Genomic DNA, 72,089 nt, shown 5'->3' on the forward strand with positions numbered 1-72,089 from the left:
TGGAAACTCTCCGAAAGGACGACCCTCAGGATTCTGCTCTTCATTCAGAAGCGTGAAGATTCTCTTACTGGGTTCAACAGGATACAGGTTCGAACTCAGCTCCAGACTCTGAAGAGACGAGAGAAGGACTAGGCGCCGGAGCACCTCAGGATTCCGAATACGTCTCTGAATACAATGAGACGGAAATGTCCCAAAAGACGGAAAAAGGGGTTCCTAGTAGGTCAGTAACCCCCGCACTAACAGATAGTGCCGAAACTCAGAGTTTTGCGGGAAATGAACGCACTAAAGATAAGAACGTCCGTCCGCCAGAAAATGACAGTTGAAGTGCGCAGTGCTGGGCAAGCGAGCGCACGAAATGGCCGACAGTCAGCTGGAAGCTAGAACGCTGACCGCCGGAACAGAAAGGCACAACCAGGAACCAACCCAACCTAAGCAGCCCACTGTTGAGCTACTCGCTGACACCAACTCCACAAGGATAGAGTAGGGAACGAACCTGAACGCACAGGATTTTTTAGTCTCCCTGACTTGTTTTGACTTGCACCTGCTCGGATTCTGACAGTACCCCCCACTAAAGCCCCCTCTCTAGGCTTCTGCGGATAGGTCTTGTGGAATTCAGCCACCAATCGGGGAGCATGAACAGTAGAGCTAGGCTCCCACGAGCGGTCCTCTGGGCCAAAACCCTTCCAATCAATTAAATAGTACAGTCTGTTCTTTCTCAATTTGGAGTCCAGAATTCTTTTCACCTCGAACTCTTCTGCTGACTCTACTTGAACTGCTGAAGGAGGCGAATCACATCTCAAATTTGGTGGGTTTTGCTTGATCAAGGAAACATGGAAGGTTGGATGAATTTTCATTGACTTAGGAAGTGCTATTCTTACACTAACTGGATTAATCATGCGCTCTACAGGGAATGGACCTACATATCTAGGTTGAAACTTTCGATTACCTACTAATTTCATATGACGAGTAGATATCCAAACCAAATCCCCAGCCTTAAAAATTGGACTTTCCCTCCGTTTCTTATCAGCTTGTTTCTTATATCCAGATTTTGCTTTAGAGAGATTGAGAGAAGCAGACTGATAAGTTTTCTGCAAATTCTGAATCACCTCCTCAGCGGCGGGGACCTCAAGTTCTTCCTTGCCGACCAACATATTGGGATGTCTACCAGAGTTCAGAAAGAATGGGGTGTAACCTGTTGCTGAATGTACTGAGTTATTGTAAGCGGACTCCGCTGTGCTTAAGTAGGAAGGCCACTCTCCTTCCTGATACATCAAATACAGACGGAGATACTGCTCTAAATCTTGGTTCACTCTCTCCGTCTGCCCATCAGTCTCAGGATGGAAACTGGTGGACAGACGTGAGTCCACACCCAACCCCTTCAGAAAGGACCTCCAAAATCTAGAAATGAACTGGGAGCCCCGGTCCGAAATAACCACCTTAGGGATCCCATGTTACCTGACAATATGCTGTACAAACAAGGTGGCCAATTGTGGAGCAGTGGGTAAAGACTTTAAAGGGACAAAGTGACTCATTTTAGAAAATTGGTCTACCACCACCCAAATCACTGAATAACCTTGACTAGAAGGCAACTCTACGATGAAATCCATGGAAATGGTGTGCCAAGGGGACGGTGCCAAGGGCAAGGGCATGAGAAGGCCCTGGGGAGACTGCCTAGAACTTTTTCCCTTAACACACTGCTCACAAGTGGCTACGTGCTGTCTCACCTGAGTTTCAATTGCAGGCCAAGAAAAATTTCTCTTCACTAGTTCCAAAGTCTTAACACTTCCCTTGTGTCCAGCCATTGTATGATCATGAAAAAGCTGAATAACTTCCTTCTGCAATTCCTCGCTAGGCACGAACATCTTTCCTTGAAGGTAAGGCGTCTGATCTCTGACTTCTCGATCCTGACCTTCTTCTAACCAATTGCGAAATTGTTCCCCTCGAAATTCTTCTCTGATTCGATGTTCCAGTTCATCCTCCACAACTGTTGCCGCTACCTTTTCTTGAGGGATGATATAACCTTTTTGAACCTCCTCAACCTCACCTTCAGAACTGAGCCGAGACAAGGCGTCAGCCTTCCCATTCCCAGAACCAGGTTTGTAGGTCAACACAAAATCATAATCTGCGAAGAAAAGAGACCACCGCAACTGGCGAGGTGTGAGGGTACGGGCAGATTTCAAAAATTGCAGATTTCGATGGTCGGTAAATACAGTAATCACATGTCTTGCACCCAGTAAATAGTGTCTCCAGACCTGAAAGGCATCTTTTACCGCCAACAATTCCTTGTCGGCAATGGAATAATTAATTTCTGCCCAAGACAATTTCCGAGAATGATAAGCCACGGGATGTAACTGGCCAGTTTGCTTATGGCGTTGAGAAAGGATTCCTCCGATGGCAAGATTGGAAGCATCAGTTTCAATGAAGAAGGGTTCTTTCAGATCCGGGTGTTGAAGAACAGGCGCGGATACAAAGGCTTCCTTTAAAGTTTGGAAGGCGTCTTCAGATTCTTTTCTCCAAACAAATCGCTCATTCTTCTTCAAAAGCCGAGTAATGGGACTAACCTTCTCCGAGAAATTCTGGATGAACCTTCGATAAAAATTGGCGAATCCCAAAAAGCTTTGTACTTCTTTCACTGATCTAGGAGCAGGCCAAGATCTAATCGCTTGTAGCTTGCAATCATCCATGTAAACTCCCTTAGGAGATAAAATAAATCCCAAGAATTCCACCTTTGAAGAATGGAAAACACATTTCTCCAATTTAACGAACAGTTGATGTTCCAGCAAGCGCTCCAAGATCACTCGAACATGAACCACATGCTCCTCTAGACTGTTTGAAAAAAATGAGAATATCATCGATGTAGACAACTGCAAAACGGTCCAAAAATTCTCGAAGTACATCGTTGACAAAATGCTGAAAGGCAGCTGGGGCGTTGCATAGTCCAAATGGCATGACTTGATATTCAAATAACCCCAGCCGCGTTCGAAAGGCTGTCTTCCATTCCTCACCCTCAGCCATACGCACCAGATGATACGCGCCTCTTAGATCGAGTTTGGTATAAATGCAAGCATCTTTCACTTGATCTAACAGTTCAGAAATTAGAGGCAGCGGATAGCGATCGTTTTTGGTTACCAGATTCAGGGCCCTATAATCTATGCAAGTTCGCAAAGATCCATCCTTCTTCGGAATGAAGAAGAGGGGAGAGGACACAGGTGACTGAGAGGGTCGAATGAAACCACTAGCCAAGTTTTGCTCGATGTAATCTTTAAGATGCTGATTCTCAGGTTCCGATAGAGCGTAGATCCGGCTACAAGGCAACGTAGCTCCTGGCTCCAATTCTATTCGGCAATCATAATCCCGGTGAGGAGGTAGTTTCTTGGCTTCTTGTTCACTAAACACCTCAGCTAAATCTTGATATTCTTGCGGAATCTCGGGGACTTCTACAGCACAAATCATCTGAACTTGCTCTGCTAAACTTGAGGACAAGGTGGCCTGTGCCTCTTCTGCACGCTCATGAAAGCAATGCTCCTTACAAAAGGTGGAGTTCATTTCCACGGTGCGTTTGGTCCAATCAATTTGGGGATTGTGATCTGTTAACCAGGGCAATCCCAGTATCATCTGAAATTGAGGGGCATCAATTAAATTGAAACTAATATAGCTCCGATGTTCTCCAGGACCTTGTACCAAAATTGCCTCCGTATCAAAGATAATAGGACCAGAAGATAAATTGGTGCCATCCACTGCTCGAACAGACTCGGGTCTGGGTTTCTTCTCGAATTGGATTCCCAAAGATTTAGCGAATCCGATATCACAGAAATTTCCTGTGGCACCTGAATCCAACATAATTGCGACCTCCTTCTCCAAATTTTTTCCGAAGAAAATTTTACAGGAAATTATCAAGTGTGGTGCTGCAACCTGAAGAGTGTTCACTAAATGTTGAGGTTTGGGAGTTGACTCAGAAGGAGCTCCCACCAGAGCAACTCCGTCTACTGGTGGAGCCTGTCTTTTACCCATTGCCGGGATTTTGATCTTTTAGTACAATCTTTTACAAAATGACCTGACTGCCCACAATACATGCAGAGTTTTCCCATTTGACGTTTCTCTCTTTCTTCCTTGGAAAGAGGTACTCGAACTGTGCCAATCTGCATAGGTTCTTCACCAACGCTCCCTTCAGTACTCTTGACTGGTTCTGATCCCACCCGATCTAAACGAGGCAGAAATGGTTTTAAGTCTTTTCGTTTTTCGCTTCTTCGTTCAGATAGGCGCTGATCAATTTGGAGCACTAGATCAATGAGTTCAGACAGTTCTGTAGGTCGCTTTGGGATTTGTGATAATCCATCTTTCAGTTCATCCTTCAAACCTCTATAAAAGATGGCAGCTCTCTTTTCAGATGGCCAGTTGGTTTCAACAATCAGTTTATTAAACTGAGCTAGATAAGCCACCAATTCTCTATTTCCCTGTTTCAGATCCAATAATTAGTTATCTGTGGCTTGTGAAATAGTTCTTCGATCAAAAATTCTGAGAAATTCTGCCTTGAAGTCTTAAAACTTATATAGAACTGGATCGTTAGATGTAACCAGAGGCATGGACCAAGCTGCGGCATCACCACTCAGGTAAGAGAGCACGAAAGCCACTTTGGACTGATCCTCCTTAAACAAAATGGGCTTGCAAAGGAAATGCAGAAAGCACTGCGTCATAAAAAGTTGGGCCTTATTTGGATCCCCCTGAAATCTTTCCGGAGCTGCCAAAGGAATAGTGGGAGACATAGCATGCACTACTTGAGTGGTAAGGGAAGAGGAAGTGGTAGGAGAAGAATCAAAGACTGGTGCCTTTTGACCCCCAAAGTTAGGACTGGGACTCTCAGATAATTGATCTAACCTTTGTCGCAAATAACTGGCCTCTTGATTAGACTTCCTAACCTCTTCTCTAGTTTCGCTAAGCTGCTTCTGCAACCCTTCCAAGATTGACGCTAGCGCCTTAACATCAAATCCTTCAGTCATCTTGCTCAGACGGAGGAATTTCAGTGCACTTCAATCTGTCAGAAGTGTACCTGAATTCCAGCGGTTCTCCGTGGGAGCAGACGACTCGAAGGGGAGGACCCCAGCTGAATATTTCCCAACTCCCTCACCTCCCTCGGCCTGGATCTCTCCGAGGCCAGGAACGAAAGGGAAAGGGGAAGTGGATAGACAAACAAGAGAGACGTCCACACAGGTGTCTTCTGACTCTTTGGTTCTGCAAGTCACACCTAAAACATTAAGAACACCATTAATACAGATCCTATAACTACTGGCCTTCTCTAGCACTACTCTCCCTCGGGACTGGACTCCTACCTTAAGCTTGTGTGGAATTAGCCGCTCTCTTAGGATGTCCAGAATTACTTTCAGTTGCTTGAGAATGTTAGCACAATTGTTTGATGACTGGACTACTCCTTTTATTGACGAAGAAGATATGGTGGTACACAGCAGTATTAACTATATGCATACAATTGAATACCCCTATCTACTAGAGCAGTAGAACGCTGTCTCAAGTGCTGGCTGAAACGAGGAGAATACCCTTGGCTACCAAATGTTCCAGAAGTTTAGTCACTCCTTGCTATAGACGTAGCTCCAGGATAGAACTGTTCGAAACCTTTACTAGTTGATTGACTCACAGGAATAGTCTGTAAATGCTAAAGCATCACGAAAACTGCAGGGCTCAACAATAGTCTCTAGAGAAGGTTCAACAGACTTTTAATCTCAAAATAGGAATGCAAAGGAAACCTCCTACTTGTGGTTGGATAAAGAACTGGAAACTCTCCGAAAGGACGACCCTCAGGATTCTGCTCTTCATTCAGAAGCGTGAAGATTCTCTTACTGGGTTCAACAGGATACAGGTTCGAACTCAGCTCCAGACTCTGAAGAGACGAGAGAAGGACTAGGCGCTGGAGCACCTCAGGATTCAGAATCCGTCTCTGAATACAATGAGACGGAAATGTCCCAAAAGACGGAAAAAGGGGTTCCTAGTAGGTCAGTAACCCCCGCACTAACAGATAGTGCCGAAACTCAGAGTTTTGCAGGAAATGAACGCACTAAAGATAAGAACGTCCGTCTGCCAGAAAATGACAGTTGAAGTGCGCAGTGCTGGGCAAGCGTGCGCACGAAATGGCCGACAGTCAGCTGGAAGCTAGAACCCTGACCGCCGGAACAGAAAGGCACAACCAGGAACCAACCCAACCTAAGCAGCCCACTGTTGAGCTACTCGCTGACGCCAACTCCTCAAGGATAGAGTAGGGAACGAACCTGAACGCACAGGATTTTTTAGTCTCCCTGACTTGTTTTGACTTGCACCTGCTCGGATTCTGACAGTACCCCCCACTAAAGCCCCCTCTCTAGGCTTCTGCGGATAGGTCTTGTGGAATTCAGCCACCAATCGGGGAGCATGAACATTAGAGCTAGGCTCCCACGAGCGGTCCTCTGGGCCAAAACCCTTCCAATCAATTAAATAGTACAGTCTGTTCTTTCTCAATTTGGAGTCCAGAATTCTTTTCACCTCGAACTCTTCTGCTGACTCTACTTGAACTGCTGAAGGAGGCGAATCACATCTCAAATTTGGTGGGTTTTGCTTGATCAAGGAAACATGGAAGGTTGGATGAATTTTCATTGACTTAGGAAGTGCTATTCTTACACTAACTGGATTAATCATGTGCTCTACAGGGAATGGACCTACATATCTAGGTTGAAACTTTCGATTACCTACTAATTTCATATGGCGAGTAGATATCCAAACCAAATCCCCAGCCTTAAAAATTGGACTTTCCCTCCGTTTCTTATCAGCTTGTTTCTTATATCCAGATTTTGCTTTGGAGAGATTGAGAGAAGCAGACTGATAAGTTTTCTGCAAATTCTGAATCACCTCCTCAGCGGCGGGGACCTCAAGTTCTTCCTTGCTGACCAACATATTGGGATGTCTACCAGAGTTCAGAAAGAATGGGGTGTAACCTGTTGCTGAATGTACTGAGGTATTGTGAGCGAACTCCGCTGTGCTTAAGTAGGAAGGCCACTCTCCTTCCTGATCCATCAAATACAGACGGAGATACTGCTCTAAATCTTGGTTCACTCTCTCCGTCTGCCCATCAGTCTCAGGATGGAAATCGGTGGACAGACGCGAGTCCACACCCAACCCCTTCAGAAAGGACCTCCAAAATCTAGAAATGAACTGGGAGCCCCGGTCCGAAATAACCACCTTAGGGATCCCATGTAACCTGACAATATGCTGTACAAACAAGGTGGCCAATTGTGGAGCAGTGGGTAAAGACTTTAAAGGGACAAAGTGACTCATTTTAGAAAATTGGTCTACCACCACCCAAATCACTGAAAAACGTTGACTAGAAGGCAACTCTACGATGAAATCCATGGAAATGGTGTGCCAAGGGGACGGTGCCAAGGGCAAGGGCATGAGAAGGCCCTGGGGAGACTGCCTAGAACTTTTTCCCTTAACACACTGCTCACAAGTGGCTACGTGCTGTCTCACCTGAGTTTCCATTCCAGGCCAAGAAAAATTTCTCTTCACCAGTTCCAAAGTCTTAACACTTCCCTTGTGTCCAGCCATTGGATGATCATGAAAAAGCTGAATAACTTCCTTCTGCAATTCCTCGCTAGGCACGAACATCTTTCCTTGAAGGTAAGGCGTCTGATCTCTGACTTCTCGATCCGGACCTTCTTCTAACCAATTGCGAAATTGTTCCCCTCGAAATTCTTCTCTGATTCGATGTTCCAGTTCATCCTCCACAACTGTTGCCGCTACCTTTTCTTGAGGGATGATATAACCTTTTTGAACCTCCTCAACCTCACCTCAAGAACTGAGCCGAGACAAGGCGTCAGCCTTCCCATTCGCAGAACCAGGTTTGTAGGTCAACACAAAATCATAATCTGCAAAGAAAAGAGACCACCGCAACTGGCAAGGTGTGAGGGTACGGGCAGATGTCAAAAATTGCAGATTTCGATGGTCGGTAAATACAGTAATCACATGTCTTGCACCCAGTAAATAGTGTCTCCAGACCTGAAAGGCATCTTTTACCGCCAACAATTCCTTGTCGGCAATGGAATAATTAATTTCTGCTGAAGACAATTTCCGAGAATGATAAGCCACGGGATGTAACTGGCCAGTCTGCTTATGGCGTTGAGAAAGGATTCCTCCGATGGCAAGATTGGATGCATCAGCTTCAATGAAGAAGGGTTCTTTCAGATCCGGGTGTTGAAGAACAGGCGCGGATACAAAGGCTTCCTTTAAAGTTTGGAAGGCGTCTTCAGATTCTTGTCTCCAAACAAATCGCTCATTCTTCTTCAAAAGCCGAGTAATGGGACTAACCTTCTCCGAGAAATTCTGGATGAACCTTCGGTAAAAATTGGCGAATCCCAAAAAGCTTTGTACTTCTTTCACTGATCTAGGAGCAGGCCAAGATCTAATCGCTTGTAGCTTGGAATCATCCATGTAAACTCCCTTAGGAGATAAAATAAATCCCAAGAATTCCACCTTTGAAGAATGGAAAACACATTTCTCCAATTTAACGAACAGTTGATGTTCCAGCAAGCGCTCCAAGATCACTCGAACATGAACCACATGCTCCTCTAGACTGTTTGAAAAAATGAGAATATCATCGATGTAGACAACTGCAAAACGGTCCAAAAATTCTCAAAGTACATCGTTGACAAAATGCTGAAAGGCAGCTGGGGCGTTGCATAGTCCAAATGGCATGACTTGATATTCAAATAACCCCAGCCGCGTTCGAAAGGCTGTCTTCCATCCTCACCCTCAGCCATACGCACCAGATGATACGCGCCTCTTAGATCGAGTTTGGTATAAATGCAAGCATCTTTCACTTGATCTAACAGTTCAGAAATTAGAGGCAGCGGATAGCGATTCTTTTTGGTCACCAGATTCAGGGCCCTATAATCTATGCAAGTTCGCAAAGATCCATCCTTCTTCGCAATGAAGAAGAGGGGGGAGGACACAGGTGACTGAGAGGGTCGAATGAAACCACTAGCCAAGTTTTGCTCGATGAAATCTTTAAGATGCTGATTCTCAGGTTCCGATAGAGCGTAGATCCGGCTACAAGGCAACGTAGCTCCTGGCTCCAATTCTATTCGGCAATCATAATCCCGGTGAGGAGGTAGTTTCTTGGCTTCTTGTTCACTAAACACCTCAGCTAAATCTCGATATTCTTGCGGAATCTCGGGGACTTCTACAGCACAAATCATCTGAACTTGCTCTGCTAAACTTGAGGACAAGGTGGCCTGTGCCTCTTCTGCACGCTCCTGAAAGCAATGCTCCTTACAAAAGGTGGAGTTCATTTCCACGGTGCGTTTGGTCCAATCAATTTGGGGATTGTGATCTGTTAACCAGGGCAATCCCAGTATCATCTGAAATTGAGGGGCATCAATTAAATTGAAACTAATATAGCTCCGATGTTCTTCAGGACCTTGTACCAAAATTGCCTCCGTATCAAAGATAATAGGACCAGAAGATAAATTGGTGCCATCCACTGCTCGAACAGACTCGGGTCTGGGTTTCTTCTCGAATTGGATTCCCAAAGATTTAGCGAATCGGATATCACAGAAATTTCCTGTGGCACCTGAATCCAACATAATTGCGACCTCCTTCTCCAAATTTTTTCCGAAGAAAATTTTACAGGAAATTATCAAGTGTGGTGCTGCAACCTGAAGAGTGTTCACTAAATGTTGAGGTTTGGGAGTTGACTCAGAAGGAGCTCCCACCAGAGCAACTCCATCTACTGGTGGAGCCTGTCTTTTACCCATTGCCGGGATTTTGATCTTTTAGTACAATCTTTTACAAAATGACCTGACTGCCCACAATACATGCAGAGTTTTCCCATTTGACGTTTCTCTCTTTCTTCCTTGGAAAGAGGTCCTCGAACTGTGCCAATCTGCAAAGGTTCTTCACCAACGCTCCCTTCAGTACTCTTGACTGGTTCTGATCTCACCCGATCTAAACGAGGCAGAAATGGTTTTAAGTCTTTTCGTTTTTCGCTTCTTCGTTCAGATAGGCGCTGATCAATTTGGAGCACTAGATCAATGAGTTCAGACAGTTCTGTAGGTCGCCTTGGGATTTGTGATAATCCATCTTTCAGTTCATCCTTCAAACCTCTATAAAAGATGGCAGCTCTCTTTTCGGATGGCCAGTTGGTTTCAACAATCAGTTTATTAAACTGAGCTAGATAAGCCACCAATTCTCTATTTCCCTGTTTCAGATCCAATAATTCGTTATCTGTGGCTTGTGAAATAGTTCTTCGATCAAAAATTCTGAGAAATTCTGCCTTGAAGTCTTCAAACTTATATAGAACTGGATCGTTAGATGTAACCAGAGGCATGGACCAAGCTGCGGCATCACCACTCAGGTAAGAGAGCACGAAAGCCACTTTGGACTGATCCTCCTTAAACAAAATGGGCTTGCAAAGGAAATGCAGAGAGCACTGCGTCATAAAAATTTGGGCCTTATTTGGATCCCCCTGAAATCTTTCCGGAGCTGCCAAAGGAATAGTGGGAGACATAGCATGCACTACTTGAGTGGTAAGGGAAGAGGAAGTGGTAGGAGAAGAATCAAAGACTGGTGCCTTTTGACCCCCAAAGTTAGGACTGGGACTCTCAGATAATTGATCTAACCTTTGTCCCAAATAACTGGCCTCTTGATTAGACTTCCTAACCTCTTCTCTAGTTTCGCTAAGCTGCTTCTGCAACCCTTCCAAGATTGACGCTAGCGCCTTAACATCAAATCCTTCAGTCATCTTGCTCAGACGGAGGAATTTCAGGGCACTTCAATCTGTCAGAAGTGTACCTGAATTCCAGCGGTTCTCCGTGGGAGCAGACGACTCGAAGGGGAGGACCCCAGCTGAATATTTCCCAACTCCCTCAGCTCCCTGGGCCCGGATCTCTCCGAGGCCAGGAACGAAAGGGAAAGGGGAAGTGGATAGACAAACAAGAGAGACGTCCACACAGGTGTCTTCTGACTCTTCGGTTCTGCAAGTCACACCTAAAACATTAAGAACACCATTAATATAGTTCCTATAACTACTGGCCTTCTCTAGCACTACTCTGCCTCGTGACTGGACTCCTACCTTAAGCTTGTGTGGAATTAGCCGCTCTCTTAGGATGTCCAGAATTACTTTCAGTTGCTTGAGAATGTTAGCACAATTGTTTGATGACTGGACTACTCCTTTTATTGACGAAGAAGATATGGTGGTACACAGCAGTATTAATTATATGCATACAATTGAATACCCCTATCTACTAGAGCAGTAGAACGCTGTCTCAAGTGCTGGCTGAAACGAGGAGAATACCCTTGGCTACCAAATGTTCCAGAAGTTTAGTCACTCCTTGCTATAGACGTAGCTCCAGGATAGAACTGTTCGAAACCTTTACTAGTTGATTGACTCACAGGAATAGTCTGTAAATGCTAAAGCATCACGAAAACTGCAGGGCTCAACAATAGTCTCTAGAGAAGGTTCAACAGACTTTTAATCTCAAAATAGGAACACAAAGGAAACCTCCTACTTGTGGTTGGATAAAGAACTGGAAACTCTCCGAAAGGACGACCCTCAGGATTCTGCTCTTCATTCAGAAGCGTGAAGATTCTCTTACTGGGTTCAACAGGATACAGGTTCGAACTCAGCTCCAGACTCTGAAGAGACGAGAGAAGGACTAGGCGCCGGAGCACCTCAGGATTCAGAATCCGTCTCTGAATACAATGAGACGGAAATGTCCCAAAAGACGGAAAAAGGGGTTCCTAGTAGGTCAGTAACCCCCGCACTAACAGATAGTGCCGAAACTCAGAGTTTTGCGGGAAATGAACGCACTAAAGATATGAACGTCCGTCCGCCAGAAAATGACAGTTGAAGTGCGCAGTGCTGGGCAAGCGAGCGCACAAAATGGCCGACAGTCAGCTGGAAGCTAGAACGCTGACCGCCGGAACAGAAAGGCACAACCAGGAACCAACCCAACCTAAGCAGCCCACTGTTGAGCTACTCGCTGACGCCAACTCCACAAGGATAGAGTAGGGAACGAACCTGAACGCACAGGATTTTTTAGTCTCCCTGACTTGTTTTGACTTGCACCTGCTCGGATTCTGACAGTTCCGTACCAATGGTTAGCTAATCTATAATAAGCCTTGTTACCACAGAGATAATATATACCAGGAAAAACTGGATCATTTCCACCTTTAAATCCCCATTTCCCTTGTATAATATATGTATCTTCACATTGACTAGCTCCCACAAAATAATTTTCCTAAAAAGTGTTATCTCTTCTACTACATAATTTCCCAATTTGTGCTGTATCTATATTAATTGCCTCATTCATATTATTTCCTTCTATATTTTCATCATCAAAAGTCCACATTGTTGATTTTGCTTTATTTGCCGTTGATTTTCTCTTATATTGGATTCTCCTTTCCTCTATCATATCGAAAAAGGCTTTTTCTTCACTACGCATTTTACAAGCCAAATTATGTTTGAAAGCATAATAAAAAGTCAATTCTTTTTTTTTTTTTTGTCCTCATAACCACCGTTCAGACCAGTGCCAAAAAGGAATCAACGGAGAATAACTGGCTCAGTTAAAACTGGTGGGGACAGATATCTTGAAGGCCATCTATCCCACAGTCTTCCACCGTAATCCGAAGAGGCACTAGATCTTAACTTGCCATCCCACAGCAAATCGCTGAGTAATTTTGGCAGCCATATAGAAGCCGGGCATGAACCGGATAACAGCTGTTTCAATGGTGCTAAACACAAAGAGCAACCATAGGAGATCAATCATTGGACTCAGGGAAGAAAAAAAAAAAAACCCCGAATATATCACTGAGACCACTTTATCATGTGCCAAAATGCCCTTTTCCTGCGATTTCCAGATCTAGCCAAATCCATGACTGATGTCCGCAATACAGAGTCTTGCCAGTCTCTAAAAGTAGGAGGTGAGGAGTCCTTCCATTTCCTGCAGATCTCTCTTCTTGCGAGCAGGATGGAATAAAAAACTAAACATTTAGGTAGATGTTGTACTCCTTCCAACACTCCAAAAATAATCAGGGACAAATCCATTGTGACATGTCTTCCTAAGGACTCAGTGAGGCTGTTGCTAATATCTTGCCAAAAAGATGTTAGTGTCGGGCATTCAAAAAACATATGTGTATCCGAAGCAGCGATTTGGCCACATTTGGCACAGGACACTGTCTGACCACCTGTAAATTTAGAAAGTCTAGAGGGGGAGTAATACGCCCTATATAGGGTAAAAATGTGGTTTCTACGAAGCCATGATGGCTTAACGATACTCCACAAAAGCTCGAAAGAGGATTTCCAAAGTATTTGTAGGTTCACATCCCCCAGGACAGAACCCCATATTGACTCTGGTAAAACAAAGTGTTCATCTACCTCCTCCATTATAGAGTTGTACCATCTAGATATTTCTTTCTTTTCTGGCCCTCTGCTTAGTAGATCGGAGATAAAGGGGCTATGTCCACCTAGTTTGAACTTATTTTTATTAGCAGGAGATGTTTTATAGGCTGCTGTCCAACTGTAAATCTGGTTATATTTGAAGCGAGAAAAGTTAGGACCGATCTTGGCTTGCAAATATTCCCATGGAAATTAGTCTCCTTCATAGAAAAGATCCCCCCAAACCTCCATGCCCGCCTCCCTCAAAGGGACTGCCAGGATATCATCAAGCCAAACCGGACCTTCGGGTAAGCCCCACAACGGGGTTTTTTCGCAAAAGTAGTTTACTTTTATAGCTTTCATGATTTCTGCCCATGTTCGTGCAAGACCCTGTAAGATCTTCAGTTTAATCTTTTTAAAAAACTTAGGATTTCCAAACTTAAAAAGAAAACTAGAGTGATTGAAATTTTCCCCCTCCAACATTGCTGCATACATCATACCCACCCCCAAGGAGTCAGGGTTCTTTAACAACATCCTTGAGTGGGATAATTGAAAGGCCCAGGCATAGATTTTTAAATCCGGAGCCGCCAACCCTCCCTTTTCACGTCGCCGTCTTAGTTTTTTCCAGGCAATTCGTGGTATGTGGTTGTGCCAGATAAAAGAAGAGACGTTTGATTGAAATTTAGCTAAGATTTTTTGATCAAAATATAGGGGAATGGTATTAAATAAAAAAGAAATCTTTGGAAGAATAGACATTTTGATAAGATTGATCCTACCTATTAATGAGAGGGGAAGATGTAACCAAGATTGAAGAAGCTTCCGACAGTCTTTAAGTACTGTGGACAAATTAACCTGGACTATTTTATTTATGTCTTTCACAATTGTTAAACCTAAGTAACGCATTGAGGTGCTGGGATGAAGTTCTATAGGTGGATTCTCATCATTCCAGATAAGCAGTTTGGTTTTGGATGCGTTTATCTCATACCCCGACACCTGTCCAAAAGCGGTAGCTAGCTTCACTATGGCAGGGAGAGCCGTAACGGCCTCTGATGTTAAAATAAGTACATCGTCGGCATATAATGCCACCTTTCTCGTCCAACCTTGATAATGAAAAGGTTTAATGGTGGGCTCCTCCCTTAAATATTGCGCAAACGGTTCGATGTAAAAATCAAAAAGTAAGGGAGAGAGTGGACAGCCCTGTCGAGTTCCCCTGGTAATAGAAAAAGGACTTGATAATTCACCATTCACGAGAAGAGATGCCGAGGGATTGCTGTACAAGAGACTGATCACCCTACGAAAACCACCACCCACACCAAATTTGGCCAAGGCCTCCGACAGGTAAACCCAATTAACCCTGTCGAAGGCCTTGGTTGCGTCCAGTGTCATGGCTGCCAATGGAAGCTTATTAGATGTTGCTATATCTATGGCGCCAATTAGATCAAAGGTCAGTTCATATATTTGTCTTCCCTTTAAGAATCCCTTTTGATCCAGATGAAGGACCGATGGTGCGATTTTGGCTAATCTTGATGATAAAACAGTGGTAAAGATTTTATAATCCACATTCAGAATAGATATTGGCCTATAGACCCACATTCTTCCTTCGGTTTGCCTGGTTTTAAGATAAGGGTAATAGAGGCACTATCCCAGGATGTTGGAGGAGACATACCTTCTAAGAGAATTTGATTAAACAACTTTGTGAGAAAAGGAGCAATCTCTGAGTCTAAAAGTTTATATAATTCAGCCGGAAGGCCGTCGGGACCCGATGCTTTCCCCTTCTTGGAATTCTTAATGGCTGAGATCACCTCACTCTCAGTAATGGGGCTGTCCAAGTATTGGGAATGTTCTAGAGAGAGAGAAGGTAAGGTAATATTATCCAACCAGCTCTTGACAGACTCAGCCGATATCACTTTGTCTTCTTTATAAATAACCTGAAAAAATTTCTTAAATGCCTCCCTGATGTCATCATCGGAGGAGAGATTAGTATTGCCTATTTTTATGGTTGCGATGTTGTTCCGGACCTGGTCTACTTTAGTCTTCCAGGCCAGAAGTTTGCTTGCACCTTCACTATATTCGAAGTGGGCCAGCTTGCTGGCTTCCCACCTCTGTTGGACTCTCAAACTCAAAGTTGATGCCAGGGTCCCCTTCAGGGTCGTGAGTTTTTTATGTAGGGGGTTTAATATTGACCTTGAAAATCCATTACTTAGATCAATTTCCCGTTCAATAGAAGCCATATCTGATTCTATAGAAGAGATCGTTTCGTTGTAACTCTTTCTCTGGAAGGCAACTTTGGCAACAATCAACCCTCTCAATGTTGCCTTATATGAATCCCAGATAATTTTATCAGACGCAGTACCATCATTAGATAGGAAGAAATTACATGTCTCTGTTTTTAAAAACGAAATGTCCTCCTCATTAGTGAGCAAGGAACGATCAAAAGACCAAACAGTCGAAGTTTTTTCCTGCGAAGACTCATCACCAATTTAACAGCAGAATGATCTGAGAGATGTGACGGGAGATATTCTATTGTTATAACTGAATCGACCAGTCTTTGGGTCATTAAAATGTAGTCTATCCTAGACTTATGGTGATACTTATGATTCTTATAAGAGACCCCCTGTTGGTTTCCTGATCTTTGCCGCCAGACGTCGACGAACCCTTGCTGTCTCATGGCGTCTAATAAAGAGGATCTGGTTTTAGACAAAACCCTGGAACGATTGTTGGGAGATTTATCCAGGATGGGGTCCAAGACAATATTAAAGTCACCGGCTAAGATAATGGGTCCTGATATTGATAATAACTTCAAAAAAATTGTTTCCAGTATCGTGGGGTCATCCTGATTCGGACCATAATAGCCAACTATTGTAATTGAGACCACAGAAATAAGAACTGTGGCAATAGCCCATCTGCCAGAGGAATCCACAACCTTTGAGATTAACTTGGCTTTGGCTCCCTTTTTAAAAATGATTGCAACCCCTCTTGTATGGGATGTTTGTGTGGTAGTGACCATAAAATCAATCCATCTATTCTTTTTAATTATTTCCAGCATTTCAGTATGCGTAAGATGGGTTTCCTGCAATACCATGACCTGCACTGCCGAATCTTTCAGATATTGTAGAATTCTATTTGCACGGGGCTTTGTGCGCAGGCCATTGATGTTCCAGGAAAGGAGGCTTATACTACTCATCTCCTAACCGATGGAACAGTTTGATTAATGTTGCAACAAAAAGAGACCTTTGTAATGCTGTTAACTGATTGTATCCGGCGATTATAAAAATATGAAGGTTATGTAAAATGTATGAACCAATGATTATTATTCCAAAAATTTCCATACTAGTTATTGAGGACATTTTATAATTTTGCCACCCCTGTGCACTCACCCGCTCAAGGTGAGAGCCCCCCCCGTGAAGAACCCTTGCATTATCTAACCGGAACATAGTCCCAGTAGATAGTGCCCCACCGGTTGATCCCCTACAGAAAAGTCCCACCGCTATGTATTCAGGTGAGTAGACCTAAGTCCATAAGATAATTTTTTTTTTTTCCCCCTTTAATTCATTGCCCTTTTCCCTCTTTCTTTTAATTCTTTTTTTCCCCCTTTTTTTCACTTTTTATTTTATTTTTTTTAATTTCCTTATCCAACCCCTCTCTGTCTCATTTTACCCACATGTAGCCACATGTGGAGATATGTACCACCGGTCAATTTTATCAAAATTAAGACTATGAGACTATGAGAAGACAACGATCAAACATATTGAGTCCATTTGGTACTGGGGAGAGGGGGAGCTAACTATATTCAAGATTTATGCCTAGATTCTTTCCATCCAGGCCCACTTATGGGTCATTACTTATTATTCAGATAATTGTTTTACTTTTGCCCTAAGAGGCTGTTTTACCCAGATCCATTAGCAACTCATCTGCCGCCTGCACTGACCTAATGTTATACATCTTGTTATTATGCATAACTTTGAGAGCTGCCGGAAACATCAGCTGGGCCGTTGCCCCCAATCTTCTGAAAGTATCCAGGCGTTTGCCAAACTCCCACTATTTTTCAAGTGTTATTCGGGACAGGTCAGATCTTATCAACAAAGTAAAGCCTTTCCCAGACAAAGACTTTTGCTTCAGGGCCATATTCAAAATACGTTCCTTCAAGACGTAAGTGTGAAAGTTTACAAAATTTTTCGTGGTTTAGAACGCTGAGGATTAAGCCTAAAGGGGTCTCTATGTACCCTCTGGATGTCAACAGACAACTCCTCGGCAGTGTGTTCTAATGGCAAAGCTTCCTTCAGTAGTGAGACGATGTATTGCTTTATATCTGACCCTTCAGAGCCTTCCGGGACATTTAAAATGCGGATATTTCCTCTTCTCGCATTATTCTCGAGGGTCTCCATCCTCTCACTAAGGGCCAGATATTCCTTTGTAAGTTTGACTATATCCTGCCTCGCCTGATCCAGATAAACTGTATGAACGCCTACTGTTTCCTCTAATACTCCTGTTCTTATAGTGAGGTTTTCGATTTTATTGCCAAGGGATTCGCAATAGTTTTTGAACCCTTGTTGATTGGCTGCAGACTCAGCAAATCCTTTCCTTATCTCCTCAGTGAGGGCTTAGAACATCTCTAGTACAGAGGTTGCTGTCAACGGAGCTTGAGAGATTAGAGGGGCCGGTAAGGAATTAATCTCGAGTTGAACCAAATTTGCTGAAACATCTTCAAGTGGTCCCCCAGATGCCCCACCAACAGCACCCAAATCAGTAGATTCTAATTCTTCATCCTCTTGAAAAAAATCTATAGTGGGAGATTGAAGTTCACTCAACTGCTGCTCCAGAAGCAACTTTGATTGTGACTGATGTTGGTCTGGATCTAATATTCCTCGCGAACTAGCCTCTCCACCAGAGATTATGTCAGTAGCTTTAGCACATTCCATCATTTGATCAGGAAGTTTCCCGTCTAGAGCCGACTCTTTGGATAATACTGTATCTTTTGATGTGAATGATTTAACAACTGATGTAGTATTGGAATCCGATGTTGCAGCCATACCGTGACTATTTAAGCCTTCAGAAAGGTGTAGAATCTGAGGAATGGCTTTAAAATAGGCATGAAGTGAAGGTGTTAGTTTAGAACCTGCGGAGGGTAATACCTTGGTGTCCTTGGAGATAATCTTGGCTTTTAATTTGGATTTAGCCCTCACACTTGAGGCTTTAGACTTGAATTCGGTATTTAAATATGAAGAGGATTTTGGTTTGGATAGTGTTTTAATTACTTCCCCTGCTTCTGCCCCCTCTTCTAAGGTTCCGACCTTATTAGGCACTACCTTCTTCTTCTGTCGGCGACCGCGACTGCTCTTAGTTCCACTTTTGGGAGTATTAGATAAGTCGCTAATTGCGTTAGTTGCACCAGATGCTGCTGACGTGTCTTTATCAAGAAGGGACTGTGCTTGCTCCCCTACCTTGACCGCGTTACCCCTCTGATCAGACAGAGTGATATCTAGTAATTCCTGACTGATAGAGCTGATGTTAACCAACTCGTGCTCAAGAGACCCCTCCACTGTTGAGACGATAGCAGGAGCTTGTAAGTATTGGGGGGCTTCGTGAGTATCACCCTTAGAAGGAAAAACCACACTTGTTTCAGGCTCTAAAGCTGTTTTTAAGTTCTTGGGAGGAGAAAAAAGGAGGTTCTTCAATTTTTTCCCTTTTCTAAGCTCCAGGGCGGCTGTGCAGATCCTCGGACTAAATAAAGTTTTTAGGCACTTGTTAGTAGGAATTAAGGAAGTTGGGGGAGATATAAAGTTGCTTCCAACTCCTGCTTGATGTGGAGTACAAATAATGCAAAGAGTTTCAAAACCTTCTCCACTCGATTCACCACCGCTCCGACTGCAGCAGATTCCAAAGTTCAGAACAGAAACAAGCGACTTACCCTTGGGTACTGAAGCCTCACCGACTCCCCCGTTACACCCGTTACCTCTGCCGCCACACCCGCAGCCGACCTCCTCGCAGCATACCTCCCAGCTGAGATCGCGATCGAAAGCAAGGGAGCATGGAGGTGGAAAGAGGACTCCTGCTCTGCTCCAGCCGCCTCGCCAGGCAACCACCATCGGGACGGGAAAGAGAAAGCGGGATCCGTCAAAAGTAGGTGAAAATGTTTTGAATGTTTGCTGGTTACATAAAGCATAAAAATGCTTTATTCAGAGCCTCCGCGGTCGCGCAGTCATAGTTCAACGGGACTGTCCTGCGGGGATCGACCTGAAGCACCGCAGCGAGCTAGTGCGCTGCCGCCATGTTCTTCTCCCTTCCGAGTCAATTCTTGTGTTTCTAAAAAATATTCCCCAAAAACTTTGACAGGTTTAATTTTGTTCAGTTCTGGGACTACTTTCAAAGATGCAAAAGTATCATCAGAATTTGAATAATAATATTCTAATTTACCTGTTCTGTAAAACACACTAGATAATACACTACAAGTAATTCCATACGTCAAAGAAAAGTGATGGTAAACCACACCCTCTCATACAGTTGCAGGCAACTTCATACAAACATAACAGTCACTTGCGTCCATAGTTTTCACACATTCAGACAGTAGTTAAGAAACTGGTTTTTTTGAGAAATCACTTATAGAATTATCTTTATGCATCTCAAGATTATATACATGCTTCATATCATTTTTCAGTTCATGACTCTTCTCTTTCAAACTCTTATTTGCCTTAATATTTTCAAACTCAGGTCTAAACGGAATCACAATTGCTAATATTAACCATATTACCATTAATAATCCTGTACATATTAACCACATTCTATACCATTTTCGAAAAATAGAGCAGTTCGATCTTTGTACATCATTAGTAGGCATTTTTTTTTCAAATAGTCTTTCTCACTCCAACAGTGTCTCTCAGTTCAATTGTGACTTACAATCTTAAATTTCATTCCCAAAGTCGTTCTAGACTTTTCTCTTATCTCTCTTTTTCGGTTCCCAGATTTTTGCACAAACTTTTTCTTTATTGTTCCTTTACTCACTTTGGTAATTAAGGTTCTCCTGACTGCTGTGGGTTTCCTCAATTGAAGGCAATTCAACATATGTCCATTCAGGTGACGTGTACTTTTGATTTGGTCTCCTTACTCTTTTTGGCCTTTGCAAAATCTCTTTTTTCTCATTCAACAACTCCTTTTGACTTGTTATCTCATTTACTTGCTCTTCTTGATTCTTTCCTTTATTGATCAGTTTAAATTTTAATCCAGCATTTCCTTTAGGCCAATTGTCTCCTTTACGTGGTCTCTTACCTTCAGGTTCTGAGTTTCCACGTTCCAATTTTCAAGCTCTTTTTCTTCAGCTCCTCCTCAATTGTGATTCATCCTCACTGTCATCAGATTCAGTTTCAAAGTTATCATCACTTCCTATTATTTTGAATTTGATAATGTCTGTTTCTTTTACTGAATCTGTATTCTGAATTGATCACAGAAACCCAATATGAGCGCCAAGGCTAGTCAGTAAACTCAGTAAAAGGATACTGAAAAAAATACATTTTTTATTTTTATTTCATTTTATAAAATACTTTTTCATAATTTATACAAATCCATAAATATTGTAGTAAATATTATATTTCAACATAATTAAATCACAAATCAACATAAAGTAAGAAACACAATACATATAATCAAATCATAAAGACCCGGGGAGAAACAACCAAAGGCATCACAACAACTCAATCAGACTCGACTCACACATATCCTCACACACACATTCACATTCATAATATACCTGGGGAACACAATTACAGAATGACACAGTAACTGAGATAACCAAAGACAAGAACTGCACAATGGTAGGATGTTATAAAGGCCGAGATCGACGCGTTTCGGTGGCTGTGCGCTGATAGAATGCCACCTTCACCAGGACCTGCCAGATATACTGCCCCAAATCAAGAGGGACACCAAACCACTCCACCCGGGAAAGATAAGATCATTCACTCCAGTGATGAGTATAAATGCCTTACTAATAGGTACCAATACACATCCTTGACGGAAAACTACCAGGTTTACAAAGCCGTCCTTTGCTCAATATGAGCAACAATATCAGCATCTGCGGTGGTAGAACCACGTAGATCATTTGTAGAGGAACAATAATCCAAAATTCAAAGGCTTCAAATCCGAAACCTCCCACATTTACTTTCTTTGCTTCTCTAAGATGTACACGACACAGGAACAATCGGGTAAAAGGGTACTGTCGCAACTCCCCCAGTTGGGCTTCCAAACTTTAAAGCGCTATGATCAGTCCATAAGTCCTTCTCCTTCTTAATTTGTCCGACATATACTACATTTCAATATGTAGAAAGCAGCAAACACTGCTGTTATCAAGCTTGCTTTCGACCATGACTTTAAATCTTCAAAGAATGCTGCATCCAATGTTCGTGCAAGTACCCGAAAGGAACTGAATCTGTATTCTCCTTTACCAGTTAATTTAGTCTGTCAGAAACATTTCCATAGCTGGTACTTGTAAGCTCATCCTTATAGTGAGTTTTTTCCTTCTCACCAGTTTCGGGACTTACGTTCCTACTTCCAGAGTTTTCAAATTGTCTCTTATAACTTGATTAGCTACCAGTTTTCCCTTTGTCTTGATCAGTGTCCAAACTGGTACAGGGCTCTACCAAATGTCGACTTTCAGGTCGATCTTCAGAATTTGGTATTTAACAATTTCGTTCTCTCCTTCAGATGCTGAACTAGTATCTGAAATTTCCAGTTGTCGACGAACAGGTCGAGCTTCAATATCTGGATTTTGATCTTGCTCACTTTCAGATCAGACTCAGTAGTGCTCTCTGCCTCCCCTGTGTGCAGTTCTTCTGGTTTAGGTACACAAATCATATGACTGGCATGTACCCATCTCTTTACTCCAGCACACTTGACTGCAGTGGTGCTAACCATGATTACCTGTCTTGGCTTCTCCCACGGAGGAACTAGACAGTTTCTTCTCCTGTGCACTTTTATCTGAACCCAGTCTCCAGGAACTAGATCATGAGCTGGAGTTTCTCTTTTGTGATTGCATCATTTCCTACCTGATGGAACAAGAAGTCACTACATCAGACAGGTTCTTGCAGTAATCCAGTATGATATCATCATTTATAGTCAACAGATATCAACTGGTACAAATGCTTGTCTCATTACTCTTCCCATCAGTATTTCATGAGGACTCAATCCTGTCTTTTTATCAGGTGTACTCCTTAGGGTCATCAAAACAAGTGGTAAAGCATGGGTCATTTCAGTCCAGTGGACAAACACATTTTTGCAATTCTGTTCTTTATTGTTCCATTTACTTGTTCAACTACCAGAGAAGCCTCTGGTCTGTAAGCACAGTGTAATTTCTGACGAATGTCCAGTGCTTCACAAATTATCTGACCAAGTTCATTCTGGAAATATGAGTCACGATCTGATTAAATCGTTACTGGGAAACCATATTGTGTTATCATTTCTCTCAATAAAAGTTTGGGAACAGTCAGTCCATCATTTATTCTTGTAGGGAAAGCCTCCACCCACCGTGAGAATAAGCAAATAATTACAAGCACATATCTCAACCTATTTTCATGGTGCAACTCTATAAAGTCTAACTGCATCCTGGTAAAAGGACCTCCCTCCTGTCCTATGGTCACAACAGTTTTTCTTCTTGGATTCAGTTGTTGACACACTAGACATCGCTAACAAAGGCTTTCAGCAATCATTCTAAATTTGGGGTTATACCACGTCTGTCTAAACATTCTAATCATGGCGTCTCTCCCTATATGGGTTTGACATTGATACATTCTAGCCATGTTAGAGATCATGTTACGGGCATTACTGGTCTTTCATCTTTGTAAACCCACATTTCATCCTCTTCTCTTTGTCTACATCCTGCCTTTAACCAAATGTATTTTTCTTCCTCACTTGCCTCTTCTTGCATTTGTTTCACTTCCTGCCAGGTTTCAACTATTGTGGTTAGCATTAAAGGACTTGAAACATGTTCTTTTTCCCTGTCCCGAATTAAGCTAAATTTTTAGCACAATATTTGGCAATGAAGTCAACAAAACGATTTCCTCCAGTGATGTAGTCATTTCCATATTTATGAGCCGCACATTTCACAACAGCAATTTCTTCAGGCAACTGAATTGCATCAATCAACATTTTCACAAATTCTGCATTTCTGATGAGAGATCCTGCAGAGGTTAAATATCCTCTTTGAGACCACAATTGTCCATAGTCATGAACAATCCCAAATCCTTATTGACTATCAGTCACTATGGTCACTCGAATTTCTTTTCCCAGTTTGCATGCTCGCATCAAAGCAATCAATTGCGCTACTTGAGCAGAACGAATCCCTTTCAGACAAGATGCTTCTAGGACATCTACCACTGTGCAAACAGAATATGCAGCACTCAAAACTCCATCTTCAGTTCTTAAGCAAGAGCCATCCACAAACATCACATAGTCAGATTCAGGCAATGGTTCATCCTTAATGCCAGGTCTTGGTTTAGTACAATACTCAAGTACATCCAGGCATTTATGATCAACTTCATCTTTCACCTCCACATCCAGTGTGTCAGGCAACAATGTAGAGGGGTTTACATTTACACATCTGACTACTGTTACGTTGTCTGAACCTAGAATTACCTTTTCGCATTTTGTCATCCTGTTGCTTGTCAGAAACTGAGTTTTTGTTCCAGTGAAGAGAATTTCAACCGCGTGTGGTACATACACCTTCACTGGGTATCCCATCACTATTCCCTCACTTTGCTCCAGGCTTACACTTGTTGCAGCAACTGCTTTCAAGCATCCTGTCAATGCCTTTGCAACTGGATCCAACACTGCTGAGAAATACGCAAATGGTTTTCTCATTTTGCCATGAATTAGAACTGATAATGCACATCCTTCTAGTTCACTGCAATACAGATCAAATTTCTTCTCATAATCAGGCATGCCCAGAGCTGGTGCTTCACACAGACTGGTCTTCAATTGTTCAAATGCCGCCATTTCTGTCTGGTTCTACACTATGGGATTCTTCACAAGTGCTCTTGTCAGTCTTTGTAAAGGTTTCGCAATCAGTGATCCATTGTCGACAGTACCCTACCATGCCTAGAAACATTCTCACTTGCTTTTGAGTTTTGGGGGCTTCATTCCTTGAATAATTCTGATTCTTTCTATGGTAACCTGTCTGGTTCCCTTTCCAATCTTGAGACCTAAATACTGCACTTCCTTTTGGCAAAACTGTAACTTAGATGGAGACCCCTTATGTCCTCCTTCTGCCAAATGATACAGTAAAGCAATGATATCAGATACACAGGCATCCTTGGTTCTTGATGCGACCAACAGGTGATAAATGTACTGAACCAATACAGATTTTCCTGGCATCACCACCACTAAACTTTCAAAAGATTTTTTCAGCAATTGATTGAAAATGGATGGACTCTCAGTATACTCTTGAGGAATTCGGCACCATGCCAAAATACGCTCTCCAAACCGGAACACAAATATGGTTGGCTGTCAGGGTGCAATGGAACCGTAAAGAATGCATTGCATAAATCAATAACTTTGTACCATTCCACATCATGGGGAATTTGATACAAGATCACTGCTGAGTTTGGTACGATAGGGCAACATGGGACAACTATTTTCTTTATCTTTCTCAAATCTTGCACTATTCTAAATGTTTCGTATGGCTTTTTCAATCCCATTATAGGTGAATTACATGGACTACTCAATATTTCTTCAGAATCCCTTGTTCAATCATTTTGTCAATCACAGTTATCCCTTCAATTATTTCCTGTGTCAATTTGTATTGAGGTGTGTTTGGATAATTTATTCCTTCTTTCACAGAAATTTTAACAGGACTCACGTCTTTCATTAACTCAATTTCCTCTTTTAAAGCTTCTTTTAATTCACCAGGTATCCTTTCTTTATCGAAAACAGGAAACATTTCATTCTGCTCGGAATCTATCAGTGACATAGTCATTTTATATAACCTATATTCATCAGCAGTTTGGAATTCTATGCCATCCAGTGAACAATGAATGGCACAGTTCATCTTGCACAGTATGTCCCTGTCAAGTAGATTTACGGAACTGCTGTCACAAACCACGAATCAATGCATTTCTCTGTAATTACCAATTTCAACTACAACTGGTTCCGTAAGGGGTGTTTTAATCTGTCTATTCGCTACTCCAACCACTTGGATATGCTCACCAGAGAGAGGAAGATTTTGGACTTCTACTGATCTAACGGTAGAACGGGTAGCACCTATATCCACTAGGAAGGTAATGTTCACACCATTCACCTTACCATTCACAAATGGACCAGATTGATCTACCTCTAGAGTTGCGCCAAGCACGCACTCCTCTTCCTCTCCTAGGCACCGACATAAGCTCTCATCTGATTCATTTCCATCCGACCTCATCCGATACTGTGGAATTGCATTCACATGGGGTGGTCTTGTGACCTGTACTCCTCCGTAGAATCTTGTCTCTGCACTGTATTTCTGCAGATTTACACTGTGTGGGAGTGGTGGTTGTGGCACCGGTCTCTGCTGGTTAACTACCTGATGCTGTGGCGAAGTCTGATGATTTACCTCATTCTGCACCTGTGGATTCAATGACGTATTTTCGGGATTAACTTTTGGAGGTAACTTACACTCTTTTCTCCAATGCCCTAACTTGCCGCAGTTGTGACAAGGCCATTTTTTCATGGCTTCATCTAAATTTAATTGTCCTTTTCCTTTCATCGAATTACCATTTGGTTTAGCCTGATTTCCATCATTCTCTTGAGTTCCTAACTGGGCTACTTGCTGTTCAGCTACTTTTACTTGTGCCCACATAGCTTTTTCTTTAAGCCTTCTTTGTTTGGCTTTAATTTCATCACTACAGTATTTTACATGTCTTAAAACCTCATCCACAGAACAAGATTGCCATCCCACCATGTGGTGTTTTATCGTGTCAGTTATTTCTGGTCTTAACCCAAATGAAAAAATCGATATACAAAATGACTAATGTCTTTTTCACTCAACTCTTCATACCCACTGTGCTGTTTAAAAACCAAAAGTAATCTTTCATAATATGAATGTACAGATTCCTTGGGTTCTTGCAATGTTCGGTCAATCTTTACCCAATCTGTTACCTTTGGAGGAATTTTGTTTTTCAAAAAGGTTATTACTTGATCATATTTACGCAATACCTCAGGTCCTGGAGCACCTGTTTTAGGATCTCTCTTGTATTCAGCTTTCAGGCAGTCCACAGTTATCTTACATTCAGACCACAAATCTTCTGGTACTACTATGTCAAAACAATCCATTCAGATCTTCCCATAATACTTTTGAGACTTTCACAAATCTATCAACTTGTCGATACCATTCTACTGGTTTCTCTTGTAATCTTGGAAAATCATTAGTAAATGACAATATATCCTGTCTTGACCAAGGAACATGTACTTAACCTCCTCCTGGTATTTCTCTCATTGGGAATTCATTCACTATGGGTTCTTTTACTTTAACAGGGAAAGCTAAAGACGTTTTATCACTGTTCTCCTCTCTTTTCTTTGCCCACTTGTTCCTCCATCAATCTACATCTCCCCATTTCCTTAATAGTACATTTAGTTCTTTTATTTGGGTTAATCTTCCTGAAGTATTCATATTGTCTATATCCTCAGTAAAATCTACTCTGTATGGTTTTTGCAACATTTTGATTTTCGCGAATTCTATTCCAGATTAATTTGCCAATTCTTCTAATCAGTCATGCAAATTTTTAGCCCTCCATGTAATGCTCTTACACAAGAACATTAATTCCTCATTCTGGTAGCTTTTTAGCCTTTCAGTTACAATCATCCCAATTATTAAATCTTCCATGTCTATTTTTAATTTGACGACATCTAAAGGTTTTGGTTCCTGATCTTTTAATTGCAAAGTTTTAACCCAATCACTTAACTCCTCTGCGGTTGGTCCTACTGGGGTTTTTGTCAGGTCAATTCTTTCTATAGTCCTTTCGGGTGTGCCAGTATCTGATTCTGCACCCATAGGAAACTTGTACGTCAGACCCTGATGTCGGGTTAACTCAGGTGGAATCATACTACTAGTATCCCGAATCTCATACAAATCTGGGTAAACCTTCTCTCTCACTTTTTGTAAGCTTGGATTCAAAGGGATTGTTAACGATGGCTCTTTTATCCTCTGATTTTCAAACACCGGAATTACTGGACCTATTGTTACGGGTACAGTTACAGCCTCTATATTCTTTGTAAGTTCTTGTAATTTTTAAGTTAACTCATTTGTAGTTCTCATAAATTCAGAAGTACTCGGATTTTCTTCAGATTTATGTTCCTTTCATTCAGAACTACCTCTAGTTTCAGAATTTTGCCTTGGAGTACCCGAAAATCTGGTCTCCATCGGTGGTGCATTCGGGCTCACCACTGAACTTGGTTGATAAGGTGGGGGTCTTCTATTTAATATCTCCTCCATCACCTCATCCTCTGCATCACTAATCCCATAACCCTTTCTCTCTGTTTCCACATTATTCATTTTCTCCGTACATTTTCGTCCCACCATCTCAGTAACTGCCCTTACCGGATACATCCCATCACACATATCAGCATTTCTCCACCTTCTCATTCTACTCTTATGATTCGTTTCCCATAAACCTCTCAAATTACAACTTGGTTCTCTCATTCCTTCACATCTTTCTCGTTCTGGCTCATGCATTTCATCTTCCCACTCAGTCAATGCTTCAAATTGAGTCGGTCTAGGTCTTGGTTCAAGTTTAGTCATTTTTTCTCTCAAGTTTCTCAACACTGCTGTACTAAAGGAAACTACTTCTGGAAATGCCAATACTCCATCATTTTTAGGTTTCGCCTGCCGAAAGCTTCGCAAGCAGCGTTTCGCGCAGGCAAAAACTTTTGTTTTGCAGTATGGACAAAAGTCCCGCCTCTTTTTCCCATTGGCTAGCTCCATAAATGGAGGCTAGCCATTGGAAAACAGAGGCGTCCGTCATTCTTGGAGGCGACTCGTGGGCGTTTCTGAGAATTTTTCTCATCCGGCCCCTTTTGTCACGTCAGTGCGGCAGTGGGCGGGGTTTATTTTTTTGGTCGTCAACGTTTGTTTGGGTCATTTTGCGGCCGACCCCCACCGGGGGAAGTCCAGGTGAGTGCCTTTCTTGCCGTTTGCCGTCCCCGCCTCCCTCCTGCTGTCCGTGCCTTTCCCGCCCCCCTCCCGCTGTCCGTGTCTTTCCCGCCCCCCCTCCCGCTGTCCGTGTCTTTCCCGCCCCCCTCCCGCTATCCGTTCCCGCCCCCCCCCCCCCGCTGTCCGTGTGCCTGTGCTTCTTGTTTTTACTTTGCAAATGGGGTGATGGTATTCGGATATGTCTATTTCGTTAGTTCCCGGTAAAGTCTTGCGATAAAGCTTCCACTTTCACCATGAACACGGTTTCCTCTTTTGGTGTCTTTTTCACGAAATCTTTTGTATGGCAGAAAGTTCCAGTATTTTCAGCGATTGGTGCCAAGGCCATCGTTGCACAAATTATGTTATATATACTCAATGGGGGGTCCACTAGATGCAGGTTTTCTTTTTGCCCTTTCATTCTAGTTAAAGAGAAAGCAGATGTGGAAAGACTACATTTCCCAGGATGCTGTAGGCGGTGTCAGTCGGCTAGGCAGGGGTGTGAGGAGGTGAACCGTGTATGTGAGAGCGAGGCTGGCAATCCCAGAATCCCCGGCGGGAGGGGGGTGGTAACCGGGCTGTGGCTGGAGACGGGAGGGGGATGCTGTAAAATGGCAGAGCTGTAGATGCTGCTGGAGGAGGAGATCCCTGCCGGCAAGCGGGCGCTCATCGAGAGCCATCAAAATCGGACACGGGTGGCTGACTACTGCGAAAACAACTACGTGCAGGTAAGAGCCGGGGCGGCCGGGGAATGTGGGCGCGGCGGCCATTGCTGACCAAGGAGGAAGCACTACAGGAAGTGCAGACTATTCAGGGCAGGGGCAATATAACGCATCCCTTTTTCCTGTAGAGGAATATCCACATTCTCCCTTATGGATTCTCGCCGAAATAATGAGCGTGCCCTAGTAGTACTGAAGGGAGTATGCAGAAACACTGTTAGGGAGTGTACATTGTAAACAAGGAAGAGAGAGGTCATATACACAAGCAGACAGGCTTATGGAGGGAAGTAATAAACAGCTAGAACCGGAAACCGGCACCAGGGACCCATAGCAGCCACTAGCAGACTTACTGACCATGTTGTCAGGCTTCGGGTCCAGGACTCTTCATAATTACATCGATGATGTTATGGGTTCCATCTCATGACGTCCCCGGAGTCTGAAGTAATATACACAGACTACCAGGATAGTCACACGAGGGAATAATAAGAAAACAGAGAGATAGAAAGCCAGGAAGGAAAGGAAGGGAACAGCGGGGAGGGAGATCTGAAACGACAAGTAACAGATGTTCAAATACATATATCAAAACCACACTTCTCTTCCCCTATATTAGGGCTAGTCTCTACCCCCTGCCTACCTGTAAAGAAAAAATATGATGGCCTATATCTAGGAGAGTTCAAGGGATGGAACTTGGACTTTGGATAACTGGAATTGAGAAAACAGGAAGGTTAACATAGGTTTGACATGCGAAACTCAAATTATATATATATATATTGTCTTGGGAACACACCTGAAAACATTGTTCTAGTGCTTAACCAAACCCACTGACAGTTCCTCCCGTTCGTTCTCTCCTATAAAGAATAAACAGGAACACAAATAAATGGCAGCTTCTAACGTTAATACGTCTTAACCTTGAACACTGCTGGTGAAGTTGTGAGGTAGTGGGTTTTTGTGCTACAGCCGTAACAAAACCACAAGGTGCCGCATACCTAAATGTCCTTGCACCAAACCCAACACCGAATCCCACAACAATAAGTTCTCGGTTTGTACTCAATGCACTGGAAATCACTTTACTATTCCAAATAGTTAATGTACAGAAGAACGAAACCACCAATGACTCTTACGTCAGAGTCTTATAAAAGGAATCCTTTTAGGATGATTGGAAGTAAAGACCCAAAAGGGTTAAGCAGACTAAGCAGCTCTTAGCCTCAGAGCCACTGTCTTTCCCGAAGTTCAACTAGTTGAAGAGAACCACCTAAACAACGCGTGTATTCCTTGTATACACGGATCGAGTCAAGGTATCTCAAGCAAGAGAGTTAATCACCAAGTCAAAATGCAAGAAAACGTCTCTACGATTCCATAGAGTCTGACCCAAAGCAAAGATGAAATCAGATGCTGGATTACGCCGGAACGGCCTTACCGGACTTCTGGAACTGCCACCAGGACCAAAACGAATTATCGGCAGCGAGTTTGTTCAAACCGGCTCTCTTTACTTCCTGGTATGCGTCACGACGTGCGTGACGTCTTGCTCTCCGTCTCTCCCGTGCAGGCCTGCCGGGAGTTGTAGTGCCAGCCTCCCGCCGACTCAATACTGCGGAAAGAATAGTTTGTGGCGGACCGGGTTACACAGATAACGGCCGCCACGAATCAACACAGGAGAATCATGACACATGTATATCAAGCGATGGCTAGTTCGAGGCTTGTCGTATCCTTTAATAGACCGGGTTAAATGTACATCTTGGGACATGGAGGGTCATTTTATACACCAAGCGAAATAGGAAGGGCTCGGGTGCATCCATAAACGGGGACATTGAAGGCGGATGAGGAGGTATGCTGCACACGTCTACAGATAGGCGTGGGTCGTTCCGCCGTGAGACAGGCATGAATCAGATCCAGATATAGGCATTTAACGCCGTCGTGTACGCTCAGAGAATGACAGAGGCTGGAGCCACACACCTTGAAATATTAAAGTGACAGTCGCAGTCCTTTATAACATGAGACGAGCAAGATGTGAAGCCTTGCATAGTAAAGTTTGGCAAGGTGTGGGTTTGTGTACCCCAAATAACGGGTAAGGGGTAAAGTCGCATAGAGTGTGTCAAAGCCAGACTTTGGGAATATGGTTAATTTTGAGATTGGCAATAATTGTGTACTGTGAGAGAGACTGATTTGGAGCGGGGGTAGGGGGGGGGGCGTGTCATGCAGCTCAGAGATTTGGGTCTGGAAGGCCCAGAGACGGGTGATAATGTACTTCCACAGATGAGCGGAGTTATGCAATCCTAGAGATAGACAGAACTGTCTCTGTACCCAGTGACGCTTGAGGTCCAGTTTGCGCATGATACAAAAATCGTCAGGTTTGGAGTGTCATTATTTGACTGATTGATTATTTGTTGAGCGCTCCTAGATTAAGGTACACTGTATCCTGTCTCAAAATACCGTAACGCAGACTGTCAGAGTGCTGGGGAATATTTTATGGCCTGTGAACGTGGCAAGCCAAAATGATGATTGTACAAGGTTGCACAGGTGTCACCGGACACTGATGCTTGCAAATGTGCATTGCATTCTCTCTGTCATGCTATAGAGAATTACAGGGTTCTGTGTGTGGGGGAATCAGATTCCTCTCTTTGCAGTTTGCCTTTAGAGCCTCTACCAATGTGCATCCACATCGCCTCTCACTTGCCTGATCTGCATTCACAAAGACTTTGGCCTACAGTCTGGTCCCAATAAACTCCTGTGCCTGAGCTGGTTGAAACATTATCAGGAGTGCTTCATTGTGCCAAAGCCCTGGCATGATCTGATAATGAGGTGCTTTGATTTGTGGTGCGTCCTAAAACAAATGCAGATGCCAGAGAGCTAAGGTTAGTTCTGGGTATCTCAGGGGGTATGCTTTTGGCAGCGTAGCCAGTACTTTGATTCAGGTTCCCTCAGGTCCACAGACCAAGCTGTATTTTACAGTTGAGGCAATACGGAGTTCCAGGGAAAGAATAAGCCTGACTGATCCTACCACACTAGAAACCAAATCTGGGTAGCGACTCTTGCTGGAAGCATTGCTGAACTTAGACCCTTTCAGTACCGCAGTCCTGTCCTAAGTGACTTTTTTCTCTGATCTGCTTTGTTTTTGCATTCATCCGCTTAACAGTACTCAAGTTCGTTTAAGGTGTGACTCCTGTCTTAGATCTAAATCAGGGTGTGTGAAGAGCTCCTCCTTTTCACTGCTGTAAAAGTTTACTGGAGAGTGTGGTAAAATCACTTCATTTTCTTATACTACTGGCTGTTGCCTGGCGATGAGGGCTCTGTGTCTCAGAATTGGTACTTGATTTTTTAACTTTTGCACACCCAAAGTAGGCTAGTTATCAGTGTCTTTGCACCAGTAACTGGTGCTTCACCTGGACTTTGAGAAGTCCTCGCTTCTCAACTGGAAGAGATTATTGTCAGCGACTGGTCCTTCTTTGCCGGTAGCTTTCCACGTTTGGCACTGGAGAATATGTGCTGCTGTGACCAACCAGGAGAAGGTCAGTGGGGAGGAAAGACCAGCAGGGAAAGGAGGTGATAGCCAGGGAGAGCTGCACCGGGCCCTGCTGACTGCTTCTGGGTGTGTGTGTGTGTGTGGCTGGCTCTGGGTGTGTGTGTGTGGTAGTAATTGCTGTCTGCTGAGCTCGTCCGTAGGGTACAATAGGTCTCACATTTGCGAGAGATTAAGCTAATGGCAATGTAAATGACATTGCCATTTATTTATCTGTTTTCAAAACCAACACATAAATACAAATTTTGTCATTTACAATGCCAATAGCTCAAACTTTTCCAAAGGCGAAACCATTGCATTGTAAATGCTTGTTAGTGTATCTTGCCCAATTCTCTAGCCAAATACAAGTATGGTAACCATATTTTGTCATCATATATGACGCAGGTGTTTTTGGCGGAGGAAGCAATTTCCCTTCTCTTGTAACTATTTCTTTGTCTTTCTTGAACATATTCTTTATTTTCCTAAACCATGTAGGTTTCTCCCTTTCTTCTCCGTAATAAAATTCCATTCTCCTGTAGGTTTCTTGAACTCAAATAATCGTTTGTTCTTCCTCAAACTTTTCCGCTACATCAACCTATCATAGTGCGATTCACACTAACGCACCAATCAGAATGGAATACGTCACACCCACTTTAACATGTGTTCGAACAGCTCTCACTAACGCACCAATCATCGTTCAATACGATTTAGTCATGTGGACCTATCCCAGTGCAACACTTTTGACATCAGCCTTACTCCGGATTCTGCAGCTTCTGCTGACCCCTCCTTTACAAAATTTATCGGTGTACTGTATTTATACTTTATACAACTAGAATCAGTTAGTAACCACATAAAACATCTCCATTCGTCTGTTTCGCTAAAACCAAAGTGATAGTTTGTTCAAACTCACAAGAATTCTGTATTTCCAGTAGGCAGCACTTACCTCTTCTCTACCACAGAATTTTACTTTTGCCGTTAAAGTAGCACTTCCCTCTACCTTACCCTTCTCACAAGCTTCGGAACCAAACCTGCTACTCTCCCAGGGATAAGTTTTAGTTGGAATACTCAATTGCTTCCTTTGCTTAAGGCCAAGATTTTACAGATTGTCCTTCGGTATGCATTCACCCCTTACACATGGAAAATGTCCCTTACTTGTAACATACGATGATGTAACCACCTTGAAAGAGACTATGTACCGTGCAACTTCTTTTGCCACACTTTTCCTCTGCCTGCAGACAGAGTGACCAGCTTCCTACTTTCCAGAAGCCTTAAAATTGTGACTACACATAACGTAATACAGACTCACCATACAATGTTAGTCATAATTCCCTGTACATCAAAATTCTATATACATTAACCTTGTCAAATCTACACATTTCTTATCCAAACCAACCTATAGCAACCAGACTCCTGCTACCAAGAAAACTGATCCAGCGCTGCTCTCAAACAACCTTCCACACCATCACGTATTACTCAGGAGCTTTCACACTCTACTCGTCGGTTGGGCCCATAGCACTGCGAGTCACTCATACGCACAAAACACACTGCTCTCAAGATCTGTGAAACCTAGAGGACGAGATGCTGGACAGCGGAGTACCCTAATTCATCTAAACATTTAAATTCTATACATTATATACATATGCAAATTATGGACATCACCATGGTATTTTAAATCACAAGAACAACCTTAAGGCACCCCACTAATTTTGGTCAATGGATCAGCTAGTAAAGGTTAATTGATGGATAACAAGACCTGCTTAGTTTCCATTTAGTTAACTTTATTTTGCCTCTCAATTATTCTGCCATGACCTTTAAATCTAAATTCAATTTTATTTAGACAATTTATTCAAACATTTCTATTATTATTCAGACAAGAGTGAAAGTTAGCTTACATTTATTAGCGAAATGGTTCAGAAATTAAAAGATTCAAAGACATATTACCAGTCTTCTGGACACAATGAAAAACAGAAATTAAAACGACACAAGTTCCCAAAAACCAGCCTCTCTAGCTTCCTCGATATCTACCTCCCATCAGGACTCCAATTCCATCAAAAGTTAAAGTCAGGAAAAATGTCAAAGTCTTTTACATGCAAAAATCAATCAGTCCAACAGCATGCCGAGGTGCAAAGTTAAAAGCTAAAAGATTCGTTTTTTTCTCTCTTCCAAACGGCTTCTTTTATACCCTTTTTCACTAACTATCTAACTAAAATTTTAACTTTAGGGTCCATACTCAATCTTCATTGATCCAAACGAGGGGTGATGAAGATCACCTCATCTCCTCATTGTCCGCAATTTTGCAAAGTCACTGTCATAATTCTCATACAGTCTTAATTGTTCATGTTTGCAACAGTGTTCCATTCGGTTCTTCCATGTAGTTACTTCCCAACATTGTCCCATGTTCTCAGCTCGAGCATCTCAGCTGGCAACCTTGCACTTTCAGGTCACGCTGACATCAGCAGCTTAGGCACAGGCTGCTCACACATCTCTTGAGCATTGTCACGCATGCATAGAATTACACTCTCTTGGAGTCTCACAAAATGCCATTTTTATTTAGGCCGCATGGGCCATATCAGGAACTATTATGAAAACAAACACAATTAAACGTTAGATTTCGAAGTAAACCCCTTCTGTTTACCTCCCCATTCTAGGTTTACCCTGTTAGTTATTACCTAGCTTTTAAGCTACATATAGGCATTGTTTTCTTACCATTCTCCGTCATTTCTGCCACAATTATACCTATAAGAAGCAACATTCTCCGTCATTTCTGCCACAATTATACCTATAAGAAGCAATCATGCATAGCTTTTAAGTAGAATATAGCATTTGCGCACTATATTAGTAAGAAAGTTTCACATAATTAATATATTATGGTTCGCAACACAAGCAAATTAGTATCCCACGTGTATTTGTGTATGTGCTTTCTATTCTATGTTGGTTATTTTTAAAACCACACAATTAATACATATTAGACGTTATGAGAAATCTGATTTCACGAGGGATACACAAACATTTTTGTCACTTCCTCGCTCCATCACAGTGCCCAGAAAGACCCAGGACTTCAGTTCCACTGCTGGACTGTTGCGGGGCTACGAACAGAGGCCTGCAGCGGTGGTGGCCATATGTTGACTTTCCTAGCGTGGCTGCCATCTGACCACAGCAGGCTTGCTAGAGTGGCTGCCCCGTGGTGACCCCTGAACCATCTGCTTGAGGCTGCCTGATGTGTGTGGAGGTACTGAGGGGCACAATTGCCTGGGTGCTCATGTAGATACCTCCCTCCTCAAACTATCAGCACTTGGCGGGAACTACGTACTGCAGCCTCGAAAGGCATACAGCGCAGTGTTGTCAGAGACCTGGTCTCATGGGTGCCCCCTTCACTGCATCCTCTTGCTCCACTGGCTGGGCATGCAGACTGCGGGGTAGGGGCCATGGAGACAGCCTGGCAGGGACACCAACCTGAGGGAGCCTTCATTATTCTTAGCCCTGATAATGTGGATCTAGCTGAGGAAGAGGGGTAGTTACTGGACCTAAGAGTATTTGTCCTGAGCTGCCCTGGACCGGGGGCTGGGCGGCAACTCTGCTCAGTGGAGTTCTGAGTCTCGCGGCGATGAAGGTAGATTTCCACATGCCAGTAAGGTTTTGAATCACATCACAATGCGTTGCGAGGCCTTAGACCTCCTTTTCACAATCTAGAGTACTGGGACTTGCTGGACGCTGTTGCGCCCCCTTCCTCATACTTGGTGTGTATCTACGACCATCTGACCTGCAAGTGTGGAACTCTGCTTGCCTTGCCTGGTACTCCTGAGCGCTATATATATTGCCCCCACCACCAGCGACTGTCATACCCACCACCCACGGGCTAGGTGACCATGGGAAACCCAGGGCCGAGCCACCTGGCATGCAAGCAACTACATCTGAGCCGTCACTGATGGCAGAACAAGATTAAAAGAATGCTGTGCTACCCCAATGCAAATGCAATTTGAAAATATCCTGGCAGCTATCGTGGATACCAAATCCATTTTGCAACAAAACATCAGTGCTGTTTCAGTGGGCCTCTGGCTGCTGCTTGCAGACCACAACAAGTTAGCAGGTAGGATGAAGAAAATAGAGTCAGAGGTTGGAGAACTTTGCCCTGCACATCTGGATGTGGTCTGACAGGTGGCAACTTTGACTGACAAAATATGTACACTAGAACACCGTGCGAAGGATATAGGGGGTTGAAACAGATGGATCAATATACGGGTGGTGGACCTTCTGTGGGGGTGGAGGGTGAGGACATGGGGGCCTACCTAGAGAACTGGATGAGACATGAAGTTGCACCAAACCTCTTGATGCCTTTGTTTGCCCTCAAACATACTCCCAGGGTCCCAGAAAGGCTGCCAGCTCTCAGTAGGCCACTCCATCCATGGTGTGGCTAAACTCCTCCACGTTGAGGATCGAGATGCCCTATTGCAAAGAATCCGGACAGATGGTACATATTAAATTGAAAATGGGCAGGTCTCCCTGTCTCCAGATTACACCCTTGCGGTACAGGCTAGGAGATCATCCTTCACAGAGGTGAAAATGGTGTTGAGTGATGAGGGACTGCAATCTTCCCTCATGTTCTCAGCTAAGCTGAAGAGGATGCTGGATGTGAAAACGCACTTTTGGGAGAAGCCACGGGAGGTGTGGGGCTGGTTGGAGTCCTACAGGTCTGGATCGGCCCCATCAGGCTGGCAGCAGGAGTCGCCTGAAGGCCTGTTCAAACCGAGGAAACAAATCCAGAGGCCAAGGAGTGGGAGTGCAATATGAAAATCTACTAAGGACCAGACAGAGCAAGGGAGGGCCTCAGCGCTCATTGCAGCTGCAGACATTTCTATACAGGTGGGGTCGGAGGCAGGGAGTGGCTTCCCATCTGGGAAACAGGCTACAGACACGGAGACAGAGGGCTCGTTGATGGAGGAGGAGGCTCTCGCTGTTGTAAACCCACAGTCAACAAAGGATTTGATTTGGCCAGGGGTTGTTGTGAGGTGAGATCTGCTGAGGCCATCCTTCCTGCCTTCATGCTTGGGAGAAGATGTGTGGGCTATGGGGGACAGGTTTGATTTCCACCTCTTTGGAGTCGCCAATGCCTGAAAGCACTTCTGTGTGGGGGGACTGCAAGCCCCATAGTTCCCAGCGCCAGGAGGCGCCAATGATGCCCTTTTCACGCCCGGAGGCGCTTAAAAAGCACTTTGCGGCACCCGCCAGCTCTCTTTCATTTGGAAATCAGCATGGGTAAGTGAAGGAGGTAAAGTGAAAGCTAAGACCCCACAAAATTGTGCCTCACTTATCTCATATTTAACTACAGATGTTGGGGCGTTAAACGAAGAAATTCATGATGTGGAGGAGCAGTTAAGACTAGGGGGAGGATCTAGAGTTAGTAATAACCCCCCACCACCCCTACGGAAATACCAGTTGTTAACATGAAGTACTAGAAAAATATACCATAGAGCTATACTTACCAATAGCCCATATATCTCAGTTACCATACATAAATCAGTCGGCAATGGAAAAGGTTCAATCGTTTACTTTGCAAAGCGCCCTGTACAGGGGAGCCTCCCTCTGGTCACAGCTCGCAAAGGTGTGCAGAGGAGACTGCTGGATAATAGTAAAAACAGTGCATATATACTTTCAACATACCTCATAGAATCCCCATACATAATATAATATAAATTTCTTTATTCAGCATTTCATTATAGAAATCCATAAAAGCATTTTTGTACACATTATACCATAAAAAATCAAGAATACAACAATATTTACAATAAAAACATTTTTCAATACAAGTTTGAGAAGGGTTGCTTAGAAAGAGATCAAATCTTTTTTCGTTGAATTCAGTTCATTATGATTAAAGCAATTTTTCTCACAGATTATTCCTATGTTTAAAAATGCATTTTAAAAAGTTAACCATAGGATAACAGGTAATTTCAGAGTCCAAAAGTTGAAGGCGCAGCATAGCAGGGCGACACTGTCTTAAGTCCCATGATTTCAGCAGTGGTACCAGCCAAATTTAGCGATGAGCATGGTAGTATTTACAAAACAATACTGTATGTATGGTGGTGTGTACAGATGTATCATCGCAAGGACAATGGCCTAACGTTTGTTCCCAGGTGTTTCTCGTGGGGAAGGCTACTAACCGATGGAAAACATTTAATCCAAATTTAGTTAGTAGAAAGCGATCAAAAATCCCGATTTCGAGCGTTAGGTAAGGCTGAATTGTGGGGACAAGATGGACCATAATTGCATGGTGGACAGAGGGTTTCCCTATTTCATCTAAGTGGCTCAGGGCCATTTCTTTTAACTCCTTCTTGGATATCTCAATGATCTTTTCTGGTGTTATATAATAATCCTCTAGGCCTAAATCTGTAAGAAAATCTCTAATGTAGTCAAGCCATTTTATGTCTCCCGAATGATCTAGTGCCATAGAGTCCACCATAATTCTTCTGGTTAACATGTTTTTTTCTGAGGTCCAGATGCGCCTCCATAGTAGGAGAGGTTGGATTTTAACTAGGTCCTCAATGTGGGGTATGCCTAGTTCAATATGGGCTGCGTATATGGAAATTCGCCTCGGTGCAACCAGAAGAAATCTTAGAAAGGAGTTTTCTGCCACCTGTAGAGCGCTGACATCGACGTGCCCTCAGCCCGCAGCCCCATACAAAGCTACTGCTCGGCATTTTGCATTATAAATGTTCAGCATTTCCACAGGCGATCGTTTGCCTAATTTTTGTGAGAAGGAGATCAATGCAGCTATTGCCCGCTTAAGGGAGTGTTTTCTAGCCTCAACTGCAGCTTTCCAATTTAGTTTAACATCTATTGTGATCCCTAAGTAGGGGTACTGGGCCGTCAGTTCGAGCTTTTGGTTGTTAAGAGATATGTTTCTAAACCTTTTTTCCCTTCACCTGCCACCATTACGAAGGTCTTCTTGATGTTAATGTGGAGGTCAAGGCTGCCCATGAAATCCGGATACCTAGTTAGCGCTTTTTGCAGCTCACGTGGGGTACGGGCCAAGATGACAGCGGCGTCCGCATACAGCAGAGCAGGAATAGGGCGTGACTTTACTTGGGGGAGGTCTTGCGCCCCCCTCAAAAGTTCCATCTCCAGGCTGTTTGTGTATAAGGAGAATAGGAAGGGGGCCAAGACACAACCCTGCCTTACTCCACGCTCTACTCCAAAAGACGCGGTCAACTTGCCCCTGACACCATAACGTACTCTTGCTGAGGCCTTGGAGTATAGTTCCCTTAAAAAGTCTAAAAGTGGAGGGTCCACACCCATTTGTGATAGGACTCGCCATAGCTTGGTATGGGACACGCAGTCAAAGGCTGCAGAGAGGTCCACATACACCATGTAGAGTTTATCTTTTTTTGCATGGATATATTTTCCTACAATTATTGACAGATTTAAAGCCTGCTCCACTGTACCAAACCCCTCCCGAAAGCCAAATTGTAAGTCTGAGAGTACCCCCTATCCTCTGCCCATTGTTGAAGGCGCTCGAGGATGACCCTGCCGGCTACCTTACCCACTGAATCCAACAGTGAGATTGGACGGTAGCAGGTAGGGTCCTGGCGGTCTCCTTTTTTAAAGATCGGGACCATGACAGACTTGGTCCAGGATTCCAGGAGCCTTTTTTTTGCAGCTGCCGTACACACCCTGGTCAATATAGGGGCCCATATTTCTGTATTGTATTTAAAAATGTCCACCGGGACTCCGTCAGGGCCCGGAGCTTTTCCATTTTTACTTAAATTTATGGCCGTAAGGACTTCAGAAATATCAAATTCTATTTGAATAGGGTAGTCGACAACTGGTTGAGTTATTTCTTCACTCTCAGAAAGCGTCTGTTTCTTAAAAAATTTTGAGAAGTGAGAAATCCAGGCTCCTTCTTCTATGGCTACTTCTATTTTTGGGAGGTTATCGTCAGCTAAAAAGGGGGATTTTACTACTCGCCAAAAAGCCTCACTGTTTTTCTGTAGGGCGCTTTTATGTAGTTCATCCCACAGGGTCTGCTTTAATTCAGCTTTTCTCTGCTTTCGAGCTGAGAGATATTCCTTTCTGAGTCTGGCAATTGTCCGTGGGTCTCTATTTTCGTTATTCAGGGCCAGTTTAAGCTTAGTATGTGCCGAGGTGCAGCTGTGATTAAACCAACCTCTTTTGTTTAAAGTTTCTATCTTTGATGTTTTTGTCAAAAGGCCCTTGATGACAGTTAGAATTTTACAGAAGTTGATTATAACTTCCTCCTCTGTCACAGTTAGATCAAGGCATTTTATGATTTGAGGGTATGCTGCTTTGATCTCTTCTTCGGTGATTTGCCCAGGGTCTAGTTTCCCCCATTTTAGGCTGTACCCATTTACCTGTGCCAATTTTAAATTGTTCTGATTCAAGACTTGGGCTATCGTTGTCTCAAGGGATTGTTGGTATAATAAGTTGAGTTCTATTCTTACGGCAAGGTGGTCACTTAATGTATTTGATAAAGTCTCAACATGTTTAATCTTGTTTGACAGCCCATCTGATGTGAGAACATAATCGACAGTGGACTGGTAACCTCTCCCTACATATGTCGACTCTGGCTTTCTTGTTTTTGGATTTAAGTTGTTGGCTATTATAAGTCCCAAGTCAGACATAAGGTCATTCATAGCTATGCCTGATTTAGTATGGCAGAAATTAATAAGGGGAATGTCCAGGTCCTTAGTCATTTCGCTACAATTTTTGATAAGGCAGGGGTGCAGATTAAAGTCCCCTCCCCATAAGAAGAAGACAGCACCTTTCCCTCCTTTCGTCTGTCTAAGATAGGAGAGTTTTTCATTTAGGTTTAATATTACTCTCATGAATTCTCCTTCCTCCAAGTTATTATAGAAGTTAGTGAGTACGATAGTCTTATTTTTTGGTAGGGAGAGGGAAAGAAGCTGAAAATGTGTGTCCAATTCAAGAGTGGTTATTTTTATTTGGACAGTGTTCGCTATATAAATAGTTAATTCCCCCTTTGCTCTGCCCATGTTCCCAACCAAAGCTGTAGAGAAGAATGTCCTAAAACCCAGAAGGTGCATTTCCGTTGATGACTAGTTGGGGTCTTAGTTATTTGTGATCCACTAATACCCTCTAATTCCCGTTTTTTAGGGCTGAGATGTTTTTTATCCTGTGATGGTCAGTCAACTAGCTCAAGGCCACTATATCTATTTGATATTGGGATACCGTTCCAGCCCTCCCAGGGTAGTGGTTCTCTATAGGAATCCCTATGGTGAGGTTCTCCCCAGTCGTCCCTTTCTCTACCCCGATGTCGAGGGCCTACTGTATGCCAGGATCCATCGTAATGATAACCATTTCGATTTCTCGAGGGGTAAAAGAAGGAAAGGCGCTTTGTTCCTATAGCCCCAGTTGAGGTCTGGTAGTCCCATGAACAGATGTGATCAACTAATCTGGGATCATCAAAGGTGATAAGGACACAATCACCTTGTATCGTTTTTTTCACCATGCCCTACCCAGGGGGCTCTTCTTACCATTAGGATATTAGTTGTACAGTAAGGAGGAGGTGGGCGATTTACATGTAACCAATGTTGGACCTTGTTCTTTAGCGACCAGGTTGCTTCATTAGTTTGGTCTCCCAGTTCTGGTTCGCCAGTCATTACAACTTTGAAGGGACTGGCCTCCGGTGGGAGGTTGACGGAGAATCTTCCATCATGGGGTCCTCTATCCCACCCTTTATTCGACTGAGTAGCTGGTGTTTTTGAATCTATGTTATTGCGTACCGAGTTAGTGTTAGTGATGTTGATTGGAGTATTACTTAGGGTGTTATCTAATGTCTTTTTTTTGGTCACTAGCGGTTGGACTGGTTTAGCTACTGGTGGAATAGGTTGTTTGTTTTGAACATTTGAGATTGCAGAAAGCTGCTTGGCTCCCCCTGTTTTTGTCCCAGTTGGTTCATTTTGGTTTTTGCAGGAGTTGTCAAGTCAGCTAATGCTTTTTCTATTTGCCCCAGTCTCGATTCTAATGGTTTGAGTAAATGTTTGAGAAGGTCTCCAATTTTGGTTAGTAGGTGGTCATTGGGATCAGTGTTAACGTCTGCCTCCTTACCTAATGGGAGGCCAGTTATAATTTCCCCGGTAATAGGAGCCGGGGTATAAGTAGTGCCTGATGAACAATCACATTGGGAATTTCCTGGTCTCTTCTCTGTGGTATGGTGGTTCGAGTCTCTCCTGTCTTGTTAGAAATCTTATGTGTTTTTTTTTACTTTTGATTGTTCGGGGGTATCGGTTTTTTCTTACTTATTGCACCCTCCCTCCTCCCTCTTGACTGTCTTGATTCCCCTGGGGTAGTTTCAATCACTAGATCTGGGGTCTTTTCTAAGTCCAATGATAGTTGTGAGTCGGAGAGCTGTGAAACCGATAGATCCACCGTGGTCAGAAGGCTAAGCCTTTGGCCACAGGCTTCACTCGGTCCAGGATCGCTACGTTGCTCTGGCGTTCGTGCATCCGCCAGATGTCCCATGGAGGACCTTTTTGCGTTAGCTAGATCTTGGGACACTCTGCGCTCTATCAGGGAGATACTTTGATCTATAAAGGTGTTGCTCTAGTGATAAAATTATCTATAGGACCTGTTATTTGTCCCTCCTTTGCGGCAGTTTTGCTTCTACTACCTCGTATAGACATAATGGACGCTTACAATACAGTACTACTTACATAAAGGGGAAATTGAGGTGTATGTATGCAAGCAGGACCCCGAATTTGATATAGAGCAATATTAAGGACATTGGGGTATGAATGTGCAAAACAACTAGTTAGGGGGGTGGCCCAGTCCAGTCTATAACGGTCTCTAACGAGCACAAACGGGCCCGCCCTGGGCCCGGGCTTGCCCGGCGCCGCCCGCTCGCGTCCCGCGGTTGCGGGATTAATGCTCCTAAAGTAGAGCGGGGGGAGGGGCGGGAAGAGGCACCAGGTGCACGGGATGTCAGGAGCGCTGAGAACCCTGGTCCTCGCAGTCCCACTTCCCCACAGTCAGCAGCAGTTCCACCAAAGCGGCACAGGGACCCACTCTTCAGGTCAGCAGATTCCCTAGCAAAGGATGCAGAAAAGGATCCGTGGAGCACAGGGACCCGGCAAGCGTTTCAAAGCTCAAACATCTTCGAGCGGCCCCCGTGGAGCGGGGGCCGCGAGTCGTATTTCAAACTCCAGGTAGATGGGGGGAGGGGCGGGAAGAGGCACCAGGTGTGCGCGATGTCAGGAGCGCTGAGAACCCTGGTCCTCGCAGTCCCGCTTCCCCACAGTCAGCAGCAGTTCCACAAAGCGGCACAGGGACCCACTCTTCAGGTCAGCAGATTCCCCAGCAAAGGATGCAGAAAAGGATCCGTGGAGCACCGGGACCCGGCAAGCGTTTCAATGCTCAAACGACTTCGAGCGGCACCCCTTCCAGCCTTTATGCTTGGGAGAAGCTGTGTGGGCTATGGGGGACAGGTTTGATTTCCACCTCTTTTGAGTCGCCAATGCCTGAAAGCACTTCTGTGTGGGGGGACTGCAAGCCCCATAGTTCCCAGCGCCAGGAGGCGCCAATGATGCCCTTTTCACGCCCACAGGCGCTTAAAAAGCACTTTGCAGCACCCGCCAGCTCTCTTTCATTTGGAAATCAGCATGGGTAAGTGAAGAAGGTAAAGTGAAAGCTAAGACCCCGCAAAATTGTGCCTCACATATCTCATATTTAACTACAGCTGTTGGGGCGTTAAATGAAGAAATTCATGATGTGAAGGAGCAGTTAAGACAAGGGGGAGGATCTAGAGTTAGTAATAACCCCCCCACCACCCCTACGGAAGCCTCACAACATGAAATACCAGTTGTTAACATGAAGTACTAGAAAAATATACCATAGAGCTATACTTACCAATAGCCCATATATCTCAGTGACCATACATAAATCAGTCGGCAATGGAAAAGGTTCCATCGTTTACTTCGCAAAGCTCCCTGTACAGGGGAGCCTCCCTCTGGTCACAGCTCGCAAAGGTGTGCAGAGGAGACTGCTGGATCATAGTAAAAACAGTGCATATATACCTTCAACATACCTCATAGAAACCCCATACATGGAAAAGCACCAGTTCAGGAGAAGCCAACCGGAACACCTATATAAGGCACAATAGATAGGCTTGAAGCTCTGTTAAAACTATTCCGGGGGTAGGTCAGTAAAGGTGCCTCCCTTTCGTTCTGGTGCATGGATTGGACACAAGAACATACTAATATTCTTCGTTTACTCCAGGAAGAAATGATTGCTTCCACTTCCACGCTTAAACGTACGCAACATGGCGAACATATATTGGATATGTTATGACAACATTATAGAATATTATTTTTATATTCCTTCAGACCGCCCTTTTGGCATAACATAGCCAATACATATAGACTACTCTTTCAATCCAAGAACACACACTTAATCTATCTGCATGAGGTCGGCTACCTCTTTCTGCACTAACTGCTTTTCAGTTTTTACATGTTGGGAAACTGTCAAGGAGGAAGTCAGTTTAACTGCACAATAGGAGCAACATGCCGGGCCACAATGAAGGCACAGGCAGCAAACAAATACCACCCCCAGCGCTCCGGCCAGAATCATGAAAATCTTCCAACCCCATGTAGAGAGGAGATCCCAGAACCACCCGGTAAGAGACCAGGTGCCAGTGTCAGCGTGAACTTCTGCAGCTAAGCAATGCAATTTCTGAATAGCTAAATGTATAGTGGGAGCAGAATCTGGAATATATACACAGCAGGAGCTGCCGATCACAAGACATGCTCCTCCTCGATCTGCCAGGATGACGTCAAGCACCATCTGATTTTGGAGCGAAACAAGCCTCGTAGCCTGAAGCTCTACGGTGAGGTTAGTCAAAATTACGGCAGTAGTTTGAACTACATTTTCCACTACTCTAGAGAGACGCCTAACATCTCTACTAGTGAAAATGGGACCCCATATTGGAAAGAGACCCTTTGCTATATCCATAAACTGCTGTGTCGCAGTATCAGTCTGATCAGTGCCTTCAGTACTGATACTCCTATATACTCGATAAGGACATGGACTCCTTTTAGTCAGCTGGTGCGTTTTGTGGTAGTTAGAAGGAGCTATTTAAACTGTAGGGTACAAGAAAGATAGGTAACATTTTCCGGCCCACCCTCTCGGAAGCCAAGTATAGGCATTTTTTCCACATACAAAATATACATTGGGAGGAGTAATTAGAGGTGGTGTACTGGTAGTATGCAGGATGTAAGTATAGTTACATCTACTATTCCCACCATGCACGTGACCCTTCCCTTTCAATACAAAAGGAAGCAGTACGATTCAGAATAGGAACAGGCATTGCCTTATCATCAGTGACATTTTGATCCTGGAAATGCTGAAAATATTGGGTAGAATTTAATTGTTCAAAGTCTAACATTTCCTCTTTTAACCAAGTAGCATGTTCATAGGTGGTATACATATTCATACAAGCATCGGGTCTAAAGATCCCTCCCCTTGGTTCCCCTGTGCATGAAATCCCTGATGTTGTTCTATATATTTTAGAACGGCTTCATAATCCCTTTGAGTACACCTTTTAGGATCAGCCACATAATGCAAATACATTAATGACAATAACTGGAACCAAGCCTCACAACTTGCAAAATGCGATAAGGGTAAGGAAATAAACAAATCATGGCGATGCATTGCAGATGGCAAGAGACCACAAACCCAACAGTTCGTCTTATTCGTAGTGCTATGAGCCTCATGCAACATTTCTATAAACGCATTTCTAACATATGTTTCTCGATGTCATTCTTTATGGGGAGGCAAGGTATAAAAAAAAATGCTCGGGTGGGGTTGCGGTGGTACCTAAAACATGGTGCATTGGATATTGAAATTCTAAATATATAAACACACTGTGAACGTGGGCTTAGGGCGGGCCGGAAAATCAGGCGAGGAGGCCGTATGTAGTGTGCAATGGTGGGTCTTTAATAGCGTCAAGAACACAGTTAGTACAGGTGATGGAAAGATAGTACAGATGTACGGTCGTCCGCGATGGTTTCTTGTCTTCTCCCTCCGGTGATGGAATGGGTCCTCCGGGATGGATACGTACTGGGTGGTCCTCGGAGGGAAGAGAAAGAGGACAAGGAGCGGTTAGTCTAACCTGTCTCGCTATGACACTGTTCTACAACCAGCACCGGGAGTGTACGGGAGTAGAAAAAGACAGTGAGGGAAGGGTAGCGGGACGGGTTCGGAAGGAGAAGAGAGATAGGGTTTGGTGAGGGATCGTGAGGGTCCGCCTATGTACAAAGTGCTGTACAAGTGAGGACGTGCTATACAAAATCTTTACAGTGCAGGCCAGGCTTTGTGCTACTAAGGTGAGAGGGTCGAACACTATATACAAAGCACCTAACGTGCTACAGAGGTGGGTTCGGTAGTACTCACACGCTCCGCCGCAACTCCCAGGTGAGTTGCGGCCGCTCTTCAGCCTCCTCCTCTGGACTCTACCAGTCTTCGCTCCACTCTTCTGCCTCTTCTTTCGTCTGGTCAGCTTCAACGCCGGTCCGAGCCTCCTGCCACGAGATCGCTGCTCCGACGGCGTCTCTCTCCTCGCTTCCGCTTTTACCCTGTTCCGGTGGGGATTCCGAGGCGGGACTTCCGGGGTCAGGTGGTTGTGGTTCCGGGAATCGCCCGTTCCTGATTGGCTCCTGGAAGACAGAGAGGGGAGGGGAGCTGGTCGTCAGGTTGGTGTCCCAGGACGTTACCTCAGGGGCTGTCGTGAAGGGTGAGTGTCCGGGAATGGGAGGTACGGGAGGGTTTGGCTTGAGTCCCGTATCACATCCCCTTCCCCTAGTTGTCCTTCTTGTACGGGTTGGATTGAGGGGATATCGAGAAAGGAAGTCAGCATTTCCTTGTTCAGAACCTTTGCGGTGGATTGTTTTAAAACGGAATGGCTGGAGGGACAAAAACCAACGGAGGACCCGGTCATTGTGTCCTTTGTTCCGGGCCATCCACTCAAGGGGAGCATGGTCGGTGTAGATGATGAACTCGCGCCCCTCCAAATAGTACCGGAGGCTCTCGACAGCCCATTTTATGGCAAGAGCCTCTTTCTCTACAACTGCATAGTTCATTTTGCGGGGAAACAACTTTCTACTCAAAAACAGAATCGGTCTCTCATTTCCTTTGTCGTCTGTCTGAGAGAGCACGGCCCCTAGGCCTTGGTCTGATGCATCCGTCTGTAACAGAAAGGGTTGAGAGTAGTCTGGACTGACTAAAACAGGCTCAGAGGTCAGGGATGCTTTCAGCCCTTGGAAGGCATTTAAAAGAGAAGGAGTAGGGTTACGTAGGGCGTCTTCGGTCTTGGCTGTCTTTTTAAGCAAGTCAGTAAGGGGAGCAGCTCTTTGGGAGAAGTTAGGGACGAACCGTCGGTAATAACCTAGGAGACCCAGGAAGGCTCGAAGGTCTTTTCGGGTTCGAGGAAAAGGAATGGCTTGGATGGCTTCTACTTTATTCTGTTGGGGTCTGATAACTGCTTCTCCCAATAGAAAGCCTAAGTACTGGACGGTCTGGGCTGCTAAGGTGGTTTTGGCGGGGTTGATGGTAAACCCATAGGCACCCAATGACGTAACTACTTGTCCCAACTGTTCCAGATGTTCTTCCCAACTGTGACTGAAGATGATGATATCATCAAGATATGCTCCTGCGTATAGGGAGTGGGGCCTCAATATCTGATTCATGGCTCTTTGGAAGGTGGCCGGGGCACCATGTAAGCCGAAGGGCAAAACAGTGAATTGGTATAGCCCTGCCAGGGTGGAGAAAGCCATTTTTTTCTTGTCCTGTTCTCTAAGGGGAATCCGCCAATATCCTTTACAAAGGTCGAGCGTGGAGATGTACTTGGCCTTCCCTATCCGCTCGACCATTTCATCAACGCGAGGTAGGGGATACGTTTCAAAGGAGGATACCATATTCACCTCGCGGAAATCTATGCAGAATCTCACCGATCCGTCAGGTTTGGGGACTAGGACAATCGGCGAATTCCAATCGCTCGTGGAGGGTTCAATGATTCCCATACGTAACATTTGTTCGACTTCCTGTTGGATGACAGCCCGTCGGGCTTCGTGGACTCGGTAAGGTCTTAACCGAACCACTTTCCCGGGTTCCGTATGAATGGCATGTTCGGTGATCGTGGTATGCCCTGGAGAGGAGGAAAAAACGTGGCTCGAGGGCAGAAGGACCTCTTGAAGAGCTCGTTTTTGTTTCTCATTTAGATCGGGATCGAAACAGGGCTCAAATGAGAGCGCTAGATGGTGGGGTTCACTTGTCAAAACAGGTCGGGGTCCCTCCCATTTCTTAAGGAGATTGACATGATATATTTGGGTCGTACCCCGTGTGGGGTCCAACTCCAGTTCATACGTAACAGGGGTTACCTGCCTGAGGATGGTGTAGGGGCCTTGCCATTGACCCAGTAATTTTTGGTCAGATGATGGCATCATTAAGAGGACCAGGTCTCCGGCGGAAAAGGTACGGGTTTTGGTGCCTTTATCGTATTGTCTCTTCTGCCGGTTCTGGGCGTCTTCCATGTTTTGACATACAATGTCTCCGATGACTGCCAGATGGGTTTTGAGATTTTCCACATATTCAGGAAGGGGTTGGGTTCTGTCTGGTTCGGCTTCCCAAGCCTCTTGGGCCATGTCCAGAAGGTTACGGGGTGGCCGACCATACAGGACTTCGAAAGGCGAATAGCCAGTACTGCTTTGGGGTTTGCATCGGATGGCAAACTTGGCCAACGGCAACATCTCCTCCCAACGCCTGGCTTCTAGGGCCAATAGTTTCTTTAGTGTCTGTTTCAGGGTGGCGTTATAGCGTTCTACCAACCCGTCTGTTTGGGGGTGATACGCTGCGGTTCTGATCTGTTTTATCCCGAGTTGGGAACACACTTGTCGCATCAGGCAGGAAACAAAAGGGGTGCCCTGATCCGTAAGGATCTCCCGGGGAAACCCTACCCTGGAGAAGATAGCGATGAGCGCTTTGGCTATACTCTGAGTGGTGGGCTGTCGCAAGGGAACGGCTTCTGGGAAGCGGGTGGCGTAGTCCACTAGGACCAAGGCATAACGGCAACCACTTCGGGAGGGTATCAGGGGTCCTATGATGTCCATCCCTACCCGACTAAAGGGAACATCAATGAGGGGAAGCGGTTGTAGGGGAACCCTGGGGGGGTGGTGTCGGCTGTTTTTCTGACAAACCGGACATTCCCGGCAATAGGTCTTCACTTGTTGGTGTATACCCGGCCAATTGAATTTCTCTAGGATAGCCTGACTTGTTTTCTCGTCACTGAAATGACCCCCCAGGAGGTGGCTGTGTGCAAGAAACAGGACCTTATCGCGAAAGGGACCAGGGATTAACAATTGGGTATTCTGCTGGGGCCCTCCTTTCCGGTATAACAGTCCTGCTTTCTTAAAAAAGTAGGGACCTACATGTAATGGGTCTTCATTATCCAAGGCTTTGGCCCATGCTTCCCGCAGGAGAGGATCTTCCCTTTGTGCGGCCCTGAATTCTCTGTCAGTCTGCCAGGGGTGTTCCGCCGGTATAACAGGGTAAGCACTGGAGTACCATTTCTTTTCCTGGCGCCGTTGGGTACGTGTTTTCTTGGGTCGAGGATCCGAAGTCTTTACCGGCTGCTCTTGAGAAAAAGGTGCTTCTTTCCACCAACGGGAAAACGAATCGGTGGTCTCTTGTACGAGCCCGGGGAGTCCGGAATAATCGCTCCCCAAGATCGCCTGTTCTGGGAGGTTTGGGACTAATCCGACTGTGAGGTCGGTTCCAGGATCAGCAGGGTGTTGTACCCGGATGCGTGCAGTCGGGTATCTTCTCGTATCGCCATGGACACATTGAATATCGACCATACCCACGTGTGGACCAACAGGTTTGCTCATGTCTTGAGGTCGTAAGACACTTTGTCTGCATCCGGTGTCCGCTAGGGCGAGAACAGGTTGGCCATCGATGTGTACTGGAATATGAAAGGGAGGTGGACTGGCTCCCGGATTGACACATACATAGTTCCGTACGAGGCCCACCTCCATAGGTTCCTCTTTTTGTGGGCACATGCGGGCAATGTGGCCATAGGCTCCACAGTTATAACATTGTCGTCCTTGTTGGGGTGGCCCTTGGTGGGGTGGCCTGTACAATATGGGAGCCAGCATCAAGGGAGGGGGTTCTGGTCTGCGTGGCAGCGGGGGTCTGGGTGGACGATTTCCACCCGAGTTGTGTGTTCGGTTGGGATGTTCTTCCCGTCCTCTTTGCAATTCTTGAGCCCGGTTATAGGCAGCGGCTATCTCCACAGCGGTGTCGAGGGTGAGACGGGCATGTTGTCGTACCCATCTCTGAGTAGCGGGGTGTAGGGAAGCCAAGAATTGTTCTAAGTATATCTTTCCTAGGATATCTTCTTTTGAGGATGTCTCAGGCTTCAACCATCTGTTTGCCAAGTCTTTAATGCGGAAGGAGAGAGCTCTGGGGTTTTCCTGCGGACCTTCCTTAGCTTGCCGCAGTTTGACCCTGTATGTCTCATCATCGATACCCAAACGTTCCAGAATGCAAGTTTTGATGTCGGCGTAGGGTGTGTTCCCCTGAATATTGGCTTGCTGGTAAGCGGCCTGGAGATCGCCGGTCAACAGCGGCCCCAGGTATTGACCCCAGCGATCGGGTGGCCATGAGGCTGCCTGTGCGAGTCTCTCGAAATTGGTGAAAAAATAGTCCGGATCCTCCCCCGGCACATACTTCTGCAATACAATCGATGGGAGGGAGGCAACCGGTCTCTGCTGACCCAGGGCGTGGCTTAGCTTCCCCATGGCCTGGTCGTGTGCGGCTCCTTGACCTTTGAGAACGTCATGTAGCTGGCCGCGGTCGTCTTCTGCTGTTTTAAGGAACCTTTCTATTAACGCTCCCCACTGCTCTTGGGTCTCCGCCATTTGCTTGACGACGGCCTCCATGCTTCCAGCTGATCCCACTTCTGACACCACCTGTGAACGTGGGCTTAGGGCGGGCCGGAAAATCAGGCGAGGAGGCCGTATGTATTGTGTGCAATGGTGGGTCTTTAATAGCGTCAAGAACACAGTTAGTACAGGTGATGGAAAGATAGTACAGATGTACGGTCGTCCGCGATGGTTTCTTGTCTTCTCCCTCCGGTGATGGAATGGGTCCTCCGGGATGGATACGTACTGGGTGGTCCTCGGAGGGAAGAGAAAGAGGACAAGGAGCGGTTAGTCTAACCTGTCTCGCTATGACACTGTTCTACAACCAGCACCGGGAGTGTACGGGAGTAGAAAAAGACAGTGAGGGAAGGGTAGCGGGACGGGTTCGGAAGGAGAAGAGAGATAAGGTGTAGGTGAGGGATCGTGAGGGTCCGCCTATGAACAAAGTGCTGTACAAGTGAGGACATGTACAAAGTGCTGTACAAGTGAGGACGTGCTATACAAAATCTTTACAGTGCAGGCCAGGCTTTGTGCTACTAAGGAGAGAGGGTCGAACACTATATACAAAGCACCTAACGTGCTACAGAGGTGGGTTCGGTAGTACTCACACGCTCCGCCGCAACTCCCAGGTGAGTTGCGGCCGCTCTTCAGCCTCCTCCTCTAGACTCCACCAGTCTTCGCTCCACTCTTCTGCCTCTTCTTTCGTCTGGTCAGCTTCAACGCCGGTCCGAGCTTCCTGCCACGAGATCGCTGCTCCGACGGCGTCTTTCTCCTCGCTTCCCCTTTTACCCTGTTCCGGTGGGGATTCCGAGGCGGGACTTCCGGGGTCAGGTGGTTGTGGTTCCGGGAATCGCCCGTTCCTGATTGGCTCCTGGAAGACAGAGAGGGGAGGGGAGCTGGTCGTCAGGTTGGTGTCCCAGGACGTTACCTCAGGGGCTGCCATGAAGGGTGAGTGTCCGGAAATGGGAGGTAAGGGAGGGTTTAGCTTGAGTCCCGTATCACACAAACTAATTAAAATTATCATAATTACTGCAATAGTTATTACAAAGGCCACCTTCACTCTGGTAGCCCAACCCGAAAACATAGGAACAATCTCAATGAAAGGTCGAGGTGCAAGGGATCTCTCATCTTCAAGGGCAAAACGGGCAACCTCCTAACTAAAAGTCGAAACTAATCTCGGGAAGGAACGCAAGCCAGCCGCCAGAGGTTCTCTTCTCCCTGTGTCCGTTTAGAGCCTCACAGGCAGGCTCTTGTTATCCATCCACAAGTTGATCCTCCAAGAATTTCACTGTTGCAATTTAGGACCCCCTTTTTAACTTCACAGTCTTTCTTTCTGAACAGAGCAATGTGTCAGTTCCAAGCTCTCAACGGGTTCAGTCCAGTGTCTCGCTCAATACACCAGATGGGACTTTATCTTTCACCCTACAACTCAAGTCTTTCCCTTTCTCCTATGATCCAAAACTGGGGTATTGCGTGGTTTTCGGGGCCGTAAATTGTATCACAAATGGCCAGGTTGCTCCTGATCATGGAACAACACCGCAGCAGGAACATTTGGTGCAACACAGCTTCCAGAAGCCTCAGGGGAATCAGCTGTACTACAATTTTCAGAAACCAAGGCTGATTCACCTCTTTGCGGTATCGACAACCCTCTCTCTTGCCCAATTTCAATGGAATCCGAGAAAGGCACAAACCGTACCCTTTGTTCTCCCTCTTGAGTTACAACTCCTTCTTGGTTCTGCTGATCTGCCTCTTTAGATGCGAAGCATGGATCCAGTTTTTCTTCCCATCCACCTTCACTGCTGTCCGAGTGGCCAAAAGAATCTGGTAGGGACGACTCCACCTCGGTCCTAGACTCGATTTTCATTGATAATTCCGCACGAGGACCCACTGTCCTGGTTCCAAGCGATGTCCAGGACCCTCCGGCAGCGGCTGCAGTGCTGCTGAGACCTGTTGATGAATAGAACGCAGATCTTTAGTTAAAGCGTACAAGTAATCTGTAATCATGGGGTAATCAAGATCATGAAAGGATTTGGGTCTTGGGACACCCACACATTGGCGGGCCGTCCAAAAAACAACTTCATAGGGTGACAGCCCAGCCCGAGAATGGGGAGTTACTCGTATTGACATTAATGCTAGGGGCAATGCATCAGCCCAACTTAAACCCGTACTTTCCTGTATCTTTGCCATTTTCAATTTTAATATTGTGATGGTTGGGACAGGGTGGGGGAACCATAAACAAAGTACTACCACTCGAGTACGTTTGAAAGGGAGTGTTCTTTTATTTGGCAGCTCATAAGTCCAGCTCCAAAGTCCAGTTCAAAACAAAGAAAACAGGGAATCGTCTTTATCCCAGAGTTAGCAATGCTGTTGATATGGTAGCTGACCGCTGTCTTGCTTCAAGGGTCCGGGCCTTTTAGGTCCTTAACGTCAGGGGTCCGAAAAAGGCACTCGAAAGAAGAGAAAAACAAAACCCTTGGTTACTGGCTTGTACCGGGGTTCCGGTTCTGACAGAAGGGGGGCGGGGTGTGAGGGATCACCAGGGTCTGCCACCACAACACACGATAACTACCAAGGCGGTTTTAGTGATTGAAAAGGAAAGGATGCGACTTCCGGAATTTACCACGCAGACCCGTGTTGTGACCTCCCTCAACCTCCCCTACACAGTCCCTCCCCGTGCAAACACGAGTCCCCTTATGCGGGCCCGTACCTTGTAAAGCCACACTTCTGAAGCGTGGCGGGGCGGCTCGTTGTCTCGTTGGCCTCCTGGCTTTCTCCGTTCTTGAGGTTGTGCGACTCCTGAAACGTCCGTCTCCTCGGGGTGGAACGCCTCCGTGGCCGCAACGGTCGACTCCCTCTCCACAGCTGCTTCGGCGGTCGATGAAGACCAACCCTCTTCCGGGTATCGCATTTTCAGCTCCTCCCTCGCTCCTGATAGGAGCACGGCCGACGATGTCACTGGCGGAGTTCCCAGCTCCGGGAGTGTCCAAGCAGCGTTAAAGGGACCGTGGCCGTCCTGCACTCGGGCGGAATTGAACAAGCGTTAAAGTCCTCACCCGGCCCCGGGCCGACAGGTACCCCATGACAAATATTCCATTGTATTTCTCAACCAATCCTGCAGATTAGGGGTGTCGTGCTGCATGAAATGTTTGTTTTATCTGCAACCCTGCACAAACATGTACTCCATTATCTGTCCATATAATTCGGGGTAAACCGAATCGGGGCAGGAATTCCTTGATTAAGGCTTTTGCAGTGGCTAGGGCAGTGTTTTCTTTGGTAGGGTAGGCTTCAACCCACTTGCTGAAAGCACAAACCACCACCAATACATATTTAAGGTTGTTCACTCTGTCAAATTGAATGTAATCCATCTGTAATACTTCAAATAGTAAAGAAGGGGGTGCAACATTTCCACTAAGAACTGTTTCCCTTCCTCCTGGATTATGCTGCAAGCAAACCATGCAATATTTAACTACATGAGCGGCAGTTTTAGGAATATTCGGGTTATTCCACACTGGGTCCAATAATGAACAAATACCTTTTGCTCCAATGTGGGCAGTGCCATGGGCCATCACTACTACTGCATACACCTGGGCGTTGGGCAATAGCCACCTTTGTCTGTCCGTCAACTCAATCCAACAATCATTCTTGTCTAACCGCCCTATTTCCTGTTCCCATTTTAACAGTTCATCAGTCATGGCCTCTTTCTGTAATTGCTTAACACTTTCAATAGTGTTATCAAATAATGTAGTCTCTGCCACCCATCGAATTGCTACACTGGGGAACATTGTGGACAGGGAAACAACCGTTACAACGCAACTATTACAACGGACTACTTTTACAATGCAACTACTACAACGCAGGATCCTTTACAACTAATGCCTTTACAACGCATGACATTACATCGCAGATGCTATTACAACGCATGCCATTACAACGTAAGTATAGGTAAGTATATCAATTTATTTAAACATTTATTTAATTTAAAAAAATCATTTCATTAATTACATTTTAAAAATGTAATAAATATTAACAATAAAAATAATTGTTAATTAGAAAAGTACTTAAAATAAATTAATTAAAATAATTTAAGTAATTTTAATATTAATTTAAAAAAAGTTCTAAAAATAAAAATATATAAGTTATTTTTACCCCTACACTATCCAGCACTTACCCTACTATTACACCCCCCTGGAGTTAGAATAGTAATTTTTACCCCTACACTATCCAGCACTTACCCTACTATTACACCCCCCTGGAGTTAGAATAGTAATTTTAACCCCTACACTATCCATCACGTACCCTACTATTACACCCCCTGGAGTTAAAATAGTAATTTTTACCACTACATTATCCAGCACTTACCCTACTATTACACCCCCCTGGAGTTAGAATAGTAATTTTTACCCCTACACTATCCAGCACTTACCCTACTATTCAGGCCCGGACTGGCCGTTGAGGGCACCGGGCAATCCCCCGATGGGCCGCATGGTTGGGGGCCGGTTTTGGGCCCTTGGGGGCCGTTTTTGTTACAGGGCTGTTATGCTGCAAAAACGGCCCTGTAACAAAAACGGTCGAAAACCGGCCCTGTCACAGAGCACGGTCGCACCTCTCCCCCCTCCCTCCGGGAGGAGAGGGGGGCCGGCCGAGCACTTTGCCAGGGCCGGTTCTGGTTCCCAGTCCGGCCCTGCTACTATTACACCCCCCTGGAGTTAGAATATTATTTTTAAACACCTACACTATTTAAAATATATATATATATATATATATTTACAAATACATTAAAAAAAATGAAATGAAATACATTACAAAAAAATATATTTATTAATTACATTTAAATAAAAAATTATATACTTACCTATACTTACGTTGTAATGGCATGCGTTGTAATAGCATCTGCGATGTAATGTCATGTGTTGTAAAGGCATTCGTTGTAAAGGATCCTGCGTTGTAAAAATCGTGTTGTAATGGTATGCGTTGTTAAAGTATGTGTTGTAACGTCATACATCCTTGTGGACGTTTTAGTTTGTGCTGTCTCTTTCGCTACTAGATCAGCAAAAGCATTTCCTTCACCTGTATTATCAGTGATTTTCTTGTGGGCACTACACTTAATAATAGCTACCTTTTCCGGTAAAGTTAAAGCATATAACAGTCTTTCAATCAGCTGGCCATGTTGTATTCTTTGGCCATGAGAAGTAAGGAATCCCCGTTCCGTTCACAGCCGCCCAAAACTATGGGCCAAGCCAAAATCGTATTGGCTGTCAGTTAATATATTCACCTTTAACCCTTCACTCAACTCACAGGCCCTTAATAATGCTATTAGTTCAGCTGCTTGCGCTGAATGCTGGGAAACCCGAGCAGTCTCCACTACAGTTCTAAGAGTAGTTATAGCATAAGCAGCTGTTGTCGTGCCATCTGGTAACTTGAAACAAGAGCCATCCACATACAATTCCCCTTGCGGGTCAGATAAAGGGGAATCAGTGAGGTCTACACGTCCCTTCGTTTCTTCTTCCGTCCGAAATATACAATCATGGACATCGTCCTTTTGATCATTCGAGGGGAGGAGTAGTAACGTGGCTGTGTGTTCAGAGTGGCACATCTTTTAATTTTGATGTGGGGTGCAAATAGAGTTAATTCATAACCAGTCAATTGCGCACTTGTGAGGTGCTGAGTTTTTGTTCTATTCAGTAGTATATCCACAGCGTGCGGTGCCATCACTGTGAGGTCAGTATTCAAAACAATCCCCTCTGACTGTCGAATGGCCATTGCCACAGCAGCAGTAGCCCTTAGACAGCTTGGAAGGGCTTGGGCAACATTATCTAATACTGCTGAGAAAAATGCACAGGGTCTTTGTTTTCCAACAAAATCCTGGGTTAACACTGAAAGAGAACAACCGTCCACCTCATGCACGTAGAGTACAAAAGGTTTTCGGTAGTCAGGAGTACCCAGTACGGGTGCAGAGCAAAGGGCAGATTTCAAAGAATTAAAAGCATCTTGACATTCATCCGTCCAGGGTAAGGGTTCGAGTACATCTTTTGTAACCAAGTGCAACAGAGGTTTCGTCAGAAGAGAAAAATTAGGAATCCATTGGCGACAGTAAGAGGTTATGCCCAGAAAAGCACGAACATCACGTTGAGTACGGGGCACAGACATGTTAGTAATAACAGATATTCGTGCAGGAGTTAATCGTCTCCCCGCTTTCCACAGTAAGTGACCAAGGTAGGTCACTTCCTGTCGACAATATTGAAACTTGGACAGAGACACTTTGTTACCATGAGCAGCCAGGTGATGCAACAATTTAACAGTGGCTTCCTTACAATCCTCCATGGTATCAGAGGCCACCAAAATATCATCCACGTATTGAATGAGAACATTACCGGAGGGGAGAACTAATTCATCTAACACTGTTTTTAAAGCCTGGCTATAAATACTAGGACTTTCAGTATAGCCTTGAGGTGTGTGACAGAATCTGAAGCGTCGGCCAGATAAAGAGAATCCGAAGATATGACGGCTGTCGGGATGTATGGGGATACTAAAGAAAGCGTTCTTTAGATCGATCACCGAGAAATACTGTGCGGTAGGGGGGATCATAGTTAGGATGGCAGTGATATCAGGAACCACCGGATATTGGAGAACCACTATTTTATTAACCTCTCTAAGGTCAATTACAAAACGATAAGTATCTTTATAATCAGGATCTCCATCTAAGGGGGCCTTCTTCAAAATCGGTAAAATGGGACTATTACAAATATTCAATGCTGTTTCCTTTACAACTCCCTTTTGTATCAAATCACGAATAACATGCAATAAAGCCTGTTCGCCTTCAGGCGAAATTCGATAATGAGGAATACGGGGTAAGCGCACATTCGGTTTTAGGGTTATAGATACAGGTGGTATTTTCAACAAACCGACATCCGTATCCCCGTTTGCCCATAGAGTGGGTGGTATATCTGAGAACTCAGGTGGGAGGGGTGCATTTTTCACTAAACACTGAGAAACACATTCAGTAGGAGGCCGCAATGTTAAATACACACCATCAAGAGAACAATAAATACGAGCATGCAATCTTTTCAATATATCCAAACCTACTAAATTCTCGCCGTAACTAGAGGTAAGCAGAAATGGTGATTCTACGGTAAAGGGCCCAATGGTAAAGGGAAGTGGCTTTGAAATGGGGCTGACCACAGGGATCCCTGAAAATCCCACTGATACGTTATTTTGCCCAGACAAAGCAGCCCCTGGAACCAATGCATGAGCTACAGAACTGTTCATAGCTCCAGTATCCACTAAAAACTTTTCAGATGTCCCCATCAAATTCCCCTGGACGTAGGGCCCCTCCTGGTCAACTGGTACTGATATAAGGTCCCTGCTCTGTCCGTGGCTGTCTCATGCATAATTATTTCTGCAATAGGTGTCTTCATGATAGTCCTCATTATAGTATTGTCTCCCTTGGAAATCATCAAAATAATTTTTCCAGTCCTGTCCCATATGGGCTTCGGCCCGAACTTTATCTCGTGGGTGAAGCTTCTTTACACAGCGCCTGTGGCTCATGTGGTAGCAAATGGCCACATATCACGCACGTTCCCGCTTGGCCGTGGCACCCGACAGGGCTGCCCTCTCTCTCCTCTGCTTTTTGCACTTACCCTAGAGCCTTTGGCTGTTCGCATACGGCAAACTCCCTTGCTCAAGGGAATTCAATGGAGGGAGGGATGGGAGGACCGCTTGTCCTGACAAACGCTGCTCCTGAGGCGGAAAGCCGGGAGAGCGCACCGTTCCTTTTAAAATTGCTTTTGTGTGAATTCTTGTGCTTTTAATTGAATTACTCGCTCACCCAAGCCTCTCTTAACTCAAGCGGCCCCTCCGCTGCCCAGAAACCGGCGTGTAAAACGCTTGACAGCGCCTCGGCAGATCGATAGGCCACGCCCACATCAGAGGCCACGCCCACCGCCCCCAGCTCAAAAGAGACGCTGCTCACCAGCCTCTCCACCTGACAAACGCTGCTCCTGAGGCGGAAAGCCAGGAGAGCGCACCGTTCCTTTTAAAATTGCTTTCGTGTGAATTCCTGTGCTTTTAATTGAATTACTCGCTCACCCAAGCCTCTCTTAACTCAAGCGGCCCCTCCGCTGCCCAGAAACCGGCGTGTAAAACGCTTGACAGCGCCTCGGCAGATCGATAGGCCACGCCCACATCAGAGGCCACGCCCACCGCCCCCAGCTCAAAAGAGACGCTGCTCACCAGCCTCTCCACCTGACAAACGCTGCTCCTGAGGCGGAAAGCCGGTAGAGCGCACCGTTCCTTTTAAAATTGCTTTTGTGTGAATTCTTGTGCTTTTAATTGAATTACTCGCTCACCCAAGCCTCTCTTAACTCAAGCGGCCCCTCCGCTGCCCAGAAACCGGCGTGTAAAACGCTTGACAGCGCCTCGGCAGATCGATAGGCCACGCCCACATCAGAGGCCACGCCCACCACCCACTGTCCCACTAACCCATAAATATGTGCCTCCCTAGGAAGCGCAGCGGACGAGCGCAGCGGGAGCGCCGTTTGCGCGCCGAAGGCGCGCCTAAGGAAAGCCCGTCTGCGCCCGTCCGCGACCGACCGAGACCAGAGGCCATACACCCTGCCTCTTGCACTCAATATTCCCGCTCGCAACTCACCAGCCTCCAGGGCAAGTGGACCCCACCGGCTGCTACCTTAGCTCGCATCTCCAACCTAGGGCTACTAACCTCACAGAACTCCGTCCATATTAACACCTTGCCTATATCTCTGAACACCAGTCCCTCTATTCGGCACCCAGATGTCCTTCCCCCCACAGCAATATCTGCTATATACTTAAACACAAGATCGGCAGTAAAACATCAGCTTGATCTTTTCACTCTACTCGATGTCCATAAACCTGACTTACTGTTTCTTACCGAGACTTGGTTCTCGGATAGTTCCCTTCCTTCCCTGTTAGCGATACTCCCCCCGGCCTACTATGCCATTCGAGCTGATCGCTCCTCTGGCAGGCCCGGCGGAGGGGTCGCCTTGATTGCCCGCAAAGAACTCACTTTCCAGTGTCATGTGCTTATCTAGGTTCCTGATCGATACTGTGACCTTATGCCCCTATTCGGCTATAAATCCATTTATTCCCTATATTGGCATAACCGTTCAAGTGCGATTTTCTGAAAAGTCATCTCTGGCCTCACACGAGCAGAGCCACAGAGCCACATTCCAGCATGACTCTCTGCTACTTCCTTTGCGACCAATTAGTGCAATGACAGAGCAGCAGTCACTATCTGATATTCCTAGATAACACTCCGAGTTCTTCAACAAGATAAAAACTTAGCAAACCTGGAAATCCCCGCTTGCTATGTTTTGATTAGTAATGGAACTCTAATGAGCAACTGATAACTGTCACTTCCTAGTGACATCTTTAATTGACGTCTTATGTCCAGCAAACTTGCGTCAAACCCGGCACCTGTCAGGTATAAATATTACCAACGTTGCCTTAAGCAATGAGCGAACATGTTGCTGATGCCAGCTGCCTGCATGACCCCGTGTTGGTAAAAACTAGCACTCTGTCGCTGCAGCCTGCTATCCTGTGGTGGTGAAGCTGCTGATTACCATTATCGCCGCTACAGCGCGACCTATGGTGCAGTACGCTTGAGGAGCCGTGCAGCCGTCCTCTGCGAAGACATCCAGCCCAGCTGCCCGCAGACGCTGTCACCCCTCCTTCCTCGACGCGCTGAGAGAAGCCGCTGCCTTTCTCGTGCAGAGAAATCCAGTCCCGGCGCTTCCAGTTTACCCTCGCAGGTGACTGGGATATCGAGAGAGACCCCTGAAGGAGATACCAATCCTCCATCATTCTATTCAGAGGTATGGTGTTGACTAAACCCTTAGACGAGAATTCTTGAAACAAACCTTGGCAAAACCAACTTAACTTAAGCTACTTACTTACTCCCCCTTCTCACGTGTTAGGCTTAGGTCAGGCACACTGGGGTAGGCGTAGTTAGAAGCACCAGTTGAGTATGTTAGCCTAATGTATATATGACTGTATATATGTTTTATTACTTTTAAACCATTGTATGGCTAAGAAACCATATCAATGCTTTTACAGTTCTATTTCGCTATTCTTATCTTACTGTACGTACTTTTTATAATAACAGTTATTGCAATTGTGGCAATACATTTCTCTTGTATGAGAAGAAAGACTGTTCAATAAATGTTAACCTTTATTGATACACGCCCGTCTCTCTATTCTCTACATACTGTGAAAGTAAACTGCACTAGACTGACTGAGTGAAATCTATGTCTATTGTTTCACACGACCCTAGAGATCGACTCTTGATCTGAGGAGCAAAGTTGTCATGTTGCACGGTTGTTGGAAAGCTGAATCCCTTCTTGTCTGTGCCAAGGAAGCTGATCACTTCCTATGCAGAGAAGAAAGTTTCCAGTGACCTCTGAGCTAGTTGGTAACACAACCCAATTAAGTTTAGCATAGTCAGTGGAGGCCTGGAATATAAGCAGTTCCACGTCGATACTACTGTTTATGTTATTCCAATGCGCAGGGCCTAGTGGGAAACTAGGAACTACACTACATGGCGCCCTAACGTTTGGTAAGGCGATAAACTAACGTAAGACTTGTAGAGTAACTCAGTCGTGCATATTTCACACCCCTTTCTCCCTTAAATACTCCAATAGACGTCTGGAGTGGGTGAAAGGTTAAAATCCGCCCGACCTTAGTAGGAAGAGATTCCTATGTAAAGCTCTGGTTTATTCAACGTTGAAGGATACAGTGTTCCAAAATATTGTGCATCTAATCTTTGTCTCCTTGGAGACCTACTCTGCAAAAAACTGCATTTTTAAAATGTCAGACAATGAAGAAGCAGCTAGGTTGGCTTCCATACTAATAGAGGAGGACTCGAGTCTCCTACAGGCAGACCCGGATGCTATTATCATCCCGGTCCAGTTAAGAAGATCTATAACTTTAAAACTTATAGAAAACGGACTGACACCTCAAGGTGGTACAGTAATTTTCGTGATAGAGGCTCACGAATATCGGCAGACAGAGGTATTCTATTCATGGATAAACTTTCCAGCGGTAAACGCTATAACACAAGAGTTTCACTATTACAAAATAGAGGAACCTCCGGGAGAGTACGCTCCTTTCGAGGAGGTTGAAATCCCACTTAAATTTCAAGAGCACCTGCTCTGGTTTAATGGCGCCCTAAAACACAATGATCACATAACTAGGCTCGGTCCACTAGGTAGACCAGGAGCCACGTGGCCGGTTCTAGCCAGCTACACACCACATCCTGACATTGCAAGAATGTCTAGAGAAGAGCTGTTAGCACAGCTAAACACATTAATAAAAATACATAGGCAATTAGTCCAATATGTAATGCGGACTGCAACAGTCCAACCAGCTGTTAATACACCACAGCTGACCCCTCATCAGGGGAACACAAATAAAATTACACCACAGAACATACAGTCATGTCTTGGTAAAACACCCGTAAAACGGGAACAAATTCCTTTCTGGTTAGCACAGAAAATCACTCAAATAGAGGCAGTATTTCCTGATACTACCCCTATTGAGAAACACAGAATCTTGACCATCTGCCTTCCTATGGGAATCGCACCACACGTGGAGGACTGTGACACTTGGGGTACAGTCTTTGCTTCCATTTACACAAAAACACACGGTGTTCCGTCTATGGCGGTAATACCAGAAGTGCTAAAACAGATTCAAAATGAATTCGGTCCAGAGCCCGCTTTAAATCTAGGTATGAAATTACTGAAAGACTTCAAGCAGGTCACGGCTATATTATTAGCCAACGTAAAGGGAGAAGCAGCATCTGTGGCGATCCGCCAGAAGTTGAGGGAAACAGATATAAAAGATCCTGTTGAGCTTGCAAAAATCATAGAAAAATGCTATGAAGAATTAGGTAGAGACAGCTTGGGTGGAAAACCAGTTAAGCCCCAACTGCTCGAAAATCCTGAAAAATTATTTATTAAAAATAATTCAAACACTCCTAAAAAGAGCTGGGATGGAAATAAACAATCCACTCCCAAGGAAAAAGTTTTCCAGTCCAGAGGAAGGTCTCCTCGACGGAGGGAAAGAACTCCGACTTGAGAACGCCAGTCTCCCCAGAGGGAGCCCTCTGAGAAAAGATATAACCTAAGAAATAGGGATAATCTGAAAAAACCTGATAGATATCAAAGTATTGATACACGTCCCTCTCGATATTTTCCACAGAATTCGGAAAGAAGAGGACGGTCAGACCCAGGAGAGCACACCAAGTCCAAAGACAAGGAACCTGCTCAAAATAAGAAATCTCAATTTCAGAAAAAGAAGGTAGCCAGTATTAGAGTAATCAACCATGCCGAGAATACTGAGGACACAGTTGAAAAACGGGGAGTGGGCATTGACAATGTTGGACAGTGCAGCAGAAATCAGTATAGCGCGCAAGATCTTGATGAGTCATCTGGAGACAGTGGACACGAATGAATACATTCAGGTTGAAACTGCCGACGCCAGACTTAGCGAGCCCCATAAAATATACGAAATAACATTGCGTATGGAGGGTGATAAGACTAGGAAAATTAAGGGTCTATTTTGGGATAAGCTCTCAAAAGGCTATGATATTCTGTTAGCTGAAAAAGATTGGCCCCCGGAGTTTGTCAGGGAGTGCCCTCGTGGCGAAGAAGTGATTATGCCTGCCTTCTCGAATCACATACCGATTCATAAAAAATACACATATGCAAGGAAATGGGCAGTGGCCCAGGCACCTGCATTGTATAAAAATCATGTAGGATGGGATGAGGATTCTCCGCCTCACAAAATCCAACTAAAAAGTGAACCAACTGCCCAACGGCAGTATCCCATAAAGCAAGAAGCTAAAAAACAGGTCAGGGAGATCTTAGATCAACTTGAGTACCAGGGGGTGATTGAAACATGCACCTCTCAAATGAACAATCCTTTGTTTCCTGTCTCCAAGCCAGACAATTCATATCGTCTAGTTTTGGACTACAGACATCTTAATACATGTTGCAAAACTTTTGCAGTTCAAAACTCGCATAGTGCAGCCCTAATGAATAACATAGTTAGGAAAAAATACAAAACGACATTAGACATTTCTAATGGTTTCTTTTGTCAAAACATTGCACCAGAAAGCAGATACTTGACCGCTTTCTCCGCATTTGGGTCACAGAAAAAATTCTGTCGACTCCCACAGGGGTTCAAGAACAGCCCAGGACTATTCTCAGCTAGGGTAACAGAGTTACTACAAATATATGATGATGAAGCATTATCTTACGTAGATGATATTTATCTCACAGACGACGACTTGGATACTCACTTGAAAAGAGTGAACACCATTATACTTGGGTTCGCAGCAGAGGGTTACAAATTCAACTTTAAAAAGTCCCGAATTGCCCATCTGACAGTACTATTTTTAGGGTACGAATTATCAAGTGAAGGGAAAAGCCTAGCGGACAACTTCTTAGAGAAGTGCGCTGTACTCCAAGCTCCAAAAACGCTGAAGAATTTACAATCAATACTAGGTTTTCTGAATTTCGGAAGAACTTACATCCTAAATTACGCAGAGAGGGTTAAACCTCTCTACGAACTAATTAAACCTGATTTGAAACAAATCAATTGGACTCAAAAACACACAGAAATTTTGAGATCACTGCATACAGACATGTTAGCAAAAACAAAATTAGATACACGTGACAACACGATCGATCTTGTAATCCGAGTCATCCCAGGAAGATGCGGATTCACGTACCTGACCTCTAATGAGGGAGAAAAGGTACCTATTTCAATTAAATCTCACTTGTACACACAAGCAGAAAAAACATTCAGTCGCACAGAAAGAACTGTGAACGCAGTGCAAATCGCATTAGCAAATGAACGAGAACTAGCACACGGCAAACGGATTAATATCCTTACAGCGGAATCCGCCTTCGAGGCGCTATTCAGCCCAGTAAACCTGCCTACAGTGTCACTGGATCCAAAATGGATACAGTGTATAGATTCTCTAGGAGCGGAAGATGTGAAATACTATTTCGCCCCGCAATACGAAGAACTGAATGATTTAGAATATGAAGAAGAATATCCTCTGCCAATCGAAATCCTGCCTCTCCCACAATACGCCTGTATAATCTATACAGATAGCTTTGTACAGCATTTCAACGTAGAGAGTAAATCCTACAATGCAGCATGTGCGATCATTAAAGGTCGTTGGCTGTGCGGTAAATTCAGACCGAAAGTAACAAAAACTGAATCTGTAAGAAACTGTTCGGTTCAGAGAACTGAAATCAGATCTTTAAAGATGGCGCTCGAAAATGCAGAACGCGAATTCCCCACACTTATCGTGTGCGATTCTCATTTTTGCGTCAATTCTTACAACAACAAACTGCAGAGTTGGATCGAAAACGACTACAAAGATGACACAGGTGCCACAATAAAGCATAAATTGCTCTGGAACGAGGTAGCTCTTTTACACAAAGAACTACAAAAGACTCACGTGATTCACGCACAGAGTCTTCAACGTGATGGCGTTCACGTTGCAGGGAATTCATTGGCTAATACAGCCAAAGCGGAAGCAACTAACCCGGCTTCCGTAGCCACAGAAAAGCGTACAGATAAGTATATAGACGGGGAAACCATGCTAGCAGTAAAAACGACCGTAAAAGGCGACTGTGCAGCATTACCCGTAAACTATCCACTCAATTATGCATACATAATCGATGCAAACTCCGTTCCTTTTGCTCGAATCCCTGGAGTGGGGGACAGAGTAATTCCAAACAGGAGCAGGAGGGGCTTCCTCTTACTGGAAGCACACATGGGGTTGGGACTGAGACACCAAACAATCAAAGCCTCTCTGAAAGAATTGCAATCAGAGTACTGGTGGCCAGGAATGAGTATAGATATTCAATGTTTTGCTCAAAAATGTGAAAACTGCAACCGAGATCGCAGTAATGAACAGGCAAGTGTAGTTTCAGGATCCCTTCTAGACAGCATAAGGCGGTCTATCTGCGCAATCAAAGAAGAGAAGCGCGTCCCAGTGTACACCATTAAGACAAAAAGCACTTAAAAAATGAGGCCTCCAGCGCTCGGCTGACGCTAGAACGGTTATAAAAGATTAGCGAGTCCATATCGGCACATACGCAATTACCACGTTCCATTCTGACCAGGGTCCTGCTTTCAGCTCTCGAGCCTATAAGGAGGCCATGGCCAGCGTGGGAATTGGGTTGCGGTATTCTTGTCCGTCGCACAAGTGTGGTAGAAAGAAAAAGCCGGGATATAAAGCAATCTATAACAGCGAAGGTATTAGGTTCAGGCGCTGGGTGGGTCAAACATTTAATAAGTGTCCAGACTAGTCTTAACAACATGCCAAGAAATTCTCTAAAAGGTTTCAGCCCATACGAACTATTGTTCGGAATTAGAATGAACGTTCAGGACCTCGATAGTCAGATGTCAGTGGTACAAGAAGAAACAAAGCAGTTTGAAGTAAAAGACCGTTTGGCTGTTTTACAGGAACTGAATGAAACAAGAAAATCATTAAGCAACATAAAGTTAAAGCAACAGCCAAGTACCACTGACGAGGCACCACCCGCAACAGCCCCAGCAAGGCCTGTCTGGATTCCAAAGATTGGGGATCTAGTCAGAGAAAAGATCGCGGTTAAGAAGGAATTTGGGCCTTCTTACAGAAAAGCAGTACCTGTCTTAGCAGTCACCGGAACAAGATCAGTTGTGCTACCGCCCCTTGCTGGTAAAAAGAAGGACAGAGTCGTGTCCATCGACCTGGTAAAACCACAAGCATGTGGCCTATAATCAACAGTAGGCCCAGTGGACTCCCAAGAAACAACAGAATACCCAAACTTGCAACAATCCAAGAGGTTCAAACTGAAAGACTCATCACATTCGATCAGCCTGCAGTGCACAATGAAGGACTATGCAATAATGCCATGGAACTCGTGCCTCTTGAAACACAGCTTGAAACAGTTCGTCAAGAAACAACACCAGTCTACACTAATGTGGCATCAGAAAGTGCTACCGAGAGACAGATTGAAAGAACAATCCCATCAATTGACAGAACTGCCTCTGCTTATTTCATCAACTTCGACAACTTCTCTGAAGATTTTAACGACCCCGAAGTAATGCCAGAAACAAAAAAGTCTTTTAAAGAAAAAGCAACGGAACTCTTTCATCAACTGAAGGAAATCTACCTAATTTCCCCTTGGCTAGAGTTCTGGTTCGGTGTAGGTGTATTTTTCCTCCTGCTTTGGCTCATCATGGTACTATGTTTGGGAAAATTCATTGAAGGAAAATATATTACAATGGACACAGCAAGTCAGAACATCAACCTAGTCCTGAAACCACACAGATCATCCCACGTGAAGAAAAGAGGACTGTCAACAGTAAATGTCACAGCAATTCCAATACCTGGTGGGGTAGTATGGGAGAAAACAGACTATGAGATCTATGGTCCGGTCGAAATCCTGAAGTATCCTCATCAACTAAAGGTTTCCTTAAGTGACTTTGTGACACCAAGTACATTCTCTGATGATTGGGACTTTAACAGTATTAATGACATGATGTCTGATTTAGTAATGTCAGCTAGATTCACAGATCATGATTATTTACAAGGTTCATCTAGTTATGAGCAGTTATTCTGTTACACCCATTATGGGGATCATTACTTGCATAAATCTGCACAGCCTAGAAATGTTTTTATGTATAATCAATGGGAACATTGTTCTACACCACCTAAAAGCAGTTCTAAAGCATTTTTTGAGAAATTCAAATACTTCTCAGGGTTTAACACCAGTGATGCAGAAACGTTTTATTATAAACTGTTAGATAAAACAGGAATGAAAACAATGCTGACAAATTCTAAATTGATATATTCAGAAGCATTTTATGACAAAATGATGACATTTGGTTTTGATTATTGGAAAAATAATATTGAAACGAAATCAATTTGGGGTACAAAAGATTGGCAGGTGCAAGGCATAGAAGCACTATTTAGAACCTGCATGATACCAGAACAAATGTTATTTTTAAATGACACTGTACACCAAACATCTTGTCTTGGCCTAGCTAAGAACAAAGAAATGAAAACACCGTCTATACCAAAGCCAATAGCTGAGAATACAACTGCAGATAATGAATTAGACGTGTCACAAATTTTACATTTCAACAGAACACATCCTGATTGGAAAAAGTGGTTAATCTGGCCTGCAGACACAAATAGCTGTCAAGATAGATTCCTGAATAAAACACAGGGTTTAAAAATGACCAGATTAGACTCAAGATATTCCCAGAGACAACATCCAGGAATTATAACCACATACAGTGTAGGGAAACTCTGCCTAGAATGGCTAACTACATCCATACTGGCTGAAATTAAGCAACACTTTTTTGCGCGATTTCATTCTTGGACCACGCAAACAGCGTCAAAAGCGTTTCATAGCGACCAGCATCTATGCTGCTTACAACGAGGCTTGGAAAGTAAAGCAAATTGAAACTGCTGAAAAGATACGAGAAATTGATCGTATTAATTTGGAAAAATCACTTTCTGTGGTAGACAATGGGTTAATGACTCTGTCTTCCAGAATATATTCTTTGGACAATATTGTATCCTCTGCCTTTGATGTGATAGACAGGGATTTGCTAATGTTACAACATGGCCAGTCTCAATTACGCTCTATTATAGAATTAGGCTGGACGCTGCAAAATCTTCGTTCAGGCTATGTGCCTTGGCGTCTGATAAACACAACGTCATTATTTTCCATTTTTAACCTTACTGATAAACAGATCAGTTTGGCACAGAAAGGAGCAGACTATACAATCTTGAGCATCGAGAAACTCGAGAGATTACCATTGACAATGTCAGAGAGTCCTGTCATTGAATGGATAATACACGGAATTATCACAATTCCGATAACAACTTTCCGCTTTAAAAAATGCCTTGAGTACATACCTGCTGGCCAGTATGAACAATTGGGTAAGGGATATGTAAAATCCGAATGGAAATTACCATACACTCATTCTTGCTATAGTGACAGCGACAAAAATGTATTTCTTAGTGGTGACAACTGTAAACACTCACTAAGCGGTATACTTTTGTGTCAGGGTATTAATTTACACGGAGCATGTGATGGCAATTCAAACAACCTTTCATGCCACCAGCTAGTCACACCTGCAACTCAGATAGAGCCCTTCTTTATGCAACTCGCAAACGGGAGTTACATTCTAAGAACGGATCACAGGTGCTGTGGCCTCGCGCCCGGAAAAAGTTATCTAGTACAAGTAACGTCCATGGTCAAATGTTGCATGCAAGCATTGTTCCCGAGCGGGCCTCCAGACTTAGTGACTCCCCTCTGGCCTCGTCTGAATCTCTATTCTATACGAATTGATACATTAAGCAAAATGAAATCTGTGCTTTTACAGACAACAGTGCCTATAACGTCATCTAAAGAGACGTATGATCTTCTAGTCGCAAGGACGGCTACTGAGGTCCATGACCTTTTATCAACAAATTGCCCCGTGCATTTCGTACAAATGCTCGACCAACTCCTTAACATGTCTAGTGCTACAAGCATCCCAGGCATATTTAAGACAGTCTTTACGGGACTGCTAACACCCTTCCAGGCAATTTTGGGAATCTTTCCTAATTTTGTGCACTCCATCTTTGGTGGTATTCCACTATTTTTTGGACTCATCGCAGGGATTCTATTTTTGACCCTTCTGCTACGTTATGGCAAACCTCGGCTCAGACATAGCTCCCATGGGAATGGAAGAAACAATCCTAGCAATGCGCTACAGGGACAGGATAACTAACGTCCTCGGATTGGCCAGGCTGAGAGATCTAAATATGACCTGGTTCCTTTCATTCAGACCAATATGGCAAAATTGCATTTTACCTGTGCTACGGTGTATGCTTTGCGGCGATGAATGCGTGTTGGACATCTGTCTTTCACTTCCATCAGCAGTACCAACGGACGTCGATACTTTGCTAAGTCCAATAACGGCTCACGCATTGTGTTGTCCCCAGCGGCTACCAATCCTGATGACGGCATTCGTGGAGACTCCTGTACTACAGCCAAGTGGTAACAGTGGAGCGAGTGACAAAAGCAACATCATCCAGGTACAACGTTCTGTGAGCAGGGCTGGTCCTGTCTTCGATGACAGCAATCATTCTCACACCTGCCAAGTTACAGCGCTATCTAATTTGGTTGAACTATCACCTGATTTTGTAGACCAATTCTTTGCGAGCCTGTCTGATACGATGTTCTCACCCACAGAGAAACAATAACTTTTGAGAAGCTTTCCGACACACAGCGTTCCCATGAACTCTGAATTCGGCCTTCAGTTTTGATCAACATAAAACTGCCAGGAGCTTTGGTAAACTGATTTTTTCTTTGAATTGGACAATCTTTTTAAAATATTGACCCTCTTTTGGCACGAACAATTCTTTGCTTAACGTAAAAACTATTCTTAGAGAACAGAAGCTTCACACTTCTATTTCTAAAAACACATCTGGAGACATAACAACATAACACCAGCCTCTAGCACACATATTATTACAATGCATTTTTATGTGATGATTTATCTCGCATTTCTTCTGTCAGAGATACTTCATGTGTAATTCTCTATGCATAATCGTTCATTGATTTCATATGCAATAATTTTGAATGATTACTATGTTTTAAAAAAAAACGTACAGTACCTAAATTCCATGTATTACAAGTACGCCTATTTCGAATGCATTTATGTATTTTGGGGTGGGCTATGTTACACCATGTTACACATGCATCTAATTGCTTAGTTTTAGTAATTTTGATGGACATGAATTCGTGGAGTGGGTGTCATGTGCTTATCTAGGTTCCTGATCGATACTGTGACCTTATGCCCCTATTCGGCTATAAATCCATTTATTCCCTATATTGGCATAACCGTTCAAGTGCGATTTTCTGAAAAGTCATCTCTGGCCTCACACGAGCAGAGCCACAGAGCCACATTCCAGCATGACTCTCTGCTACTTCCTTTGCGACCAATTAGTGCAATGACAGAGCAGCAGTCACTATCTGATATTCCTAGATAACACTCCGAGTTCTTCAACAAGATAAAAACTTAGCAAACCTGGAAATCCCCGCTTGCTATGTTTTGATTAGTAATGGAACTCTAATGAGCAACTGATAACTGTCACTTCCTAGTGACATCTTTAATTGACGTCTTATGTCCCGCAAACTTGCGTCAAACCCGGCACCTGTCAGGTATAAATATTACCAACGTTGCCTTAAGCAATGAGCGAACATGTTGCTGATGCCAGCTGCCTGCATGACCCCGTGTTGGTAAAAACTAGCACTCTGTCGCTGCAGCCTGCTATCCTGTG

The sequence above is a fragment of the Lissotriton vulgaris genome, chromosome 3_1, assembly GCF_964263255.1.
Source record: "Lissotriton vulgaris chromosome 3_1, aLisVul1.2, whole genome shotgun sequence".
NCBI classification, from domain to species: domain Eukaryota; kingdom Metazoa; phylum Chordata; class Amphibia; order Caudata; family Salamandridae; genus Lissotriton; species Lissotriton vulgaris.